Here is a 58826-nt window from a genome sequence, read left to right as displayed (position 1 = left end):
GAGGCCAGGAAAGGGCTGTGGCAGGGGACAGCATGGCCCAGTGCGTGGCACCAGCTTGGCACTGGGTCGCACGGCATTCCTGAGCGAGGCAGGGCCGCACAGAGGACAGGCAGCTCCCATCAGCGATTGCAGGTTCCGGGTGACGTGATGAGTGGAGGGAGGTGAGTCCCTCCTTAGTGCAGAAACCTGTGTGATGCCTGCAGCTGGAGTTGCGGCATCTGGAGAAAGTGTGATGATCCCTTTAATGCCTAAGGGGCCTGGGAAGTTCTTGAACTTGGCTCCATTCGTGGTCAGCTTTCTGCTGGGAAAATAAACCACGTCTCATTAAGCAGTAAATTCATCCAGGTCCGTGTTCCAGCTGATACCATCACACCTTGTCACGTTGCCAGACGGAATGTCAAGACCAAAGTTCCCATTACTTGGAGGGTCCTAATAATTAACCTGGGAAATTTAGAGAGGGGGGAATCCTGGCTTTTACATGGAGTAAGAAGCCAGAGCAGGGAGGTGGCTGCTTCAGGGCCAGACATCACTGAGCACCGCTTGGGAGGTGCCCGTGGTTACCTGGGCTGGGGATCTCAGCACTGTGGCCCTGGCACTGCCTCTTCCCCTCCCGTGTCTGGCAGCTCTTTGCTGGCCTGGACCTGGTTCTGGAGGCCACGGACAGTGCCCCCAGGAGTGTGTGTGTGGGGGGGTGTGGGCAGGAGGGGCTCAGATGGCAGCAGTCATTGCTGGGAGAGAACTCAGAGGCCACAGGCCAGGGGGCTGCTCGCAGGGCTGGTTGCCAGCATATCTGTGCCCGGTGTGGCCCCTCGTAATGTGTCACTGGCCAGCAGGCATTACTGAGCATCTGCTGCGAGCCTGGCCGCCTGACTGAGGGTGAGCCGTGCCTCTGAGGGGTTGAGAGGTGTTCTGGATAATCCTTGAGGCTCCTTGGGCTGGCTTCCGCAATTGTGATTCAGTTTAAATGTTCATGTTTCGAAGCGGAATGCATTTAATACTAAAAACGCAGTGTTACAAAACTGTACACTTGGGCTGTTCACAAGCTAATGACATCGTTTAAAAGAATTCAGGGGGCCGTAATAATAATGAAATTACCCAGCGTTCATTGAGCACTTCCAGTTTTCTAAGCACTTTGGGTTATTTGGGTAAAACACCCTATGAGGTAGAAACTATTATTAGCCCTGTTTCCAGATGAGAAAAATGAGGCACAGAGAGGTTAAGTGACCTGGCCAAGGTTACACAGCTAGACAGAGGGACCACTGCCGTTTACTGTGCTGGAGGAAGGGATCCTCCTCTCAGCACTGGCAGCCCCACGCAGGGCTTTGGAGGGATGTTAAGAGTGCAAATCCAAGGTCCTCTGTGACCCCTGTCCGCACGCCCACCCTCATTCCCACAAGCAGCTTGAGCACAGCACTTCGGCGGGAATGGCCAGGCGGTGGGAAGCCGCTGAGGCTTGGCCCCTCGGCCCCTGGAGGCCCCAGAAAGTGAGCTCGGCCTCCACCCCAACCCCTGTTTCTGGTTCTCTTGAGAGCCTGCGGGGCGGGAGTTGGGTGGACAGCGTGGCCCGTCCTGCAGGGTATCGCCCTGGCTTCTCTCCCTCCGTACCTTGGGCTTTTGCTCCTGGAGGCCTAGAGAGATCTTGTGCTTGGAGGACAGCCCCGCCCATCCCCCTCTGTACTGCGCACATACCGGCCTCTTCCTCCCACTACGGTCCCCTTAAGTCCTTCTTGGCTGCTCGAGGAGCTGCCACGTGTGCAATCCCAGCCCTTTACCCTTTCCTTCCCCAGCCCTTGGGCCGGGCTTAACTCCTTTGATGCCAAATCTCCACCCACCACCCCTCTTTTCATTCATGTACTCATTCATTCATTCACTCAACAAATACTTATCATCTACCATCTGTATGAGCCCGGTGCTGTTTCAGATCCTCGGAACCCAGGGAGGACAGGGAATGTTCCCGCTCTCCAGCAGCCGATAGTCTAGTGTAATATATAAAGTGTCCCGGGGAGAAAGAAAGGTGAAGGAGGGCAGGGAGAGGTGGGTCTGGGGGCAGGAGGTGGTCAGGGAAGGCTTCACTGAGAAGGTAACATGGAGCACAGCGATGAGGTGGCTGGCGCCCTGGGGGAGGTGGCGAGGGGAGTGTACAGGTGTCTTGGGCTGGAAGGGGAGCGGTGAGGCCTGTGGGCGGCGTGTTGGAGCTGGAGGTGCAGGTCAGGGTGGGGGGTAGTGGATGGAGCAGGGTGTGGGGCCCAGGCAAGGACTCGGCCCTGGAGGGTTTTGAAACGTGGAGGAAGATGCTGGCACTGCAAGGGTGGAGGTTGGGTGGTTGCAGCTGCTGGGATGGTCCAGAGGGAGATAGATGCTGGTGGCCTGGGCTAGGGACCAGGGTGGAGGTGGGGAAACGCGTGTGTGTCTTTAATTGAAATTCTTTACTGAGGCAATTATAGATTCACAGGCAGCTATAAGAAATAATACAGAGACAGCGCCCTCGTACGCTTTGCCCAGTTTTCCCCAATGGTAACATTTTGCAAAACCGTGGTACAACGTCACAACCCTGATATCAACCTGGATACGATGTGTTGCTCATACTGGGATGTCCCCGGTTTTACCTGGACTCACCTGTGTGCGTTTTAAGTTCTACACAGTTGTATCCATTCTGTACAGTTTTATTTTATTTAGGCTCCTGTCTCCTGACTCTGGACTGTCCCAACCCCACAGGGATTTCTCAGGTCCTCTTATGACTACCTTCACCCTTCTTCCCTCAGCCCTCGCCCAACCCCTGGCAGCCACGAATCTGTCCTCCATGTATAAAATTTTGCTATTTCCAAAATGTTCTATAAGTAGAATGTAACCTTTTGGGATTGGCTTTTCTCACTCAGCGTAATTCCCCGGAGATTCATCCAAGTTGCCTTGTGAATCGAGTCCGTCTGAATGCCTTTGCAGGTGGAGTCAGGGTTGGAGTGTGGGGTTCAGGGCTGGAGGTACCCAGCATGGAGCCCGAGGCCTTAGCTCTGAGGCTGAATGGGATCACCCAGGGAGGTGGAGTGAGCACTTACCGATTAAGCGTCTGCTGTGTACCAGGTGCTGTTCTAGGCGCAGGGGATGCAGCCATGACTGAGAGATGGGAAGAGGTGCCTGCGGGGGCCGCCAGGCTGATGCGGGGCTGGAGGCCTGGGCTGGATGGGATGGGTGGGGGGCACCTCAGGATCTCTCTCCCTCTTTTCTCGCTTTGCAGCCAGGGAAGGTGGGGACCCCGATGAGGCCAAGAGCTCCTCCCTGGGGTGGAGGGTGCAGACGAGAGGTTTCCAGGAGTCCTGAGTAAAGTGAGAAAAGAGCAAAGTGTTGCCCCTCAGGCCAGATGGAGTCCGTTCAACAGAGACTGACCTGTCTTCTGAGACGGCCTTTGTCCTTTCAGAATATTGTTATTTCTTTGACACAGGGATGGGGTTTAAGGCGGGGTGAGGGTGGGGAGTCTTTCTGTGTCCCTGCGTGCACACTGACAGGGTTCGGGGCTGGAGAAGCCCTGAACCCGTGGACCGACTCCCCAGCTCCCAACACAGTCCGCTCCCTGCGCCCTGGTCCCCACTGCTGCCGCCGCCTCCTGGCTGCCTCACTTTTCTGTCAGGGCTACTCATCGCTTCCCTCTCCTTTCCTCTCTTATTTCCTCATTTTTCCCTCTCTCCTCCATCTTTTTCCTCCTCCTTTTCATCCATTTCCCCTCTTTCTGAATCCCCCCCCCCCCTTATCTGGTTTCCACATCTCTATCGATTTCAATTCTCTCTCTTCTATATTTTTCTCTCTTGGGTTTTGTTTGTTGGTCGTTTGTTTCTGCCTCTACCTCCCTTTGTCTGTGTCTCCTTCTCCTGCTCTCATTACCTTCATCTCTGTTTCCACCGAGCTCTCTCTGTCTCTCCCTCTTTTCCTTTCTCTCGCTCTCAAACGTTATTTCCCAGAGTTTGGAAACCATCCCTTTCCACGCTCAGGGGGCCCAATGGATGAAACGTCCTGGTCCGACCAGGACAGCGCATGAGGTGAGTTCCTGTGAAGGGGCTTCGTGAAATCAGTGCCCGGGCCCCTGGGGCTGCAGAGATGGGATTGGTGCAGTGACGGTAACCGTCCGAGGCTCACAGGCCACCCGGTGGCAAAGGACGGGCTGGGGCTGAGACCAGGCTGGAGCTCTGAGGGCACCGGTGTCTGAGTCAAGGGTGGATTGGGAAGGGCTCCTGAGGCCACCCAGATGCCTGGAGTGGGAGAGAAGGGAGACAGGTGACAGTCCGGGCGTTGCCTCAGAAGCAGGTTCCTGCAGTCCTGGGTGAAGAGTCTTTCTGGGCAGGGGCGAGAGGTGGGCAGCTTCTGCACGCCTGCTGGTCCCGGTGGACGCCTCTGTTTTTGCCCTGTTGGCTTGTTTATTTAATGGAGAACAGCTGCCCATGTTTGGGATCCCGACAGAATGGTCAATTGTGTCTGTGTTTGCTTTCTGCCTCCCAGAGCTAATTGGTGCTATTTCTAACGTCCTTTTGTGGAGTCGACCACCTTCGAGGTCAGCCAACAAAACCTTGAGGATTCTATCGATAACCAGCACCAGAGTGAGAAATGTACGGCTCTGCTGTGACAGTCGCCAGCTGCTGGGCCCTGGCCGGCTGTTGGTGTGGGCTCACGGACGTGAATGTGGAGAATCTCCGTTTGACGGGGAGCCCACTCGGCTGAGCATGCCGCTGGGCATGGGCAGCTGGTTTGTTGCCCTGGCCTGGAAAAGGATCTTCCTTTCCCTGCTCTAAGCCAAGAGTATGACAGTCCCGGCTCCAGCCAAATCCATCCACTGCTGTCCCCCCAAACTCTGCCATTGATCCTGCGGCCACCCTTTGCCCCGTGATGTTTTCTTAGCCGGGAGCGCTGGCTCCACGCTGTGCACAGAGCCGATCCTGAGTGACCTTTCTGAGGATGGCGAACACCGTTCCCGGTTTGGAATCCACCTCTGTCACCACGACCCGCTACAGAATTGGCGGGTGCGGAGCAAAATGAAAATCTGGGGCCCCTTTGTCAGAACTTACTAAGAATTTCAAGACGGTAACAGCAGAGCATCAGACCAAGCCATGAGGCCGGCCCTGCCCGTCACTTGCAAGCGTCACGCTTCGAGTGGGTCTTAAGCTTGCTGCGTCTTAGTCTCCACGTCTGTAAAATGGGATTTACAGTCCTATCCTCTGCACAGGATTGTCATGAACAGTGACTGAGATAATGTAAGGTTTAGCTGCCATCATTATTATTATTATTATCAGTGACATCAGTATTATTATTTAATAGCTCATTATCTGTGTTGTTCCCTTCAGTGCTTCACATATGCTGCCATGGATGAGTTTTCTTATTTATTTATTTATTATTATTTTTAAAATATTTATTTATTTATTTCATTGCATGGGGTCTTAGTTGTGGCTCCAGGGCTCCTTTGTTGCAGCACGGGGGCTCCTTCGTTGTGGCACGTGGGCTCCTTAGTTGCGGCTCATGGAATGCATGCAGGATCTAGTCCCCTGACCAGGGATCCAACCCGGGCCCCCTGCATTGGGAGCGTGGAGTCTTATCCACTGCACCGCCAGAGAAGTCCTTATTTATTTATTTTTAAATGACCTTTTATTTTGAATAATTTTAGATTTGCAGAAAACTTGTAAAGACAGTACTACTGAGGGCTTCCATGCCCCCCTTACTCCGTCTCCCATATCCTGTCATCTCGCGTCACCTGGAGAGCTGTCAAGACCAAGACCCCACATTGGTCCAGTACCGTTCACTGAACACCAATCTTTGGATGTTACCAGATTTTTCTTCCTCGTCTGTTGTCTGTTCCAGGCTCCCGTCCAGGGCAGTGCATCGCTTTTATTGTGTGCTTTATTGATTTATTTAGGCCACGCCACACGGTGTGCGGGATCTTAGCTCCCTGACCAGGGATCGAACCTGTGCCCCTGCAGTGGAAGCGCAGAGTTCTAACCACTGGACCGCCAGGGAAGTCCCCTGTGTGCTTTTTATTTATTTATCTATTTTTAATGATTATTTATTTAGGCTGCATCGGGTCTCTGTCGCAGCACACGGGATCTTCGTTGCGGCGTGCGTGCGGGATCCAGTTCCCCGACCAGGGATCGAACCCGGGCCCCCTGCATTGGGGGCGCAGAGTCTCACCCACTGGACCACCAGGGAAGCCCCTACGTGTGCTCTATTTTTAATGTGGGTCACAGACCTGGCCAGGGTGGGGTCACCAGCCTTGAGCCACCCCAAGACTCCAGAATGGGTCCGACCAGGCGTCCTCAGCCGGAGACGTGATTGTCCTCGTTGGTCTCAGGCTCCGGGGCCCTGACTTGGCGAAAGGCCAACCCCCAGGCCCTTCCTGCTCTGCCTGGGGTGGTGAGAAGATTCGTCCGTTTCCCGTTGCCTGAGTGTCTCCTGTGCACCAGGCTCCAGCTGCTGCTGGGGCCCTGGCCCTAACGACTGGCTTGGTGCCCGTCCCGATGGAGCTCGGCCTGGTGGGGAGCCGGGTGGTAACCGAGGAGAGAGGTAAACAGGCTAGGCTCCACAGTGCTGCCGTGAAGGAGGGAAGGTGACACAGATGCAACTGGGCCTCCCTTAGGAGAGTCTGAAGGAAGGAAGGAACCAGCAGAGGAAGACCTTGTGGAAAGGCCTTGAGGGGACAGCAGGTGCCAAGGTCTCCCGTCAAGCAGACCCTGGTGAGATCCAGGAGCAGAAAGAAGACCCCAGGCTGGAGGGTTGTGAGTGATGGGAGGTGACAGACGGAGTTTGGAGAATCAGGCTGGATCATGTGGATCTGGGGTCAAATCCCCCCAGCTCCAAGGTGGCAGACAGCTGGCAGACAGGTGGCCACAGCGATGTGGCCGGCGGACCGCACAGGCGAGAGCACGCAGCTCCTGGAAGGAGGGGCCGCTGCTCAGTGCCGGTTGCCCATCACTCTCCAGTGGCCCAGAGCTTGAGATTTTTTTAAAGGGAAGCTTGAAATCCTTTTGTTAAAGAGAAATGGCATTTCATTCAAAAGTATGAGAACACCAACAACCAAACAGACAACAGTGCTAGTAAACTTAGCCCAGTGGAAGCCAAGCAGGACCCGCCTGAGGACTGCTCACGCGTCGGGGACCACGGCGGCAGGGCCCGAAGGCCTCGTGGAGGAGCGGGACTTACTGGAGGATCAGACTTGTTTTTTACGACGGCCCCTCAGGCTGCCACGTGGAGAATGAGTTGAGGGCTAGAGCAGAGGCTGGGAGACGGGGTGGCAGTGGCGAGGGGGAGAGGGATAGGGGAAGAATTAGCAGAGGGGGTTGAGGATGGGCTGGATGTGTCGTGGGAAGTTGGGTGGCCCCCAGCTTGCCGGTTTGGGCAACCTGGGTTGACTGAGGTTCCGGTTAGTGGGTGGATCCACAGTGAGTCAACTGACCCCTGAAAGCCTCAGTTTGCTCGTCTGTAAAGAGCCTTTGTGATCTTCAGATTTGAGTCTCTGGAATGTAGCAGGTGCCCAATATACATATAAGGCCATGGTAATTAGACAGGTACACTGAGTGGCCAGGTGATGAGAAGCAAAGCCCAGGTCAGACACCTCCCTCCTCCAGGAGATGGTGCTGGGAGGGCAGAGGGCCCGGGCCAGTGGGCAGAGGGGCCAAGGTTGGAGAGATCAGACTCCGGGTCAGAGACCTAGTTCTGGAGGGGGCTGTGCCGTGACTCTGCCTACCTGGTGTCCTGTCTTTCCTCCTAGACCCCATATGAGTTTGAATTTAGTAGCCAGTATCTTGGCAGAACTTCTGGGGCTCCTTCTCTGCTGGTTTCCGTGTTAAAGCTTTTCGTCCAGCTAAAAGCCAAATCCACGGGGACCTGGAAGCCGTCTAGGGCTGCTGCCGGGGTCAGCACCGCCTCTAACAAGATTACACTAGCTTGTCCCTGCTGCTGGGGTTCCCCCTGGGTAGGGGCTGCCCCATCTGGGAGCCCCCAGACCTGTTCCTGTCGCCAGGGCTGCAGCAGCCTCCCGCTGCCACCAGCAGCCGAGGTGACCGGGACGGCAGAGGCAGGGGCAGGAGGGCAGCTCCCGTGCAGCCACCGTGAGGCCGGCAAGCCCAGCCCTTCCGGCAGGAGCGGACACGCAGGGCTGCTTAAGAGAAATGGGAGGGCTCTGCTCCCAGCTGTCAGGATGGAAGCCTGGGGGCCCTGGAGCAGACACAGACATTGCAGGCAGGACGGGCAGGCGTGGTCTGAGGCGCAGAGAGCCTGTGAGGGGGGCCGAGGAGGGAGGCCAGGACCCGCGGTGAGGGCCGTGCGAGATGGCTGAGGTGGGGGCCGGTGCCAGGAGCTCAGAGGAGCCCGCTTGACTCTGTGTGACCCTGGACACGCGGCCTACGCTGTCCCCTCTGAGCCAGCTTTCCCCTCCACAAAACGGCCCCATTGCCATACCTGCCTCCCGGGCCCTGGAGTGCACTGGAGGGGACCTTGGGTATAGGGCAGCAGCCGCTGGTCTCGGCAGCGGCCCAGGCGGGCCATCCCCACCCCAGGGGGCCTGGGCCACGGATGGGAAGCGTCCAGCTCCTCGACAGCCCCACGGTGACGTGAGCCTGGAGCCGCTGCCAGCTCAGATGCCTGCGGGGCTCGGCAGGTGCTGCGGACAAGTGAGTCAGGCCTGGCGGGGACAGTGGCAAGCCTGACAGCACATGCCCAGTGGAGAGGGGCCAGCTGGACGCACCCCGCAGGAATATGGGCCCAGTGGGGCCAGGTAGCTATATTGTTCAAGAGAAACAGGAACTTGATGGGTTTTTTTAAATTTTATTTATTTATTTTTTTTGCGGTACGCGGGCCTCTCAATGCTGTGGCCTCTCCCATTGCGGAGCACAGGCTCCGGACGCGCAGGCTCAGCGGCCATGGCTCACGGGCCCAGCCGCTCCGCGGCATGTGGGATCTTCCCGGACCGGGGCACGAACCCGTGTTCCCTGTATCGGCAGGCGGACTCTCAACCACTGCGCCACCAGGGAAGCCCTTGGTCTTTATCTGAACCATCCTGGTTCTTCCATGTTGGCAGGCAACTCTTTTTTTTTTTTCCCTGGGTACCAAATTACTTTATTTGAAGGAATGGTACTAAGGAAAGGACTTGTAGATGTTTTGGTACAACTTACAGAAAAGGTAAAGGTAACCCAGACGTGCATGCACTGGCTTGGTGACGAGGGAGGTCACCCCTGTGGCTACGGGAAGCCAGCCTAAGGCTTAGCTCTCATTATCACTATTTCCCAGGGTGTGGTTGTCAAAGAGATACTGTGCCATGCCAGATTCGGGGGCCCCCGTCGTGCGCAAGTTGGTTACCTGGTCACCCAATTCTTTAATGGATTTCACCTGCTCATTCAGATAATGAGTCTCAATGAAGTCACACCAATGGGGGCCATTTTTCTCCGTGGCCAGTTGGTGCAGTTCCAGTAGTGACTGAGTCACACTTTTGTCCAAGTGTAGCGCACATTCCATTGCATTCAGCCCATTCTCCCAGACATCACGGTCTGGTTTCCTGATATCCTGAAGGAAGATTCAGCCACCCCGTTGGTTCTGCAGCTTCATCAGATTCTCAGCGTGTTCCCTCTCCTCACGAGATTGGGGAAGAAAGTATTTGGCCAAGTTCTTCAAAGCCACATCATCGCGGTGAAAATAGTACGACACGGACAGGTAGACGTAGGAGGCGTAGAGCTCCAGGTCGATCTGGCGGGTGATGGCGGCCTCCGAGCCCTGGTGGTAGTTCTGGCGCACCTGCGAGGGGGACGCGGTCGTCGTGGCGGGCGGCCGAGGTGAAGCGGTGGCGGGGACCTTGGGGCTGTCGGAGGGCGCTGTGAGGTGGTGGCGAGGGCTGGCTCTGAGCGGCCGGCCGGAGCGGGGGACGAGCGCCAGGTTCCCTCCAAGCGCTTTTGAAGCAGGAAACCGCGGCGACTCTCCGCGAGGACTCAGGAGACTCATTTTTAAATTTGCATAAGCCCATCCAGTCATGCCTGCGGACCAGACGCTACCCAAAGGCCGCCCGTTTGTGATCTCTGAATAGGCTAAAGGGGGCGCTCCCGAGGGTCCCAAGGTTGGCAAGCAGACGCTGGAGGGACATCCCAGGTCCTGGGCGAGAGCTCAGCCCCCAGCCCCACTCAGCCCCAGGGCCACCCGTGTCCTGGCTCAGTGCTGGGGCAGGGCGGGCCTGGGTTTGAATTCAGCTCTGCCAGTTCCCAGTTGGGTGATCTTGGGCAAGTGTCTCTCTGAGCCTCAGTTTCCCCTTCTGGAAAATGGGAGTAGGGACACCTGCCTCTCTCAGCGGCTGTGGGCACGAATGGGCCGGGAGCCTGCAGGGCCCACCAACAGGCTGGGCACTCAAGAAGTGCTCACTACTCGGTCACTGGTTGAAGCGAGAGAGGCCGGGGGCTTGGTCTGTGCTGATGGACGGAGAGTTTCTTCTCTGTCTGCTTCCCTCCACCCCGCTCCCACCCAGTAGAATTTTTTATTTTAGAATTAGAGACAAGTTGCTATGATAATACAGAGAGTTCCCATATACCCCTCACGCAGTTTTCTGTATTGTGAACATCTTGTTTTACCGTGGTACGTTGTCGCAGCTAAAGGACCCACCTCGATACACAGCTGTTAACTAACCTCCGTGGTTTATTCAGATTGCACTAGTTTTTCCCTAATGTCCTTTCCTGTTCCCTACTATATTTAGTTGTCACGTGTCCTTAGCCACCTCTGGTTTATGACGGCTTCTCAGACTCTCCTTGTTTTTGATGACCTTGACAGTTCTGAGGATTATTGGTTAGGTATTTTGTACACTGTCCCTCAATTAGAGCTGATCTGATGTTTTTCTCCTGGTTAGACTGGGGTTATGGGTTTGGGGGAGGAAGACCACAGAGGTGAAGTGCCCTTCTCATCACATCAGATCCAGGGGACATGCTGTCAACGTGACGTAGCACTGATGATGTTAACCATGACCCTCTGGCCGAGGCAGCGTTTGCCAGGTGTCTCCACCAGGCTGTTACTCCCGCCTCCACCCCCTCCTCCCTACTCTACTTTGTGGAAGCAAGTCACCGCGCGCAGCGCCCACTCAAGGGGAGTGGAGCTCCTGGAGGGGGCAATGTGTACGTCAGTTATTTGGAATTCCATTTTACCTTTTGGAACTATTGTGAGATCTACAAGTTTTCACTGTTTTGGTGATCACTCCATTTCATCATACAAACAACCTGGGCTGAGTCCTGGCTCCACCCATTTACCACCTGTGCCACCTTGGGCAACTTGCTATTAACTGGAGTGCTGGTGAGAGTAATAGCACGTGTCCATCAGGCTGTGTTCGGCGGCATAATAGAAACCTGACTGAAGTGGTTTAACCAAATAGGGTTTGTGTTTTTCCTTCGTGTGACAAGAAGTCCTGAGTGGCCAGTTGATTCTCCTGGCTACTGCCCTACCACCCTTAGCCAGTGGCTTTTGTCCTCATGGTCCCAAGGTGGGTACAGCACCTCCAGCATCACTGCTGCGCTCCAGGCAGGACTCCAAGAAGTCAACGGTATTATCCTCATTTTACAGAGAGGAAAGTGAGGCTCAAGAGGAAGAGAAACCCTCGAAGCAGTGCTGGAGGGTTAGAGATAATGTGTGCAGCTTGGGCCACAGGAAGTGTAGTTGTTGTTTTCCCAGTAGGATGGGCCTCTCCCAAGTCCCCTGGGGCTGGAGGTGCCTGCTAACCTGGGGGATGAGGGTGAGTCTCTGGCTACCTGAGCTTCCACCCATGGTCAGCCTGAGGCCTCAGCCTCCCAGAGGATGACCCACACTTTGGAACCTCAGAACCTGGCCCACACGTGGGACAGCGGTGTGGCCTTTCTTTTGAGGTGGAGGATGCTTAGCCAGGACAGGCTGGAGTTGCAGTGATGACCCAAGAGCAGCCAACCAAATAATACTCCGGCCTGGGGACAGTCAGCAAGGTGGGCCTGGGCCTAAATCCTGCATCCTATGTCTGGTGACCTATCACTTAGTGCCCACTTCCATGGGAGATACAGAGATGGGTTTGTCATTCCTGTTCTATTTAGGAAGATAGATTTAATTCTGGGGCAAACTGAAAAAAACAAGTCTGGCCTGCCCCCATCTTTGTAAATAAAGTTTTATTGGCACGCAGCCATGCCATTACTTTACACGTTGCCTGTGGCTGCTTTGGTGCTGGGAGGGCAGAGCTGAGTAGCTGTGACAGAGACTATGGGGCTTGCAAATATTTACCATCTGGCCCTTTGCAGAACAAGTGTGCTGACCCCGGCCTGAACAGAAAGCAGTCCAGGGAGATTGGGATTGACATATATACACTAATATGTATAAAATAGATAACTAATAAGATCCTGCTGTATAAAAAAAAATAAGTAAAATTAAAAAAAAAAAAAAAAGAGAGAAAGCAGCCCAGGATCGGGAATGTGCAGCTGGGGCTTCCAAGAGGGAGATACGAGGCGGGCTAGGACTCACGAGGAGCCGTGCGGGATTTCTGGGGGCAGGAGTGGGCAGATGGCACAGGCCCTGAGGTGGGTGGGCAGACAGTGATCCGACTGGGGGGCTTCAGAGGAGAGACCCTGAAGCCAGGCTGGCCTGAGCCTCCCCCTTGCCACGTGCTTCACCAGCCATCTGGGGGCTTTGTCAGGAAAGGAGCTGCTTGGTGGTGCAGACAGCCCAGAGGGCCAACCCCGAGGCACCCACCACCGGAAGCGGCAGGTTCCAGAAAGGTGACGTGGCCCCGTGGGCCCTGGGGCCCACAGGGGAGCACCCGTAGCTCCTCTGCCCAGCCACCAGGAGCTTCCAGATCATCTGATTTTCCAAGAGTAGTTAGCTGGCAGTCTGGTTTTCCTGAGAAATCTGCTGACTTTTTACATGTTTGCAGTTAATTCCAGTTTTTAAAAATCATGCAGCCGACCAAGCACACACATGCATCTGGTGTGTGGGCTGCAGGTTTGGGAACTCGGGGGTCCGGGGTGGAAGTGAGGAAGATGTGGGAGGCTGTGTAGACCCAGGAGAGCATGCCAGGCCCAGCGCCCCAGCTCCAGAGACCCTCCTCCAGCTGGGAGCCCGGGCTGATGGGGGCGTGGGGGACCGGGAGGGAGGGCGGCGGAGCCCTGGACCTGTGGTGTCAGGTTTCTGTGCCTCCCATCCTGTCCCGCTGGTGGAACCTTCCCGCCTGCAGGCGAGGGTGGGAGCCTGGAGCAAGTACCAGGGAGTTGGACAGTCCTCCTGGCTTACCTGGCCGCCCCTGGAGAAGACCTCAGTGCCAGCTGCAGGTGAGGGGGGAAAGGGGGAGCTCTCTGAAGTCCCTTCTGAGATTCTCCAGGATTTGGGTTCGAGGCAGGAGCCCAGTAGGGCGATGGGCGGGGACTGGACCTGGAGCCGGAGAGGCCTGAGTGAACCCCGGCTCTGTGGTTCCCTGGCCCCTGTGACCTCTGCGATGGGGACAACTCCTCCTGTTGCAGGTCATCCTGGGTGTGAGAGGGCTGGGTTTCCTTGGCGTCCGGGGTGCCTGCGACTGGGGCCTGGCCTCCGGCGTGTGGTCCTGCTTTACCCTGACAACATCTGGGGCCTCAGGCTGCTTTTAGCCTCACACGCCGGCCCTCATCTGCCGATTCTGCCACTGGTTTCCAAGCGCTTGTCCGCACTACTGTGGATTTATTCTTTGCTTTAGGCAGGAGGCTTGGTTGCAAGTGACAACAGCCCAGGTCACCTTGGCTTAAGCAAAGAAGAGAATCCCGTGGTCTCAAGAACAGGAAAGGTCCCAAGGTGATACTAACCTCAGGCAAAATTTGATTCAGGTGCTCAAATGATACTGTCAGGACTCTGTTGCTTCCCCTCCCAACTCGGCTTCCTTGTGTTGGCTTCACTCTCAGGCAGGCCCCTCAGTGTGTCAGAAGTGACTGCCAGGCTCACGGGCGCGTCCTCACTGGGACCTGGGAAGGGGGGACGGGGGCAGGAAGCAGCCCTGTCCCAAGAGTCAGAGTCCCAAGGCTGCTTCTCATTGGGTGAGCTGGGGTCACCTGCTCACTGCTGGACCAATCACGGCCCCGGTGGGTCAGGCCTCCTCTCACTCATCCTTCAGCTGTGGAGGTGGGCAGAGCAGCTCCACTGGGGAGCTGGCAGCAGTGATTCCACGAGACGGCCAAGATTCTGATACCAGAATGGGACGTGGAGGCTGCACAGGCCGAGATAACATCCCACGCCCTTCCCATGCCCACCCACTCTCCAAGAGCAGCATTTGGGGCTGAAGTGGCCACATTCGGAGCCCCCTGGCTCAGCTCAGGGCCCCCCTTCCTGGCTGACTGCAGGCCCAGATCTCCAATGAGCTGTGAGTCACTTTCCCACAGATTTTCCACGTGCCCCAAGATGTTGGCAGGGGCTCGGTCCAGGGCCAGCATAGAGCTGCACCAGCCTCTGTGGCCTTCCTCGCCACCTTCCTGGCTGGGGGCCCCTTTGAAAAGGGAAGCAAGCTTGTTTGGAATGGCTCATTCTCCTGGGCCCCTGTGGGGTCCTGGTGAGCACGCGTAGCTGCTGTCTAATAATCCACAGTGCCGCCTGGCTGGGCGCTGGCACAAGGCTCACCTCTCCCTGCGTCCCCCTTCTCCTTGCTTTCTGAGTGCAGGAAGGACGTTTCCACTCCATCACCAGCAAAGATGCCACCACTGCTTGCATTAGATCTCACTGGAACTCAAGATACGATTATATCTAAAGCTGCTAAGGAGTCTCTTACTTCTCCTTGGTTCCTTCATAATTATATTGATTTTCTCCTTTTTCGGAAGCCTGTCTCCTTCAGGGAGGAGGCAGAAGCCCCATCCCTGTTGGAAGAACCATTTGACAAAGAACAGGGAGTCCAGAGGCCCAGGATCTCCAGGAGAGGGACACCGGCTCTGGCCATGCCTGGCCACTCACCCTTGGGGCCCGTGAGGCCTTGCCTGGGTCCTGAGATCAGGAGAGAAAGGAACCTGTCTTTTCAGGATCACCAAGTGTGCTTTGGCCCCCAAGCCTTGTGTCAGGACAAGGGAGCTGGTCTTTGAACTGTCATTACTTGAATCTTGCATTTTCTAGATATCACAACGGCCAGTTCTCAGGAGGAACTGGGTGAGGATATTCTAAAACGATGGCTTATCCACAGACTGCATCCCTCAGGCTGTGAGATGCATCTTGGGGCTCGTTTCCCCGTTGTGTTTTGGTCACAGCGCTGTCAGAGGACTCAAGTCCAGCCCACAGGGGTGGGTGGCAGCCCCGGGAAGGTGCTGGGAGAAGGGGGGACAAACGCGTCCGAAGTATCCCCCAAGCGGGCTGAGCCGAGTGGCTGGCCCGGGGCCGACTGGTTCAATGTTCCCTGTGCCCTTTTGGGAGGCAGACCCTTGGCCAAGGTGAATTGTTTGTCCTGGCTTTCCAGATGCGTGGAGACTCAGGGAGGTAAGCGGGTCCCCAGACACCCGAGTGCGGTCCACCTTATCTGAAGCCCTTTTGTGGTTTCCTTCTGCAGCAGAGAGAGGGCTGGGGGGTGCGGTAGTTCAGGGCTTTGGGGCTCAGACATTAGAATCTGTTCACTCTCACCCCAAATCCAGCCACTCTCACCTTTAAGGGATGCCTACCTGCAACAGCTTCCACTCTGGTCCCGTTTCCCCTACAGTCTAGTCTCTGCTCTTTCTAATCCCTCCCTCCCTCCCTCCCTCCCTCTCTCCCTCTCTCCCCATCCCTGGTCTCTTAGGATAAAGTTCTTAGCTCAGCCTCCAGGAGCCCACATCATCTGGCCCTGCTTTGCAGCATCATCCCTGTCTACACTCTGACCTGGCCTGACTCCAGACTGAGCTGCTTCAGTGCCCGCGGCCCACCACACCTCTCAGCACTGTGCACAGGGTGTCCACAGCCTGGACCACTGCACCTCCGGCTACCCCTCCATGCAGCCCCTCCAGCCGGGGGGTTGGGGTCCTAGGGGCTCAGCCTCTGAATACCTCCTGATCCCTCCAGGATGAGATGGGCCTCTTCTGGGTTCCAGGGGCCTTGGTGCTTCATCGCACGTTGGTGGTGTTTTCCTATTGGTTCCTTTGTCTCCAGATAGAGAGGGAGGCCCATGATGGCTGGGGATACGTCTACTTCACAGCTGTGCCCTCGGCCGGCCCTGGGCATTCAATGAGGTAGTGGTTGAGTGGACAGATACTCGGACAGGTGGGAGGTGGGTAAGGCACCTCCCGGAGCGTAGTCTCCCCCAACCACCCACGAAAGGGAGGATGGTCACGGTGTCACTGTGGGGAGGAAGCATGGGGGTGGGTAAGTACACATCCAGTGCAGCGCAGAGCTCGTGGACGGGCTGGGCTTGGGGGAGCTGTTATTAACTACGGGCTGGAGCCTGTGTGCTGGCACCTGTGACTGCAGCTGAAGGCTGGGGCATAGCTTGCTCTGGGCTGAGCGGGCAGAGGTGGCCTGGAGATCAAACAGTAGACGGAGCTGCGGGGGAAGGGCAGAAAGGTGGTGAGAGGGACCCCAGGTGGAGATGTGCAGAGCCCTCCTCCCTCTGCACCCCTGGAGCCCCACACTCCTGCCCCGGAGCCTAGCAGACCCTCCCTCCTCTGAGCAGGTCACAGTTATTGGGATCGGCCCTGGCTCTACGTGAGAATCACCTGAGAGCTTTGAAATACCCCGATGCCCGGGCCACACCCCAGACCAACGACATCAGACTCTGGGGGCGGAGCCTGGGCATAAGCATTCCATACGTCTCCCAGGAGGTTCCCTGTGCAGTCACATTTGAGAAGCACTGTTTGAGGCCGTCCTCTGTAAAACTGGTTTGACCTTGAGATGCCTGGGTAACCCGCAGGGTTACTAGAGCTTGAGGAGGGTTGCTTGATGCAAAATCTCCCCTCCCTAACCTCCCTGCAACAAAAATCCACACCAGAAATAAGTAAGCACTTCTTAAAATGGTTCAATTAAAAAAAACAAAGTAACACATGCATATGGCCCAGCCTTCAGGCAGCACAGATGGGCACACATTCAAAGAAGCATCGGCCCGACCCCAGCTTTCCCAGGGCCTGGCCCAAGGCGCTGTCTCGGCTCGAGGCCCTTCTTGGCACGCGGTGGCACAAGGTACACCTGGCTTTCTCAGTCATCCCTCCTCAGAGCCCGGCTCTCTCTAATGCTGTGGAGGGCTCCGTGGACACGGGCCAGCCCTGCCAACCTAGCTCCCCATCACGTTTCAAATGGGCCGGCTTTGGCTGTCACAGGCAGTGTCACCAAAGTATCATGGAGTCTTTGGTCAACTGGGCTATTCTCCCTGCAGGATGAACTCCTGCAAGTGGAGTTCTTGGGTCTCAGAACAAGTGGCTTCACGAGGCTGATGGGGCACCTGGTTTTCTGTCATTCCAGAAGCTGTGGACGCCGGCGGCCCCGACCTTCGAGCTGCCCGCGTTGTACAGAACCGAGGACTATTTTCCTGTGGATGCCGGGGAGGCAACGCACCGAGCCCCCAGCTGCCAAAGGCGTCTGTGAGCCCTGCGGTCCTGCCGTCAGGGACGTCGGGAAGTGAAATCTGTGTGCCGCGCAGATTGTTCATTTTGTTTTGTTTTGTTTTGTTTTGTTTTATTGTTGTGGATGCGTTTTCTGAATTTTCCCCCTTGCTTCACATGGGCCCACAGAGTCTGGAGAAGCATTTAGAACCCACAGGTGGGCAGTGCCTCAGATGAGCTGGAGAAGGCCTTCTCCACCGGCGTTTGTCCTGCCTGGTGTTCTGGACAAGGTGGTCACCCAGGGGGATGGGCTGTGGGGCCTTGGATTTCCCTTTGCCTTGGAAGGGCTTCGCACAGACGTTGTGAGGGGCTCGCGCGGTGCCCCCAGGGTGTGTGGCTCCAGGTCCATGCGTGTCGGCCGGTTTGTGTGAACCCCAGTGCCCACTGGCCCTGTGAACCGTCTCAATAAACGTGTCCAGGTCGCCTGGGTGTAAATGTTTCCTTGATGGGTGCTCCTGCCACTGGCTCAAGCCTGATCCTCAGAATCTGCTTATTATGAAGCCCCTCGCCTGAGGGGAGGGTGCAGCTGGCCTTCAGATTCCCAGCAGAATGCAGAGATCATTCAGATTCCCTGGAGTCCTCCAAGGTGTGTTTGCTTTAATTTCTTCTCATGTAGATGAGTTTCCTGCTATTGTTCTGAAATGTTGGATTCCTCACTTTGGTGATGGATATTTCTAGTTTCTGGAATCCCTCCCAGAGCCAAGAAAACACACACACACACACCTGTATTGCAGACCAGCATTTGAATTTCAAGGAAATCTGACATCATGAATCTAGTGAGATCGTGGTAGCAAAGCAAAAAAAAGAGTAGAGTCTTGCCAATTTTAGAACAATTTTTTAAAATTTTATTTTTAAATAAATTGCTGCCCACGGGCTTTCTCTAGTTGCGGTGAGTGGGTGCTACTCTTCCTTGCGGTGCAGGGGCTTCTCATTGCAGTGGCTTCTCTTGTTGCAGAGCACGGCCTCTAGGCGTGCGGGCCTCCGTAGTTGTGGCACGCGGGCTCAGTAGTTGTGGCTCGTGGGCTCTAGAGCGCAGGCTCAGTAGTTGTGGCGCACGGGCTTAGTTGCTCCACGGCATGTAGGATCTTCCCGGACCAGGGCTCGAACCCATGTCCCCTGCATTAGCAGGCGGATTCTTTTTTTTTTTTTTATAAGCAAATCACTTGGCTTTTCTTTTTTTTGAAATTTTATTTATTTTATTTTTGGCTGTGTTGTGTCTTCGTTGCTGCACGTGGGCTTTTCTCTGGATGCAGCGAGCAGGGGCTACTCTTCATTGCGGTGCACAGGTTTCTCATTGTGGTGGCTTCTCTTGTTGCAGAGCACAGGCTCTCGCCGTGCGGGCTTCAGTAGCCGTGGCACACAGGCTCAGTAGTTGTGGCTCGTGGGCTCTAGAGCGCAGGCTTAGTAGCTGTGGCGCACGGGCTTAGTTGCTCCGCAGCATGTGGGATCTTCCCGGACCAGGGCTCGAACCCGTGTCTCCTGCATCGGCGGGCAGATTCTTAACCACTGCGCCACCAGGGCAGTTCCTTAGGACAATTTTTTGAACTAAAAGATATAAGTGAACCCCTTTTTTCAAGTACAGCCAGCGTTTTGCGGAGATAATTGTTGTAAAGTAAACATAATTCTTTATTTAAAAATGTCAAGACGTTATTTTCAATTATTGAAGTAAAGTTTACAGGCGGAAAGGTGCACCTAAGTGTATGGGTCACTGAATTTTCACACACTGAACACATCTGCTTAACCCTCACCCTGATCTAGAAATACACAAGCATGATCAGCACCCAGAAGCCCCCTCATGCTCCCTTCCAGCCAGTGCCCCACCCCCATCCAAACTAACACTACCCTGACATCTCACAGCATAGACGGTGCTGGTGTCGCCGGCTTCTGTACCTTGTAACTGGAGGCAGACTGGCGTGTGTATACTCAGCGTGTCAGCTTTGTCCCTGGCTCCCCCGGCGGACACTGAGCCTGTGGCGGCATCCCAGTGGCTGCTGACCGTTCATTGTCGTGGCCGTGATGTATTGATAGGGACTGTTTTTAACGAAGGAAGCTTAGATCTTCCCCGTGCCCTGGTCTGCTCAGGGAGAGCAGAGATTCAATGGCAAGTTCCTTTTCCAGACAAGTGGTGAGGACAGCAGTTTCTGGAAAACCGGCTATATGTTGATTGCTGAAGACGCCCAGGCTTCTTTCTCCTTCCAGAGGCCGAACGAAGGGTCTGGGAGAGGTGAAGGGGAATGTCACAGGATTAAGCCACAGCAACAGAGGTGTCCTAAAATAGAGACCCACAGGACCATGACTAAGAGCTTATAGGCTGTGAGGTCAGCCTGCCTGGGTAGCGCCATCATCTCCTACACATCTCAGCTGTGTGGTCCTGGGTTAGTTGCTTACCTTCTCTGAGACTAGCCTCAGTAAGATCTTCCACAGTAAGATACAGAGAATAATGGCGCCTGGCTGTTGGGGTGTATTGAGGAGGAAATGAGATGACCTGTGTCAGGGCCCGGCGATGGGCACTGGGTAACAGGTGGCTGTGATGGTGACCAGGCTGGGTGGGGGAAAGGCCCACTGTCCTGCGTTTCTCAGTTGGCTCGTGGCATCCAAGAGCCTCAGCAGTGAGTGGCTTCAGAACTGCCTGACATTTCAGAGTAAGAACGAGTCACGGGAGAGCGAGAGCTGCCAGAGTCCAACTCGCACCCTCTGGTTTTGCTGTCCTGGGACTCTTTTGGGGATACCCCCCGACAAGGCAGCGATATTGTATGACAATATCTATGGGGAAAAGGTGACTAATGAGCTAGAATTGGCCTTTCCAAGTTTCCTGGAGTTGCAGTGCCAAACAATGAACTTTCAGGGACACTTGGAGACACTTAAGGGGAGGGAAAGCCAGGACACAGAGCCTGCCAGGAATTCCTGACCTCAGTCCTCTGAGCCGCTAGTGCTCTGTCCTGGTGCCAGGTGACCTGATGGGCGTCCCCCGTTAGAGCAAGTGTCGGATGTGTCTCCTAGCAAATCAGCGAAAGCCTTGACGCTGACTTGAGAGGGTCAAACCCAAAGCCCACGGCAAGGGTCACTTTGCAGCCTACGAAAGGGTGATCGTTTTCTTTCTCTTTTTCTTTCATTGGTGGCTGTTTTTGGACAGGGGCGCCAGGGTATAGGCCATTGCGAGTCTCCATAAGAGCAAGGCCCTTTGGTCGATCATTCCCACTTTCCCCGTGGATGTGAACTTCACGTCTGTTCAAAGTAAGATGTTTCAAGGCGGCGGCCCACAGGTTGGCAGAACTGTATGGTTTGCCCTGAACTGTTTTAAAATTATTTTCATGTTGAGACAACTGGGTAACCATCTGGAAAAAATAAAGCGAGTTCCATACCTCATTCTGTACACCAGGAACAGGTCCAAAATTCCAAATGGATTAAGGAGGAGTTAAATGTGTAAAATGAATTTATAGAATAAGGAGGCAGAAACATTGGAGAGTCATAAAAAAAAAATCCAGAAGCCATAAAAGATGAAGAATTGGATTATATTAAAAAATTTAAAATCCTCTGCATGGCAAAAACAAACAGAAAATTCAACCAAAAAAAAAAAAATCTTAAAACAGAACGACAAAATCCTAAGCAAATTCAAAAGACAAATGACCAAAAAGACAAAGGACAAACTGGGAAAATATATTTGCAGCTTGTATTACAAAGGGATAATCTCCCTAATACATAAACATCTCTTACAAATAAATAAGAGGAAAACCCCCAGAAAAATGGCAAAGGTTATGAATAGGTATTTCACAGAAAAGAAAATGCAAAAGTCATTTTAAAGATATGAAAAGATACTCAACCTCAATCTGTAAGTATAAAGAATATTGAAATTAGTTTTCACTTATGCAGGCAAAAATAAAACGTTTTTGATGACACTGTTGGTGAAATTTTGAAGAAATGTGCATTCTCATACGTTGGTGGTGGGACATGATTCTCATGGAGGTCCATGGGCAGTACCTATCAAAATTAGAAATGTATATACCCTTAGACCCCTAGGGCCCAGTTCCGCCCCTAGGGATCTAGCCTCCCAATATATATATACACACACAAGAGAAACAATAAATGCAAAAGTTTATTCACTGCTCATTGAAATAGCAAAAGATTGGAAAGAACCTAAGTATCCATCAATTAGGGATTGGTTCAGTTACAGTACCTCCACACATGCATGAATGGGTGGAATCCTATGAAGATGTAAAAATGGATTGGGAGTTCTTTGTGACTTGGTATGGAGATATCACAAAAGCCAAAGTGGAGGGAAAGGTACCTGATATGCTACCATCTGTGTGAGAAAGAAAAGCATTCAAATTCTCTGGGAGGATAAACAAATATTTGAGAATGGTGAATATCTACTGTGGGTGAGAAGTGGACTTTCCATTTTATTTTAAACTTTTGATATCTTGGTGTTTCCCTATTCAAAAACTTCAATTAAAATCAGTTGCCAGCAATTAAAAATCAGGGCAGTTCACATTAAGAACTGGATTTCCAGCTTCTCTTCAAAAACGAAAATAAGGCAATATGGGGCTCGTATTCTTGCAAGACAACAACGAGCCACAGCTGAGTCCCTTTAGCAGGGCCTCTCTGGTATCCAAGTTATCTCACTGATTTCTTTACTGCCTGGCCCCACAGGTATTTGCATTTGCAGAAGTCCTCAACAAAATAGCAGCAGACTGAATCCAGAAATATATAAAAAGGATTACACACCATGACCAAGTGGGCTCTCTCCTAGGAACGCAAGGTTGGTTTAACACCTTGAAATCAATCAGTGCAACACACTTGGATTAATAAAAGTAAAAAAAACCCCACATGGTCATCTCAAGAGATGCAGAAAAAAGCACTTGACAAAATCCAACATCCCTTCATGATAAAAGCTCTCCTTCTTGGGGTGGAAAGGGGAGTTCTCAGAGAAGAGGTTAGAAGCTAGGCAGACACCCCCAAAGGGGTCTTGTTCCAGGATTACCAGTTCTCTCGAGATGACCTGTTGACCCAGGCACCTGGAGGCATCAAGGCATTTCCTTCCCATCTTAAAGCAAAATCCTGCTTTGTCTTTTTTTTTTTAATAAATTTATTTTATTTATTTTTAGTTTTGGCTGTGTTGGGTCTCCGTTGCTGCGCACGGGCTTTCTCTGGTTGTGGCGAGCGGGGACTCCTCTTCCATGTGGTGTGCGGGCTTCTCATTGCGGTGGCTTCTCTTGTCACGGAGCACGGGCTCTAGGTGCGTGGGCTTCAGTAGTGGCAGCACGCAGGTTCAGTAGTTGTGACTTGCGGGCTCTAGAGCGCAGGCTCAGTAGTTGTGGCACACGGGCTTAGTTGCTCCGTGGCATGTGAGATCTTCCCTGACCAGGGCTCGAACCCATGTCCCCTGCATTGGCAGGTGGATTCTTAACCACTGCACCACCAGGGAGACCCCTCGCTTTGTCTTATGGTCAAGAGCACAACCATCTTTGGGTTTGAAAGAATTCAAAGCAATTCTGACTCGGAGCAGCTGTCACAGAATTTCCTCTGTGAGGCCTGTGTGCTCGCTGTAGATTTAAAAGCATCAAAATTCTTATCGGCAAGCACCAGCTGGATGCACTTTAGGCTTGCAAGCCGCTGGGGAGGGGCAGCGGTCTGAGGCTTATTTCTGCCTTCTTTGCGGGGACTTCTGGGGAGTGTGCTTTGCTGGCTGCCTGGGCTGCTGAGGTGGAGGAAGGAGTATGGAGCCGACTGCAGTGGGCAGGTGTACTTGCTCTGGATAATCACATGATTCCCTCAGAGAACCAAACCAGGCAAGCCTGACTCTGCTGGAGGTCGGCCCCTCAACCGGAAGGACTTTCTCATTGGGTCTTCCAGGGAGCAGTTCCGTCATAAATGTAGCATTCAGCGTTTCGCCAGCAAGGCTCTTCTGGGGGAGCCACGCCCGAGGCGCAGGAGAGGGAGGAGACCAACGGGAGCGCCCTGGACGATGAGGTTTGTGCTTTTCCTTTGTTGGCACCAGGACTGGGACTGTTTGCAGCGGTGACCCCGCCAGGGTGACCCGTGTAGGCCCGCGGTCTCATCATTGCTCCTGGGGAACCAGCGAGACATCAGGGCATTAGCTTACACGTGTAACATTGTTTTCTACACACAAGTTGCATCTCTGGGTGTAGAGATGGGGGTTCTTAGGCTGTCCGGCAAGTGCGTGTTTGTTGAATGGAGAGAAATAGAATAAATGATCTTAAACAGGAGACCACTGGTAGCAAATACATGAATCAGGGGAAGGCTCACGCTGTAGCCTTGGTCCTTGTGTCTTTAGAACGATGGTTCTCAGGTTTTCCTGAGAACCACATTGGAGTCACCTGGGCCACAGCTCAGACCAATTGCATCAGAATCTCTGGGGGAGGGTCCCCAGCATCTTTAAGTGTTAAAAATCCGCAGGTGATTTCAAGATGCAGCCAGGTCTGGGAATCCGTGCTTTGGAAGAATAGCAGTTAAGAGATTTTTCAAGGAGGTTTCCTTTGAAGAGTGTAGAGGCCCCAGTATGTCTCACACCCTCCTGAGTGTAGTGGGTAGAATCGTGCTTGAGGTGGCTTCTGGTTTGGGTTGAATTGATTGCACCCCAGCTCCAGAGATGGGTATTGCCTGATCTAAGCCCATCGAGGTAATCCTAGCTCACAGTGACTCACCGAGGCTTAGGTCTGGCCTAAGCCTACCAGCCACAGAAACTAGTTCTGGAGTGGTCCAATTAGCTCCAGGTTCAGGACTCTCCCTCTGTGGTAAGGGAGGGGAAACCCTCTCTCAGGGCAGGTGAACGGGAAGCAACACGAACACCAGGGTCCCTGCTTAGGATGGTGACCGTGTGGGTGGCAGGACGGAAGCACAGAGGACCTGACACCCTGCTGACATCACTGAGCAGCCTGCCCTCCTCGGCCACAGCTGTTACCTGTGTGTCGCCTTTATTAAGCCCAATCTGAGTTGGAGTTCCCGTTACTGCCAGTGAGAGCCCTATTTCATAAAAAGGAGTCTAAAGCCAGGTAAGAAGAGCTGGGTAATGACTGGGCAAAGCCTTCCCTGGGAAGCACTCTGAACCGGAGCCATCTCTTGACAAATGGTTTGGTGCCACCTGGCATGCATCAGGTAACACGAGTCCATGGAGACACATCCAATTCTTCCAGTCTCGTCTGGGCCAAGGAAAGAGTCTCATCTTGGTGCTAGTGTGCCCCGGGCCTCTCTGATTTTCCTTTTTAACAAACAGAGCAAGTCTCAGGCTCACAGCCCTCAGCAAGCAATGACAGGTGGCACATTTTTAGTCTAACGTTTTGTATGTGTTTTTAGGGATGCCTTCATTAATGGCAAATTATGCTGGTTGTTTTTTTGTAGAGATAGTTTTCCCTTTCAAAAAGGGGAGTTGAAACGTACTAAGTATGTAAAGCAGCTGTTAGGCAGATGTGGCAAAAGTGACAAAGATGGCAATGTGAACGAGTATAGTTTGGGAAACGCTGTGCCAGGGAAACTATGATGTGTTGGTTTAGAAACCAAGGCTCACATCTTTGCATTCATAGCAGGGAAAGCCTTTCTTAAGACGGTAGTCTTCAGCCAAGATCAAGGCTGGATGGTGTGGCTGGGAATTCCAGGGGCTGTGGACTCAGATATCCTGGGTCCAAGTCAGCATCTCCCCTCTGCCAGCTGGAATCTTGGGACAAGTTGGCTTCTCTGAAACTTCATGTCCTGAAACCTGAAACCTAGTACTAATACTCCCTTTAGAGGACTTCTTTTTGTGTGTGTGTGGGGGGGTGGTTTAGGGAATTGGGGCAGGACCGTTTTTGAGGACTCAAATTATCTTGGAATCTAATGCCCTACAACTAGTCCCAGGAACACTTCTGTGATGTTTGGAAAGTTCTTGAGTAAATATGTACTCGGGATGTGTGCTGAGCCCCAGGCATTTTCAGGAACAGTGTTGAACTCCTAGGAAAGGTGTAATCTCACCCCTGGCCTGGAGGTCCCCTCCTTGGAGGGCTCTGTGTTTAAGCCTCTCTCGGAGTCCTCTTCCGGGGGAAGCCCGTAGAGCTGTGTGCCAGCAGTTGCAGCCACCAGCAAGTCGTGCAGTGATCTTTTCGCCAATGGTCCCCAAGGCAAGGTCTTTTTAATTTTTAGATTCCCAGATGGCTGCCCCACGTACACAGCTGTCACATTCTGCTCCATTCTAGATAGCAGCCAGCATGGCGCTGACATCAAATGCATTGGAAAAGCCCTTTTATTTCTAGCCTCTTGCTCTATCAGTTTCCAAAAGTTGAACAATTTGCTTATTAGGCTATCCATTTTGCTTCACTTGGTAATAAGACATTCATAAAGGTACAGCAAGATTTTTATTGCAAAAACCAGTTTAGGTTTAAATGGCCTTGCACCTTTCTAAGGTATACTGATAACATTGTACATAAGCTGGAAAAAACCAGAGAATGTGTCCTGGAAATGACTATGGACTTTCCCTCCTGTGTCCTCTTAGCTGGAGCACTTTGAAATCATGACTTAAGGATTGTCAGGATATATGCAGTTTTTGCCTTATATGCCAATTTTTGAACACAACTCCATTAAGCTGTAATTCCACTAGGATTTGTTATAGTGAAGGTTAAAGTTAACTTTTTAAAGTGGAGTAAGTTGATGGGAAGTAGCAGGATGCAAAGAATTACCAAACGGTGATCCTGCTTTGGTGAAAGTTTGGATCCGTTTTTGAGCTAGCCTTCTAGTAGTAGTTGGCAGAAAACACCTTTTTTTCTAACTTGACTGTCTAGTTTCTCTCAGCTGAGTCTTTCCCTAGACCACGTACCTCATGGTGGCCAGTTAATAACTGGTATGTTGGAATGCATTTCAGAATGGTGAGAGCAGCCTCTTCCTTGTTTTCAGTCCTCTGGGGGTTTAGGAGTTTGAAATGTTCCTACATGACACTTTGGTGAAACTTGCCTGCTACTGGTGCCAGGCCAGTGAGCTACAGGGTGGGTTGGCAGTTAAGGGTCACAATGGGTTGAAAATATCATTGCCTAAGGGAGGGGCAGAAGGCTGACCGGCTGCTCTGTGGAATCCAGATTCAGTATGCTCTACCTAATCTCGCTGGTGAAAAGTAGATTTTTCCATCACTCAAGCTAAGTGGTTCTCAAGCTCGCGTGGCACAGAATCACCTAGAGGTGATTTGGGAGCCCCATCTCAAGGTTTGGGTGCTGGTAGCCCACAACGTGGGCAACCACCCCTCTATATGGCAGTACTCACTTGGCAAAAGCAAGTTGAATGGCTCCCAGGGAAGTGTTTTGGGCGGGGCACTTCCAGTCTTTGATGGAGCATTTTCAAGTCTGGCACTTACTTTGTTCCCTCCTGAAGTACTGTGCGTCTTCCCAAGTGGGTAGGCATTTCGAGCAGACAGAAACACAGCCACATGGGAGAAAAGGAGGCAGATCCTTTTTTACTTGGAATTTAAGAGGGGACAGAGAGCTGTTTGCTGAAGATCCTGTACTGCTCAATGACAGGGAAACAAAGATGGGACAAGAAAATGCTTCAACGTGCTGAAAAGCGAGAGAAACCATAGTGCTACTCAGTCTGAGTCTGAAACTCATGGCCACAGGAAATTTAAAGGGCAAAAAGTTCTCTGGAATTTTGTTTTTCCTTGTTAAAAAGCAAATCTACAGGATTATTCAATCTACAGTTATAGACCTTCTCTAATTAGAAGATGGCAGAATGCCAGTTTTTATTTCCAGATTATTCCAAAAGCAAACAGTAGCAACAGCATTTTTTTAAAATGGCTTTTATTGAGACACTTTTAGGGCTTCTGCAACATTTCTACTTGGAAATCTTCTTTATTTCCAGTTCTTAGGTGGCTAAACTCTTCTCATATGCCAACAAGGCCCATTCACACCACCTCAGCAAGGAAGCATACTCATCTATCTTTGTTCAAATGTCCAACCTGGAACGTCCTCCTACCCCGCTCCACTATTTTGCACAAGTCTCACTAGTACTCCATGTAGGCCTCATAAGCCCAGGCTAAATTCTTCCTTTTAATTAGGCAGTCTAATTTCAAAACAAATGTGAGATGGCTTAAATGCAGCTGGTATTACTGTCCTCAAGGGAAAGAGACCTTCTCAATGCCGGTTTTTCTGATTGGGTAATCTGTAGCATCTTAACTTGGGGACATCCTGTCCTAAATGCTAGCTGGTGTCCACAGAATTTATAATCTGTATAATGGAGTTCAAGTAGCTCCGTGCCAGCCCCGAACACCCTAAAGGTTCTAGTCTATTTTTGTGCTTTCTCCTGTATTGTTTTTTGAGAGGCACGACTTTACGTCGTAGGGGAACGCCGGTCAAACCTTTATTCCTGGGTAGCCAAGGCATTAACAAGATGAACCTTCTGGGAAGAGTCTCAGAAATCATGGAAACTAGCCACTTCAGAACTCTTTAGGCCAATGTCCCTGAGAGGTGACTGACCAGCCTCTGCACGGATTGGAGCATCCATCCCATCACTGTCCTAACTGCCAAAAACATTGGCCTACTTCTGCCTCTTTGTAACTTTGTTTAGTACGGGGTTGGCTCTTGGAAATCCACGCATAGTAAACGCACCACACCAGCTCCTTGTATCTTGACAGCCCTCCAAACGTGTGATCTCCGAAGCCTCTTTCGTAACAGCAAGATGGTGCGGAGGTCCGGAGAGTCACAACAAGAGCAGAGGATAGCTGACTGTTTAGTACAGTTGTCCCCGTTGTAAGGTGAAAACTAACATTTACTTCATTTAGACAAAGAACACCAGGGCATTAAGATTCTGCTTGCAATGAATGCTAACTTATGTTTACATCCTTTTATCATCGATACATTTACATACATAAGCAGGCTCTGCTCCTTAACAAAAGGGGAACTGAAAAAACTCGAGGATGTTTATCTTAGCAAGTAAAAAGGGAAAAAGACAAAAACCAAACCAAAGAATTTGCAACAGGTGCCTTGAGAGAAAGCATTCTTTATGCCAACGGCAGCAAATCTTGGTCTTCCACAAGTTTCCTCAGTGGCTGTACCTCTATCTCTGATGAGAGAGCCATGGCATCAACTGGCACAAGACATAATGGACACACAGGACTGTAATGTGTAATAAAGCAAATATTTACATTAAGCACAATACAGCAATTTATTTAGATGCTTAAAATGAATACAAAGGGAAATAAAGATCACAAAATTATACATACTACAACAGTGTGTCATATATTAGATGGTATAAATGACTACACCAGGGTGGTGTTTAACTAAAGATAAAACTAAATATCCAAAAGGCAGCAGTCATTGGTTTGCTGCTTCAACACAACACACTTTCATACAGATCTAAAAGGTGTCAAAATTAGTAGCTGCAAAGTCAATTCTTGCATGTGATTTTAGCTTAAAAGATTTCAGGAAACATCTGAAATACCAGTTTTTGTTTTTGTCAGCTGTAATGTCAAGGATATTCAGAACAAGAAAAATTCTATAATACAAGAGAGTCCAGATATATATCTTATGTGGCTGGCCTCTGTTGCGAGATTGTACAAGGTTATGTGCAAAAACTAAGTCTGTCCCGAAGTCCACACTAGCGTAGTTTCAGGCTTTTGCTAGGTCAACTAGATACAGCGCTTATTAACACAGCAAGGGCAACACTAAAAAAAGAAACAAATCTATGATGGGTACACAATAACAATATCAGAAGCATCACTTGAATAGGTCTAAAAGACTGTACAAATATACATTTCAACTATTCAGAATGAATACATGAAAAAAAAATCAATTTCCCCAAAGTCTACTATACACATTGGACTGGTAGCTTGTATGTTGGCCCTACACTACCGTTTGAATCAAGAGAACGCTTCTCAAGGACATCCAACCAAACATTTTACAGAGGGAAAGAAATGTTGAGAAGGCAGATAAAATAAACCTCTGCTTTTTCTCGTGTGCGTTCATGAGCCCCCAACTTACTGGTTTTTCACATTTAGTTACTGTGCCTGTCACAGCACGTTCTAAAGCAAGATCAGCCAATCATGTGTCATAGACTTAGAAATAACCACGTGGATCGGAGTGGCCACATGTCCCCACAGCCTGATGACCCAGCACTCAAAAGGCGGTACCAGTTAGAATACAGCTTTGCAATCATACTGAGAGGAGCACAGAGTTCCAGGCTGCAGCATCTGTCACCAATGCCAGAGAAGCTGGCCCTTACACCTGCTGGCTGCTCAGTTTAACTCCGGTCAAGCTGCCGTGCATGGGCTCGGCTACTCCATCAGTCATGTTGTCAAACTGCTCCCCGTCCTCACTGTCAATTGTGCTATTCTGCCACTCAATCTGTGGGCTGGATAAGCGCTCATCATTTTCAGTTGCATTCTTCCATTGTGACTGGTCCTTGGACCAAAACCCTTCAACTTTTCCATAGGAACTATTCTTCCATTTCAACTGCTCTCTGTCACCTTGCATGGTAGCCTTTTTTTTGGCAGCTGGCTTACTGCTCCTTGCATCTTCACTCTGGGAAGACTCATCGGACCAGGTTCCTGTTTTCATCTCGCATGTGTTGTCCTCGAAGTCTGACACCTGTTGGGAACCAGGGCCGCTCTCAGACGGAGAAGCAGCATCTTTCCACTCAACAACGTCATCTTGGTCCACCTCACTATCAGAGGCGTCATGCATTAGTTTGGTTGGTTCCTCAGTCAAATGAATAGTTTCATATTTTGAACCATCCTCCGCTTTTTGGTCTAGCTTCTCAGACTCTAAAGCATCCTCAGAAATTACCTTCTGTATGTGTTCCTCTGGGTTATCATTAGGGATTTTAGGCTCAACTTCAAAAACAGGGTCAAAAGGGCTGTCACTTCCGTTGGATTCTTCTTCCAAATTTTCAAAGCTGTCTGAGGAACTGTCATCTTCCTTCCCAAGGTTGAGCTTTTTGTCAGCAGTTTTACTAGCATTGACTCTGGAATCCTTCTCATCATGATTTTCAAATAGCCACTCAGCATCAAAATCCATCTCATGCTTAACTTTGTTTAATTCTTTCATGTTGAAGCCCAGTAACACACCAGGCTTATACTTTTCACAGTCTCGGACACACTTCTTCCTCTTGTTACTAAAATGGGAAGCAATGTCACTCTTCCACAACCATAAACTGGCCGCCAGCTTCTCAATTTCTCTCCTGGTGGGATAGGGCTGCTTGTTGAAATATTTTGTTAGGAAGCTTTTCCTGGCTTCATAGGAATCATCTTCATGACCCTTGGGGTCCAAAGCTAAAACAACAGGCTCCTCAGGCTTCTCTTCAAAGAAGCTGGGCGAATCGCTGTCATCATCTAACTTTCGCTTTTTCAGCAAGGGAAATTCCATTTGCTCATAAGTGCGCTTCACAGGTGCCAGGCCTGGTGACTGGTTAAGCCGAGAGGGTGCATTTGTCTTATCTTGGCCATTCTGGGTCTTTCCAACACCCCTGCAGTGGACCAGATGCAGAGTGATAGTCGAGGCGGTCATGTTGCTCGTATACACGCCAAGGCAGTGGATGCATTTGTAGGTGAGCTTTTTCTCCACTGGGTGAACCGTCTGAATAACCTGGTGCCTCTCTCTTAAGTGATGTGCAAGTGCATCAGATATGGGTCCTTTTAGGATTGAAAAGCAAAGAGGGCAAAGGGTTTTCCCGACATCCTTTTTATAGGGCACTGCAGCTTGAGGTGAACTTTTCACAGGAACATCTGCCTTTTCCTGAACTTTGGGCTGAGGCTTTGGAGGGACTGGAGGGTTATTCTGGGCATGGTAAGCAACAGATTCCGCAGGGGCATCTCTCAGGTTGTACGTAGTTACAAGGAGATGGATGTTAGTGTGACTGCCCTGCTGCAATGTCAAATCAAAACTCAGAGTAGAGTCCGTTTTAGGTCCCATCTCTTCGTCAATGTGAACCATCCGCATGTGTGCCGCCATCTTTTCCACATCATTGAAAGTTGAACGGCAATATGGACAAGACAGACCATGAATTAACATGTGGTTGAGCAGAGTGTCTGTGGGCAAATAGCGATTACAGTAGAGGCATTTGCTAGTAAAATTGTGTATTTTCATAATGTAGTTGGCTACTGCTGGGACTTTCTCAGCTTTATGTTCTTTTTCGAAGTGCACACTATAGACATTTTCAGGAAAAAGCTCATTACAGATTGTACATATTTTCCACTTCTGAGTTGAGGAAGTATTGGGTGGGGGAGGGCCAGTGGCAGCTGCAGTAGGTTTGGAACTGGACTGACCTAATACTCTGGATGCCTGTGACTGGGAGAGGGAAGGAGACTTTAACTGGCCCGATGAGAGAGACGAAGCATTTGGAGACTGCAGCGAGTATCTTGCTGGTGCCTGGGTCCTCTGCTCTGACCCAAGTCCGTAAGATCTTCCATTTCCACTTGGAAGTAACTGCTTCACAGACTGAGACTGTTGAGGGATGGAAACTGGTGCGTTGCCACCTAGACCCAGTCTCACTGACTGACCAACGCCATAGCCCTGGCCTACAGATTTGACTCCGTAGTTGTTCTGCTGTAGGTGAACATTGGACATCATGTTGACTCCTGTAGAATTTAAGTTAGGCTTTGGTATTGAGAGTCGATTCACCATCTGCTGTGATGGTAAAGACCGGACGTTTCCAGAAGCGAGGGAACCAATTCTTGATTGGAGTCCCATGCCCTTCTTGTCTTGAGGTTTGGGAGCAATCAGCATCAAGGGTTTGGATCGGGGAACCACAACATTTGTGTGCCCAATCATGGCAGTGACCTGATAGCCTATGCGTTCATGGTCTTCAATGACATGCTGTACCAAAGCTTCGTAGGACTTTGGCATGAAAAGGCATCGCTTGCAGTGGATACTACTTTCTTCCCGGGCATTTGTGCCTAAGGGGACTGCACCATTGAGTGATTTTTCTCCCGCCTTTGCTATGTAAGGTGCTGCCACGTGCTGAAAATGTTCCCTGTAAATGTGCTTCCTAACTATTTCATAAAGAGGGTCTCGGTAAGTGCACTTCTTACAGTAATAAACAGCTTGCTCTACACTGTCAGCCTGCTTAGGTTTAAGGCCATCGCTTTTGCTTTTATCTTTGAAAGTGCTGAGGCTGCTACTTGGTGCGCTGGCGTTTGGAGCATGAAATATTTTAATGTGTGTTTCCAAAGTCTTTTTGTCTGCATTGAAGGTACAGTAGGGGCAATTAAGGAGAATCCTATTTTCAAAGTCTTCACTATGGACATTCCGGAAATGACTTTTGTAGGCAGAGAAAAATTTTGAAGAAAATGGGCAAGCACTGCAGCAAAAAGGTTTTGTCCGATAGTCCTAAAGAAAAGACAAAAACTGGAATCAGAATGCCACTTCAGATAAGCAGTAACAGGTTTTAGGCTATTTTCCCCCAGACAGTCTTTTTTTTTTTTTTTTGCGTTACGTGGGCCTCTGACCATCGAGGCCTCTCCCGCTGCGGAGCAGAGGCTCCGGACACGCAGGCCCAGCGGCCATGGCTCACGGGCCCAGCCGCTCCACGGCATGTGGGATCCTCCCGGACCGGGGCACGAACCCGTGTCCCCTGCATTGGCAGGCGGACTGGACTCTCAACCACTGCGCCACCAGGGAAGCCCCCCACCGACAGTCTTTAAGAGACATAACGCTATTTCTAGAACTGAAACTCTAATGCACTGAGATTTGAGTATCATTTTTTCCTTTTGCAAAATGCAAAATAAATTGATAAAATATTCAAATGAGAAAGCTGTTTTAAACTAAACACTTGTTTTGGCATCACAGTGTAAATAAAAACTCCATTCAAAGTTCTTCCTCAGTGTTTTTAGAAAAGACCAGAGTCACATTTGCTCATTAGTTTTAGAGAAACCAAAGACAAATGGCTTCAAGATAAACATTTTAGTTAGAAAGGATAATAAGAAGCTAGGTGAAATCACTACAATTACTCTGTGAACTGGTAAGTTGCTGAAGGCTTCAGATTCACTATATAGTAAAACTCAGGGCCCAGAGTGCTGTAGTACAATTAGGCATATGATATAAAGACACACCTTTGATCCTCCCCATCATGGAAAAATTTTCATAGACAAAAAGGCTCATCTTCAAAAATCTCAAACATTTCCCCCCTCTGATCAAAGTAGAGTATAGTATTCAGTTTTCACTGAGATCAAAAAACTAATGATTTGAAAAGTCGGCTTTCTTCTACAAGCCATGCTGTTCCTTCTTAAGCAAGAGCAGCTTCAAAAGAAGTAATGAAGTGACAGCTGCTTTGATTCAAATTAAGAAATTAAATAAAAATTTCCTACAGACTGTGAGGAAAGCAAGGTGTTAAAAAGCCAATAAAAAAGTAAAGCATTGCAGAATATACTGGTATCAAAGAGCAACTTACAGAACCATGCTCATTAACATCTGTGCAGTTGGTCCTTTGAAGATAGGTGAAACACAAGTTTGGTGAGAGGTGATCTTTTTTCCCCTAGTAAACCTAAGAAACCTACCTTGTTTCAGATACCAATTCTTGGGTTTACCCCTAGTAAACCTAAGAAACCTACCTTGTTTCAGATACTACCTTGTTTCAGATACCAAAATGAAATACTCTGTTTTTCCTTAAAGCTCAACCCTTTTTTAGTATTTAACTAAGTGATGTGTCCCACTGGAAAGCTTTCATATTTTAAGACTGCTGGTTAATACCCTTTCTTGGGGTATTTCTAAGAAAGAAACATATGACTATATTATCAAATTTCTGAGGTGGATTTTAAAAGTACTGATTCCCTGCCAAGTATGTTCCAACAGATGAACAGATCAATAATCCAGAATTACTACAATCACTTGAAATAAATAGTGGTACAGTTTGAATTGATAATCACTTCTCCCTGTGGAAAAAAAATCACCTATAACTTCATTTTTGTTATATCATCACCTATTGATATTTGCCGGCATAGCTGGTGCCCTTGATTACCTAATACTGTTTTTAATTCCAATTTGTAAAAATTAAGCTGCACCACTCTGCCATCCTACAGAGCCATCTGTCCCATCCCCCATGTGCTGGCTTAGGCTACCCCGAGAGGTTGGGTGACAACACAGATGAGTAAGAAAACGTAAATGGAAGCAAGAGCCCTGTCTTCCCTTCTCTAGAAAAAAACAAGGATTGCAACACAGAAAAATGATGGATACCCTAGATGAACAGAATGCTGGAGGGAACATTTTAGAATTAGAACCAAAAAACTTTTGACAGGGGTTAGGGGAGGAGAGGGGAATGCTGGTATACAGTGGGCTTCACAACTTTTAAGTAACAAACTTTCCTATTCTTCTTACACTTGAAGTTTCAGTACAATGACAAAAAAAAGACCAAAAGTTCTTCCTAATTTTCCCTACCTCTTAGGAATATATGAAACAATCAGTTTCAGCACTTCCCATGTTAGGTTGTTGCCTACAACAGTGCAATACCATGAAAAATGTAGAACTGAAAAGGGAGGATGCTGCCTTTTGGGGAAGTCTCCTGTGCCACTTACCTGGTTTTTTGTAAGTGAAGGGTCCCACAGTCCTACATCCTCCCATGTAGTGTTTTTCAAATAAAAGTCATTAGGTTCAAACTGTTTAAAATCCTAGAAAACAGTGAAAGAAGTTTCAAAAACGTATCAACTCTAGCTCAACTTTACATATAAATCCTATCTCTAACTAGGGTTGGGGAGATGCATAGGAAAATCAACACCACCGAGAACTAAACTAGGATCGATAAAGCTCTAGGAAATACAAAAAGGCATACGGATGTTACACTGAACTTTTTATATCAACTAAACATTCCCCTAATGGTCACCAGGTTTCCAAAGAAACCACTGTAAGTTCTAACTAAGTAAGTAAAAAATTCAGCCACATATTAATACCAAAGCACCCTTCATAAGAGTACTATATAACTCATCAGTTGTAATATTAGAATGGAGTGTAAGAGAGCAACATTCACTTATAGTGCTACAGATGAGATATTCTGGTTCTGTGCAAGAAAAGTCTTTTGTGGGAGATGGGGGTGGGGTGGGATTGGACTGGAACGAAAACTCAGGATTTCTGAACCCCAAAAGGAGGAAAGCTATTCAAAGAAAGCAAGTAGTATTATGTTAAATTTACACTCTTGTGTAAAAATTTGATCCCCTCCACCCTGAGACAGGAACATAAAGAGTTTTGTGGTAAAATTCCTCTTGTTCCTAAAAGGGTCACAGTTCAGTGTGGAAAATCAAGTACACATATATTCCAGAGTATGTAGTGGGTGCAGTAATGGGAGGAACAAATCAAATGCAGGGTAGAAAAGGTACCTTTAACATCTGCATTATTTATTCTTGTGAAGATCACCCCACTGCATGGGAAGTAAATGGACTGTTTCATCAGGCAGATCTACCTGAAACTGAGGGACTGAACTGCCACACCAGGGACGACATAACTAGAGAAATCCAATTTTGAGAAGCTTCAGTCTTCATGATATACCCCTAAAGTAGGATTAACAGGAACCAGGAAAAGAAAACCTGTTGCATGAAGGAAATTGCTTTTTTACTTTCAATTCCATCCAAACATTTACTGAGTGCCTATTACGTGCCCAGCACTGTGCTAAGTGCTGAGGATACAAAGATGGACAAGGTAGTTAAGGTCCCTGGCCAGCTGGAACTTAAAAGGCTAGTGGGGAAAATAGCTTTAAACATTTCTTTCCAATCAGAGGTTGTTGATCAACTAACCACAAGACCTGGAGTAATGAGATCTAGAAGAGGGGACCACTACACTGGCTATCCCACAGGGCTGTTAATAAAGCTCACAGAATAAAAAGGCTAGAAAAACAGTTTGTGAAGTCCAAACTGTTACCTAGGGGAAGATTATAATAGTCTACGATGGGTCAAAAGGGCCAACAAATGCTCAAATCCCAAGGAAAGAGACAACAAGCACCCAAACCACCACGCCTCAACAATCAGAAGGTCAATCAGAACATTCAGGCACACGAGAATGAGAACAGGCTCTGGAGTCTCACAGACAGGCCCTGCCACATGCTCAGCTGTGAGGTGGACCTATTTCTTTACTGGTTCCTCATCTGTAAATTGGAGATAAGAATTCCTATGTCCCCTAGGGGTTGTTTTAAGGATTTGAATTTAGAGACCATTTTAAAGCACCTAGTAAAAAATGACTGATGTGGTACGTCCTCAGCGGTAACTGCTTTTGCTCCAGGATGCAAAGATGAAAAAGCCCATTTTAGGGAGAAGGGAACAAGTTAGGCTACTTGAGAAAGCTCAGGCAAAGCTAACGCTGCAGTTAAAATACAGAATCACCCCAAAGAATTAACGATCCTGGCCACTGACACAAAGTAATGGATCAGAAGCTGAGTCATGTTAAAATTTAAAAAATGACATGCTACTTACTTCTATGTGTTCTTTACAGTATTCCAACCCAATGTCACTAAGTATTTTTTTCACAGTTTTCCGGGCTTTTCTTAAACTGCCAAGATTGTTGACAGGAAGTTGGAACATAGTTTCTATTGGAAAAAAAAATTTAAGTCAAGTCAAAACATGTACAACTTGTGATATTTACTAATTCCACTGATGGTAGGATCACAAACCCTGGCCCAGTCTGACAAAAAAGGCGAATAGATATCCTTATCCAGCATGTTCTGAATACTTAGAGCAGGCAGGCAAAATAAGTACTCTCTGATCTTTTCTATTTTTAACAGGACATTTTATATCACAGGTAACATGAATCTAATGTGGCACAATTCTGATTAGACTTTTAAAAAACTAGTTTGGTGATGAGCTTATTTAAAGTTGAGAATGAGGTTTATATACCAACCGATTACTTCAAAATCAAGTGTGAGTGCTTTTCTCCTTGTGATGCTGAACCTCTGAAAACAGAAAAATGTTCACCATTTCAGCATCATTACCACATTTTGAGTGCCAGGGGAAATGTTTCTGTTGTCTGGGAGCTACCCTTCGTATTGCTGTGGTAACCGTAAGTTTCTGCACACCACCCAAACGAAAGACAAGAATGGCTGTGTAACTTGCCCCCCAGCCAGCACCACACCTGGACAAAGGCACTCACTAATGCCACGGAATGAATGCTGAGATGGGGAAAGCTGGGCACTCAGCACCAGAGCAAATAATAACTGTTACAGACTTTGGGGGGGGGGGTCCCTTTTGAAAAATGAAAAGCTTATGTGTGTATGAGGGAATTGAAAAATTATTTAAATGACCCAATACATTAAAGTAGAAATTTAGACCCACTTTCCCAAGTTCCTTAAAAACAAAGGTTAAGAAAATAAAATTAATAGAACTTGGGCAGCTGAGAATTTGTATGGCTTCCAATGTGACCATAAATGTTTCCTACAAAATAGTGTAAAAACTAATCATCGACTTAATAATCCAAATAAATTTTGCAGGATATAAAGTAGTTCTAAAAATCAAAAACAGGCAGAAACAAAAGCCAATGCATCTGGATTTAAAATTTAGTATTCAATACATGAAAATCTGGTTTTCTAATTAATCAAGGCTGTCAATCTATAATACCACTACCATCTGTAAACCACAATCATAAAGTCAACTAATACACATGTAATAAGATATCATGTTACCTCACTTATTATTCAAATCCAAACATCAATATTAACTATGAAAAATGGAAAAAAAATGAAGCCTACCAAAATGTCCCAGCAACTTCTAGAAATTCTGAATCTCAATATGTTACCAGAACTTAGTGTACCTGAGGCCAAAAGATGAATTCAGTTCACTGCAAAACACATCCTCAGGATGGAACTCCTAGTTATGAAGCATGACTATGGTGTCCTCTGCACTCTGCCATCTAATAATCTGTGTATCATTTAGCTAACAGAAGTCAGTTCTGATACAAATTAGTGTGCGTTCAAGGCCAAATCCATTATTCCTTGTGGAAATTTTATTCCTAAATTGTTCTGAACCATCTTTTTGATGGTTTAAAAAAAATCAGTTGCTTAATAAACTGATTAAAAAGAAAAATCTAGGTTCGCACAAACTAGGTCATTTAGAGAGAACCACCTGATAGAAAAATGTTTCAGAAATACAAGAAAAGTGTTCCAGAAATACAGGAAGTGTTACAGGCTAATTCTGAAGAGACCAGGCATCAAAATGAATGTCCATAAACACCCAATTCTGAAAAGAGACATTTTGTTTCTCCATTCATTTTATCAACTCTCCACGGGCCAAAATCCAGTTCTTCTGGAACATCCCATGTGAATCCTGTTTCACTTCAGAGCACAGACGTACCCCAGAGGCAGCCCTTTCTGGCTTTCCCTGCCTCCTGGATGAGCACAGCAAAACACACACACACAGATTTGGAAATGCCGCCTCCCCCGCCCCCTACAGAAAACATCCTAGGGAGCCAAACTGCAGCTCAGGATAAAGGAAAACCCAGTTTCCTATGGAAAATACCAGGTGTTCCAAGTGCCCACCCACAGCTAACAAAGTTGTTTCAAGACCTCCAAGTGAAGCACCTCGCTGCTTCGTTGTACCCAATTTATCCACCTACGTTTCTGAAAAAGAAAGAATATGCTCTAAGGGAGCTTAGTTACAAAAAGCTTATTTATAGAAGGTGATACTTCAGCAATAGAATAAATCTTGAGTTTACTTATTTGAGTTGAAGTAAACAGGTTTATAAATAAAAGTTACATTGCTTATTGGAAAATGCTACAAAAAAGTTATTTGTTCTATGGTTAGCTAGGAGGAATCCAAGTTAAAGTTTACACCAGGACTTCCCTGGCAGTCCAGTAGTTAAGAATCCACGTTTCTGCTGCAGGGGGTGCGGGTTCGATCCCTGGTTGGGGAACTAAGATCCCGCATGCCGTGCAGTGCGGCCAAGAAAAAAAAAAGAGAAAAAGTTTACATTGAAAAATGTAGAATATTCTGAATTAAGGTTATAACTGTCTTCATAAGCAGATTTCTGACATTTCTAATGACCTTGGGAATTCTATCATCTGCCCCTTTCCCCAGATGGAGGTACCCTCTGCGGAGGCCATTTCCAAGATTTTGTCCATCTGGAGCTAGAATAACACATTCATATGTGTTGGCATCCTCAAAAGCACTTAGAGATTCTTCTGGTTTTTCGCTTATTAAATAAAACACTTCTCTCAGTATATAAAGCAGGTATGTAGTATAGGAATATAATAAGCAAAGAAGGCTCCCTCCTACTCCCATCCTCCATTTCCTGTGTCTATTTCTTAAGCTTTTCTATGACTGTAACAAGCCAAACGTTCCTTGTAAGAAAGTCTCCAACAAATTCTTACCAGTTAATGTTAGAATCATGGGTGATAAGAAAAAGAACTCAAGGGCCCTATGTTGTTGTTTTTTTTCAGCCCATCACCTGCTGTTAAGAAACAACTTCAAATCAACAGCTGCCTTCAGGGTTCATTGATGTTATCTATCTGATTCTTGGGGCCCATACCTTTCTATTTACTCTGTTAACTGAGGGGTAAGGACAGAGTAAACAGGAAGTTGACTGCCTGAGATTAAGGGGTGTTCCTCACTTTTGAATAGGAAGAGATGAAAACAAATTCTTACAATCATTACTCTTAGGGAGGAAGATGTCTTACAATAATGTCAGAAACTGTCTAGAGATGGGCACTGAAAGGAATGCAGAAGGGTGGGATTACTTTCCACATTTGTCCCCAGTGGCTAAACCTTTCTCTTGAGCCTCCCTGGCTATCAGGATGGCCATTCTGACAAGGTCAGCACCATTTCCCAATACCAAGGAGAGAGCTCCCTTCAGCCAAACCATAAACTTCTCAGCTCATGGCATAAAAAAGGGAAAAACATCCAAATTAATAGAATGAAACCACTGTTCATCAATCATTTTTGGAGCACCCTGCCGATTAATGTGCTAGAAACAGAAAGCTGAACAGGACACAGCTCTTCCCCTTCAACAGTGCATCGCTTCTGGGGTATACAGCAGGCACTGGGTCACTGGAATAAAGATGCTTGCTTCTCCCTGCCCAACTTCCTCTTGGAGCCACTCCTGCCGCAGTGGAGGTGCTGTCAGTTAAGAGGCCCTTCCTCCACCGCGCATACGACACAGGTTAACCAATTAGTGTTCTATCTCCGCAGGCACTGGTTAGTACAAACCTGGACATGTGCCCCAAACAGGGCGGACAGTGACGATGTGAAAAGCACAGAAAGGGAAACACTCCTGTTGATACTGCTTAAGGTCCTCAATCTCGCTGTGCCTGAAAGATAGCCCCCTTGAACCATCCCTCCCCCAAACTTTTCATGAACAAGAACAAAAACACATGATCATTTTTGCTTAAGTTTTGGTTCATGTTACTTGCAACCAAAAGTTCTGGTAGACCCACTGGGTAGTGGGACAGAGAAGAAGTGAAGTGAATAAGTAAGGGAAGATGGGGAATTTTATGAAAAATAATTATTCTTGTGAATTGAGACTAATAGGAAGAATAGGAATTTGTCAGGGAGATACAGTTATTCTGAAAGTGGCGTTGGCCCATCGTTTCATTAATCAAAAACACTGTATGGAAAGAGTAAAACATTTTGTAAATTCTAAAAGATTTTGGGGAAAGCTCAAACCCATTAATAATGGAGTTAACGTCTGCGATTTATTAACTGAAGTTAAGTAACTTTTGGTTAAGCATATGCTACCTGATGAACTAGACTTGAAATTATTGATTTTTGAGAATGATTTAAATTCACTGTTGAATAATTCAGCCACACTCCTTATCAATCTGCAAATTATACCCACACCTACTAATTAGGGCCAAAACATTAAAGTTTTACCAATAATCCCGGCCAAATTCCCACTCAGAAAGCAATTCCTTCCTCAGAAAGCAAGAGTCAGGTGGCTGAAATGAAAATCTGAGATCTGTAGCCATGATGACTTAAAACCATATAAATTATAACAATACGTAAGACTGATCAAATACATGTACCTCTTTTCTCATCAAATACGAAAAGCAAAAGTACTCCTTTACACCAAGTACAAAGAGGGTAAATAAAGGCCGAGAGAACCTATCTCACGAGGAAATATCTACAGGCTGAATCTGTATAAGAGGACTGTACAAGGATGATGATACAACATCGATGACTGTGAACTTCATTTAGGCAAAGAGGTCATTAACTGAGAAACGTAATTATAATCATTTATGAAACCAGAGCTCTGCCAAAAAAAGAGGCTTGGATCTAGTCAGGGGCTGTACTCAGGCTCAGCTGGGTCAGGAAGATGGAGGGGAGCCCAACAGATGAGAGGACTAGTTTAGCAGGCTTAAGGCAAGATTTGCGGGACCTAATGTACCAATAGTCAATGGGGCTTATCTGTGTATCGCAGTCCCTCTGCAAAGCCACCATATCAAGGATGGCATCATTTAGTCCCTGTTTTTAGGGGCAGAAGAAAAGTATTTATAACTGTGCCATCAGAAAGTAAAAACAAAACAACAAAAATAACCCCCATAAAACCCAATCAAACCTTTGACTAGGCACAGATAATCAAGCCAGGAGAAAAAAAAAAGCCTCCAAATCAAACTTCTACAGATATTTTAAACGACTCCAAGTATGGATCTAGCGTGGCATTTTCCGGTATACAAATTCTTCATATTTTTACGTGCATTCTTGTATGTTTCAAGTTCCTAATAAGAACATATGGTGCTAATTTAACATGCCAGTAAATATGATGGTGTGTCCTAGTTTCCATCACCTGCAGGCATAACCCTGCTACTTTCTAATATTTGGGAACTGAAATTTGAACATATACCAGAATGACAACTACTGCATCAGTTATACTGTGAATGCAAATCTAGAATTTTCATAGAAAAAACATTTCTAACACTGTACTGAGAGCTAGACCAGGATAGATACTTCTTCCTGCTAAAACCTAAACACAAGTTACTTAGACTAAACCAGTGGTTTCCACCACCCCACCTGACCTTAAAAGGGGTGAAATCCTTGTTTTTAAAGAAATCTTAGTTGAAATATAAAAAAGATAAAAAGTGGAGGGAGGGGGTCAGGTTGATGGAAAGAGGAAGAAGGAAAAGTTCTCCATTTCCAAGTTATCTCCTTGAAATAGTTACTTGTCTAAACTAAGCTCATAATGCAAATTTATGCCAAGGTGGCAGACTACTGAAATGTAGAATCTGGACCTAGCGGACAGTCAACCAAAGCATGATGTTTGGTGGCTACAGCAGAACTCCAACAGTTCACTGAAAATCTCCCCTAAATTACAGTTTGATCAGAATATGGTTATAGGAAGCCCACAGTAAGCCTAAGGATTAGAACATAGTTTATACTCTGTTGTTTTTTTAAACATTTCTACATTAAAGCGGTTAAGAAAGATACAGCCTCTCTGGAAATACCTTTTTGGTAGGGGGCGGGGGGGAATCAAAGGCTGGAAAAGATGCCATTACTAGTGAAAAAAAGGCAGCAATATTTTCTAAGTTAATAAATTAGGAAGACTTTCAAACTACTACAATATAAACAATTTCATTTTTGGTACATCATCAACCCAAATTAATATGTAAGAAATTCAGATCCTAAATCCTTAAAACAATACTCCACTTAATGCTGGTGCAAGTATTTATATAATCCACACTGGGGTTTAAGAGTCAGATATTTGAAGTTTCTTTAAACCACTGATCTAACTAAAAATATTAAGTTACGCTATTTTCTAAGAGACACAGGCATTTTAAGAAGATTCTCACGAAGAGAATCAAAGCATCAGTTACTTCATTGCTACCCATGATGGCACTTAAAAAAATCTGTGATATCTCTGTGGATTTTGAACCCATTAAGTTAAAAACTAGGCAGAAAGAAAAAAATCATTCCCATATTTCTGCTGTTTTCTCCTCCTGCCACCCCCTCAACAACATATTTAATACCTGTCAATATCACTCACTGAGTAAAAAAAAAGTGTGGTCACTGTAAAACACTTTCTTTTTATAACCAGCAAGTGTTTATCTTTCCTGACTATTCTGGGATCCAAAGTGGTGAACACAGACACCTTATTTGCTTTTCAGGATGTCACTAGCCCTACATTTAAATTAAACCAGATGTAAAAAGCTTTATGTAATATTTGTATTTGAAAAAAAATGAACCTTGTGAAGTCTTTCTAGACCCACCCTCCGATGAGTGAACACATCGAGACCCTAGAGCCTACGTTCAGTCTGGAAGCAATCACCCTCCTCAATCTTTTTCTAAAACACAGTCCTGAACAGAAGCTGCTTATCTTTCAATTTCCTATAAGGTTTGGCAAAAGACCTTCTGGATGCCACAGGCTCGGCTCTTCACATAAAGGCAGCTTGGTCTCCTCTTTTTCCTCTCTTCCTCAATCCCAAATACCACGAAACAAGGAACTGTCTTGACTATCCAGGGGTAGAATGCTCTTCTGGATTAGCAGATAAAAACTGTGCAGCATGACAGAGGTAAAAAAGCAAAGTTTTAGTCTTCCCTCTTTTCCATCTCACCAGAAAATGTTCAGTAGTGTTGAGGCTAAAAAAGGGAGTATTTGGAAAGCCCAGAAGGATTAGAAAGAGAAACTACTTTGCCAATGAAGACACACTTGCACCAAAAGCTAAATTTAAATAATGAACATCAATTATGTTGCTTAGGATAATCATATTAGAACACTGTTAATAAAGATAAGAAGCAGGCAGGAAATGTAACTAATTTTTCTTCTGTTCTTAACTACTAACTGCATTAATTTTTTACTATTCTTTCAGTTTGGTAATAAAAGAAACCCAATTAACTGAGTAAAGTGTCAAATATAAAACTGCCTCCACTTCAGAAAAAAAAGGTTTTCTTCAAGTGTTTAACCAAATCAATTATTAAATTCCTTATAATTAAGTTTTCGTAGGGTGGGATACAGAGGGTGGGAGAGAGGGAGAGGGAAGAGATATGGGAACGTATGTATAACTGATTCACTTTGTTATAAAGCAGAAACTAACACACCATTGTAAAGCGATATACTCCAATAAAGATGTAAAATAAAATAAAAGAAAAAGAAGAAAGTTTTCGTAACTATTTCTTTGGTTACGCAAGGCAAAATGAGTGTATTCATCTAAATACAGCATCCTGTACAAAAATGTTTTATCACAGTAATACTTTTGGCCACCTTCTATGAACAATGTGTGAATCCTTTCCACAAACAACCCTGCTCTAAGAGACTCTCTGCCTGATTACTTTGTGAAGGAAGCACAAACCCCACCAGGCATCTTGTCCCACACCGGACAGCTCTGTTCACAACTTTACTCTTTACAATGCTCTGTAACCTGCCCACAACTCTCAGTTCAGCTACAGACGTCTAATTACATAGCCACCTAACAGCCTCTCAAGTTTTTAAGACACTTCCTCCTTCCCTCTCAAGACTTCCCCTTCTCCAAGTTAACCATGCTCAGTTCTTTTCACCATTCCTTCTGTTATCGCCTACGCCAGTCTCCAATGAAGAGGCTCCAGTTGGTCAATCTCTGTGGTGCCCTGAATAAACTGTTATTCCAGATGTGACATAATCAGGTCAAGTGGGACAACACTTCTCTAATTCTGGATATTATTTTTAAATTAATGCTCCTAAAAGGTGCATTTGTGTTGGTGGCAGCCACTTTACACATATAACTACAATCAATCCTTTTTTTTTTTTGCATATGTGCTGCCTTTTTCAGCATTAGCTGGTTTAGCTGATGAGAAAAAGATATGCTATTCTGAATCCATGTCTGATTAGAAGAGAAATAACTATCAACAGTCTTTAAGTATCTTCTCAATTGAAGGGGCATGAACATTCTAATTCCAAAATGAAGAACAAAGTACACACCTTAGGAGACAAGAGATTGAGATTCATATTCCAACTAAAACCAGTTATGAAAAAGCAGCACTTTGAATCACTGAAAAGAACCTAGGGTTTTGCCTAATCTAAACTCTTCTCATTTTACAGATTAGCAACTGAGGTGAAGCAAGTGGCTTAAGGGTGATGAGCGTGTCAATGACAGAGCTGGGTCTCAAGGTCATCTTCAGACCTAGAATGCAGTGTTCTTCCCATTACCCATGCAGATGAAGCTCTGATCTCTGACGTTAATTAAAAGTAAACAACAGCATGTTATATACACACATCTGAAAGTGCCAGAACTTTAATACCCAAGGTTGAAATAACCATAAATAATTCAGCCAAACCAGCTCAAGTGGAGATACAGAGATTAAGAATACACACACAGGGCTTCCCTGGTGGCGCAGTGATTGGGGGTCCGCCTGCCGATGCAGGGGACACGGGTTTGTGCCCCGGTCTGGTAGGATCCCGCATGCCATGGAGCGGCTGGGCCCGTGGGCCATGGCCGCTGAGCCTGCACGTCCGGAGCCTGTGCTCTGCAGCGGGGGAGGCCACAGCAATGAGAGGCCCACGTACCGGGGAAAAAAAAAAAAAAAAGAATACACACACTTATCTCAGGTCAGATGGTCCCATCACATCCGAAGAAGTGAAACATGAACTCAGCTCTGAGACCACTTGCCCTAAAGCGCTTTTAACATCACCGTGGATGCCAACAGTCACTAGATGGTCACATCTGATGGATATCTTTCTATCCAAACTGTAATGGTAATATATATATATATATTTTTTTAATTAAAAGTTTTTAAAAAAATTTTTTGGCTACACCGTGCGGTATGTGGGATCTTAGTTCCCCAACCAGGGATCAAACCCGTGCCCCCTGTAGTAGAAGCGAGGAGTCTTAACCACTGGACGGCCAGGGAAGTCCCTGTAATGGTAATATCTTGCAAAATGAAAACCACAATTTTAGAATCCTTCAACAAAACAATACCTTTTCAAAAACCAGATACATCCTATGTCTCTCCTATTGATAATGGACCAGTTATCCATTATCAATACTCAAAGCACAGTCTTCTGAAAATTGCTTGGGAAAAGCAGAGGCTTTCGTCATCTTTTTTCCCTTTCTAAAGGGCAGGGGTAGGCAGGAGACTAGTCGGCTCTCAACTAACTACCTCTTAGTCTCCTTTCCCCTGCCAAATTCCGTTCATTCTTGTTACAAAAGCAATTGAGAAATGAAAACATATGCCCACACAAAAGCTTGTACACGTATGTTCTCAGCAGTCTTCATAATATCCAAGAAGGAAAATCAACCCAAATCTCCATCAACTAATAAATGGTTAAGTAAAACATGGTATTGATACAATGGGATATGATTCAGCCATAAAAAAGTGAAATACCGATATATGCTCCAACATGATGAACCCTGAAAATATTATGCCAAGTGAAAAGAGTCAGTCACAAAAGGCCACTTATTGTATGATTCCGTTTATATGAAATATCTAGAATAGGCAAATCTCAGAGACAGAAAGGAGATTAAAGTTGCCTAGGGCTGGAGGAAATAGAGGGTGATTGCCAAGGGGTACTGGGTTCTTTGTGAAGAAAATATTCTAAAATTAATTGTGGTGATAGGTGCACAACCCTGAATATATTAGAAAACACTGAATTATACACTTTAAATGGGTGAATTGTATGGTATACGAAAGATATCTTAAGCTGTTAAAAAAAAAAAAGCAATTAGGCCTAGTATAAGATTACAAGATGTAGATAAGGCGAAGAACACAAATAATTTTACCCAGAGACAATAGTAAATACTGGGGTATACTTATCCTTCCAGATTTTATGCATGCATAATTTTTCTCAAACAACAAAAGGAAGAGATGTATTTCAGTATTTACTCAAGCAGCAAGAAAACCAATGTTGCTTGAAAATTTTATAAATTCATTTTTAAACTATGCTTTCCAATACGGCAGATACTAGCCACAAATGGCTATTAGGCCCTTAAAATGTGGCTAGTCTGAACTGAATTGAGGTGCTTTAAACTTTTATTGTGCTACCCTCACCGCCATCCATCTCCACAACTCTTTTCACCTTGCAAAACTGAAACTTTATCTCCATTAAACAGTAACTCCCCATTTCTCCCCACCCATCTGCACCTGGCAACCACCACTCTGTTTTGCCTCTATGATTCTGACTACTCTAAGTACTTCACGTAAGTGGAATCAAAGTATCTGTCCTTTTGTGACTACTTATTTTACCTAGCAATGCCTTCAAGGTTTATCCAGTTGGAGCATCATGTCAGATTTCCCTTCCTTGTACGGCTGAAAAATATTCCATGCTATGTATATATCACATTTATCCATTCACCTGTTGGACACCTGTTCCGCCTTCAGCTATTGTGAATAATACTGCTATGACCATGGGTGTACAAGTATCTCTTCAAGACACTGCTGCTGGATCACATGGTAATTCTGTGGTTCTACCATTTACACTCCCAACAGTGTACAGTTCCAGTTTCTTCACATCCTCACCAACACTTTTTTTTTTAAACACTAACCATCTTAATGGGTGTGAGATATATTTTCATTGTAGTTTTAGTTAGCATTTCCCTAATGACTAGTGATGTTGAGCATCTTTTCATGTGCTTTTGGGCCATTTATACATCTTCTTTGCCCATCTGAGATATGCTTTTAAGCATAAAATATACTTGGGATTTCCAAGACTTAGTATGATAAAAATGCAAAATATCTCATAAATACCCTTCCAAAAATAGACTACATGTTGAAATGACAATACTTTGGATATATTGGATTAAAAATTAAAATTGGGCTTCCCTGGTGGCGCAGTGGTTGAGAGTCTGCCTGCCGATGCAGGGGACACGGGTTCGTGCCCCGGTCCGGGAAGATCCCACATGCCCCGGAGCGGCTGGGCCCGTGAGCCATGGCCACTGAGCCTGCGCGTCCGGAGCCTGTGCTCTGCAACAGGAGAGGCCACAACAGTGAGAGGCCCGCATACCACAAAAAAATAAATAAATAAATAAAAATTAATTTTACTTTTTATTTTTAAAAACGTAGCTACTGAAAACATGGATAAACCTCAAAGATATTATGCTAAGCAAAATAAACCAGTCACAAAAAGACAAATATTACATGATTACACTCACATGAGATACTAAAAGTAGTGAAATTCATAGAGACAGAAAGTAGAAGGTGGTTGCCAAGGGCTGGTGGGGAGGGAGAATGGGGATTTACTGTTTAATGGAAGAGTGTTCTGTTCTGCAAGATGGAGACAGTTCTGGAGATGGATAGTGGTAACTGCTGCACAACAATGTGAATATACTGAATGTCACAGAACCGTATACGTAAAAGTGGTTGGTTAACATGATAAATTAATTTTACGTTATGTATATTTTACCACAATTAAAAATAAAGTTTAAAAAAAAAGTGGCTACTAGAAAACATAAGACAAGAGTAGTGAATATGGAACCCGATAAGGCTGCTTGTAATTTTATCAGCAGGGCAATCTGGGTTCAAAATCAGAGACATTTATCACTGATGGGTCTCTTTGCCAAAACTATGAATATTAAGCATCTGTTAAGACTGTTTAAGATTCCTTTGAACAGGATAGATCCTCTAGAGCAAGTCCTGGATGTAAAAGAACAACTTTGAAGGCCTTTACAAATTTCCAGACCATTTTGGACAATTTTAAACGAGTGACTCTATGGTAATATATCAACAGCCCCCAAACTGTTAAGCACTTAAAAAAAAAAAAAAAAAAACTTAGTAGAGAGTTCTCCTTCCTGGCAAATCTGCTCCACTCCAAGAGGCCAGGAACAGAGGAATATATCACTTTTGTCAACGTCAAAGGCCCAAATTCATTCTGCCTTAATTAATAGTTTAATCCAGCTAGAGTTACTTTAATGAATTCAATTATTTTTAATTTTGCAAAACTGAAATGATTCTAGAGCATGAAGCAGCAGTACAGAAATGATTTTCACAGAATTTCCATGTATTAAATTTTCAAATCACCTTAAGTTTCTTTCAAACAGTTACAGGATAGAACTGTAAAAGGGGAGAGGTCCCAGGAAAAATAAAACAGGAAGCCTTTTCAAAGGTAACAGAAAGATGAAAAATTTAATTTTAGTCCTTTACGCAAGTTTTATTTTCTTTCATATTGGTGTGGCTCATTAATAACAAACCAAGAATCTAATGGGAAATAAAAAGCCTGGTTCACCACATTATCAATCACCAAAATTACAATGACTCTGTGACTTAGAAAGTTTTATTTTAAATGCTCATCACAGGTGATCTCAAGAGATTTAGTAAAATATGACCTGAAAGTATAATTCATACAACTAGTAAAGAGATATTTATGTCTTTAAATTAGAATCACTATGAATCATTTTTCAGCGCAGATTAATTGTCCTTATCTCAACTGATAGGCTAAATAGAACCCTTAAAATATGCAGGAGGACAAGGATGCCATCTCACTATTCAAGGCAAAGAATGTCCACTACAAGGACCCTGACTGGTTTTTTTCCCCTGCTATATTCTCTAACACGTTCTTCATTGGCCGGCACATAGCAGGCACTCAGTAAGTGTAGAATGAATGAACAGTCCCTGCCTACAAAAGTCTTATAGAGATGACACCCCATAAATATATACAGGAAAGGATGCAATATGTCAGATGTGTCACAAACTAGATGCTCTGAGGCTCTGTAAGAGGGACAGTTCATTCTCAGCAGGGGCAGTCAGGAGAGGGCGGAAGTAGCTGTTGAGCTGCGGCCACTATGTTAGGTTGGAGAATCTGCACTCACTGCAAAAAAAAGTCTCCCTAGCACAGTTCCAGAGGTGGAAAAGCAGAGTTTTAGGAACTACTGCAGAGAGTCAGAATGGCTGCTGTGTCAAGCTTCTGAGTGGTAATAAACGACAAGGCTGGAAAGGCAGGATGGGGATAGAATGGAGGCCTTGAGTGTGAAGCTAGAGCCTGCTGCCATGTCTAGCAGGCACTGAGGAGATGCTGCAGTTACTGGAGTAGAGAAGTGATACAATTTTAATGGCGCTTTGAGAGAATTAATCTGGTTGTGTTTGGCAGGTCCCATTAAAAAAGGTCTGGAGTAAGTAGATTAAGTAGAAGAGTGGATACCAGGCCTAGCCATTGTGACAATCACTTGAGGGAGCTTACACCCATTCCAGACCTACCTACTCAATCTGAAACATCTGCAAAATAGCCAGAACTTTAGGTATAAGGTAACAAGATACTGAAATGACAGCACAAGGACGGGGAGAAGAAGTTTAAGTATAAAGCCTATAGCCAACATCAAAATTTGTGTTTTCCAGTAGGACTACACTGGTTTCATGAACAAATATTTAGGTTACCTCTCAGCCACGTGTTAAGATTTTTTCCCTCATAACTTTAAACTTCTATAATAAGTAGGGTAACATAGTACAGTAAAGCTTTCCCCTGCTAGAAAAGATGGTACAATGTAGTAAGAAAGAATATAGCTCTAGAGGTGGACAGATCTGTGTTTAAATCCTTGCTCTGCCACTTACTAGCTTTGTGACTCTAAAAATCTTACTTTACCTCTGGAGGTCTGTCTCCTATGGTATAACCAGTATAACACCATTCTACTGTTCAAATGTCAGAAGGATTAAATAAGATGATGCCAATTAATACTTAAAGCAGTTATTATTATTATTACCTTAAACCAGGTCAGATACTGGAGCAATCACTCTGAAATTTATGAGTTCATACCAGGATATAATCTCTTAAAAAGCACAGACCATCATTATTCCTGAGAATCAGATGTGGTTGCCACACATCTGTTCCTGTACACATTACAATGTGCATTTATACTCACACGTAAGAGTGTTTTTTATATATTTGTGTGAGCCATTCATGTTAGAGTTAGCATATTAACTTTACAAGCTCTGTGGCACTTACAACGGTTATGCAATAGAACATTCGCAAGTACCCAAAATAAACCTAGGTGACTTAGAAATATAAAGGTGTGACCTAGAGTCTGCTTATTAAATATATATATATATTTCTATAATATAAAATTTGGGTTACTCCTCTTTTAAGGCTTTCAGACTAAAAAACTAGTGCCTACAACTAGGAACTGTTATTACCGCTGCTGCTTATCCTGTTGCTTTTGAGTATTTAGATTTCAGACAAGAACCCTAGCTGTGACCACCAGAACTTCTAGCACACTAACGGAACCAACGGTTTTCAGGGTATACTTCTCAGAGTGTGCTGAGAGACTGTAAGAGATATATAGAGATGGAGGGGAAGCTGACATTTAAGAGACAATGTGAAAGCTGCCCCTTTAATCAGTTTTATATACTACAGTTCACATAAAATTTTATTTGAAAGGGGGAAAGATACCTCACTACTTAAAAAAGGACAAAAACGATTGAGAACATCTCTAACATCCCAATCTAGCTTCAGGGAGACTGTGAGATGGGAAGCATTTCCCAATTTACTCCATTTTAAATAGGCATTCCAGCAAGACATACTGTGGGAGTGATTCCAACACCATGCTGCCTACATAAGAACTCCTTAGGCTTAGTGCTGCTTGCTGTCAATACAGGTGAACAACCTGGCTTAAGAGAAGTGTGAAAAAGGGAAATCAATTAACGAGCAGGCCTAAGAGAACATCCAGATATGTCCATTTATAATCATTCCAGAAGCATGCTACTGGTCTTCATCTAAATGGCCTAAGACAAAAAGTAGGTTATTTTCAATCCCTTAATAAGTGTTCCATGCTGTCTCAAAACTACTCAAAATAATTTTCCCATAGTAATGGGAAATGTATTTTTCTCACCATTCTTGAGCAACAAAATATGTAATTTATTTGAATCACCTTCTCACGTTTTTCTAAGCTATCTCCTAGAGTCAAGGCTTAAGCGAAAGCATTATTCTTAGAGCAGGTTTTGCCACTTGATGGCTCAATCCTCACACTTTCCACAGAAATTTTATTTATATTTTTCTGATCTCAAACCAGGATTCTAAGCACTCCCTGCATTAGGACACACCCAGTCTCAGTTCATACCTTTCACAAGATCAAGAATTCTAATTGTTGACTTAAACGTACATTTAATAAATTCCACCACATTTCCACTAGATAGAAGTTTCTTCAGATATATCAGGTTTCAAGAGACCACTCATATAGGTCCTCAATTGTTGCCAGCTCCCATCAGAAAAGGAAAGCCTTACAGATTTTCAAGAGAAGCACAGGTTTCCACAAGCTCTTAAATGGGGCATAGAGGGTTCAGAAAAAGAAAAGGCAGAGGGCAAAAGCCAGCAATTATCTGTCTAAGCAAAAATAACTGCTCAGAGTAGAGAAGGAACAAGACTGCCCTAAACCAAAACACTGGGAAAAGCAATGGACCATAAACAAACTTTCTTTTTAGATCCTTATACAGGCAACTTCAAACCTTATACAGTTGCTACTTCAACTAACTACCACCAGCACAATTCACTGGTAAAGAAGCTAGTGAAGCTAACTGCTTTAACTGCGGAGCCCACTTGGGATCCTTGGCTGTTAGCTAACATCCAAGCACAAAACATCACTAAGAAGTTATGAAGCACTCATGTGGGTCTTCATTAGCCAAACAGCTCACAGGGGCCCTATAAAAGCCTGTGTTCCAAACACAGACCTGGGAACCAGCCCAGACATATTCCATGGCTCACTTCATCACTGCACACGGTAGTGCCTTGATTTCCCTACTTGTGAAATCAGTCCTGAGAGAACTGAGAATGGTTTATGAAGTGCTTAGAAAAATGACACCAGTATTATTAATATTATAATATCATAAAGGCCAGCAAGGGGGCCTGTACACTTATAGTTCATCCTTATTAAAGACATCAACCAAGTCATATGAGAAGTAACAAACACAAACAACCCAAAGCTAAGTGACTCAAGTACAAATCTATACCCTTACTGGAAAAGGAATTAGGATGTGGAGGGATTTATTTTTAATTCTAAGAGATGGTCAATGCAGGAGTCTCTTACAGATCATGTGCATGTTTTTGAATGATAACTCAATCTTAAACTGTGGCATATGTTCAGGGCAGCCTTCCCTTGGTAATTCTATTCAAAGTCTTTTATGCTCTTCTCTTAATTTCCAAACCTTTATTTCTGGAACACTGCTAAAATTCTTGAGATATCAGGATTTCTCTCGCTGCTGTCTTGGAACTAAGCTAGGGATCAATAAAACCAAAGAGGACTGTGAGTGCATCTCAAAGAAGTCCCAAAGGCAAAGGACAGGAACACATACACGGAGATGAGAGAACCAAGCAAGGAAACAGTGAAAAGAATTTTGCATTTTACACGTATTAGAACAAAAATGTGCACCCCTAAATCAAAACTCACTTTACATAGTTGGCTCACATTTTATCCGTGACTTCCTATATATACACGCATATCCCCATATAATCAAGTTGATATATATATATCCCAATCTAAGAGGCCTGTTAATATGTAGAGAGCCTTCTCTTTCCAGGGAGGCAGAATGTGGATTCTCATTTAAGCCGACCTCGAAACTGGCAGATATCAAAGGTAGGTCATGACCAAAACAAAGGTATAAGGGGTACTAAGACCGTAAGGGACTGAGGGAGCACAATCACCCTTCTCCTCACTTTCTAATGGACAAGATCAGGCAGACAAACAACAACAACAAAAATGCAGTCACATGGAACTGTGGCCACTCATGCTGGGCAAAACATGGGTGGCTGTTCTTATAAAGTGTCTCAACGATCAAGGTGGAAAGTGCCAACATGTAAACAAGAAACAGCCTCTACATTCAAGATACCAATTCAGTTAATTAGTGCGGGGCTTTGGTTCATACCAGTTTCAAATGCCAAGTTTCCAAACTAACAACATAAAATGTATATGCACATCAGCCAAACATGGCATTTGCTCAAGACTTAATACCACAAGTTCTCACAAAACTAGGGGAGAAAAAAATTTTGTAAGTTCATGTGATGCTAATAACACATCACGCTCTGTGAATCTAACTAAAATTATTTACATAGGTGAGCAACATTTTTCTTAATGTTCATGCCTCTTAGGCAAGTAGATGAAAGTTACACTCTTGTGGAAAATATTTTACCTTCTGGAAGACATAACAGACTTTATGACATTCTTTAAAAGTGAAAGTCCTTTGGAAGTCTAGGTTGAACAAGTAGCTCATTACACAACAGTACTGGGCACCTTGATGTAAACTACAAATTAGGTTCTAGTAAGAATTTCAAAAAAACGTTTGTAGTTTCACATCATTTTTAAAAAGTTTATCTAAGATTTAAACAGAGTAAAAAAAAACTCTGACATTTGATTTTTTTCTCTGCACAAATGTATTGTTTCCAAACATTATCTCCAATATTTGCACCTTTTATTTGTATTTAATGTCATTTCAACACTAAAAAAGTGAACTGTATTTTATGTATACACCCACCCAGCCATTAACAAAATCAAGGTCTACTACAACTTATGCCATTTGTTATTTATGCATGGTTCTCAAAAGAAAAAATACTACCTAAATTCTGAAGTTTTTCTTTTTTTTCCGTAAGGTAGGGATCCCTACTTGCTCCTTTATAACAGAATAGCTCTATGTTCCTTGTTAAACTGAAATTTTCACAATTAAATGTGAAGTCACAAAATGTGTACATCACCTTAAATATATTAACCACCAGACTGCTAAATATTTAACATTTCACAATTCTAAAAATTATTTTTAACATCTTCCAAAATTTATAAGCAGTTACTTTAATATATAATGTACCTAATATAATTATGCTTTCAGCAATCAAATATAAATAATAAATGTAGGCATGTATGTTAATAATAAAAATCAAAATTCATTTTTACTCGATAAAAGCCTCCCGATTATTTGGGAGCAAGTACATGTTCATGGAAAGGTTTGCTCTGATCAGAGAATGTTCAAGGTTTTTAGAAGCTTAGCAACTCTTGAGACTGGGTCATCAAAATAACAATAATCAAGAACTTACTTGACACTTAGTCTGTTCAACATGGTGGCGTTTTATTTTTAATATAAATAGTATTAGAACTTTTCCTGCACTCTGGTTTAAGGAAAAAAAGAGAAATTTAAGCAAAACAAATTCACAATGGGTATGTTTAAAATCAATGACTTTCAGAATAAACAGGAACAAGGGTCTTTAGAGATTCATAGCCCAATCTCCTCTATTTCCTACACAGAGACTGTAAGAGCCAAAAAGCAAAGATTTAGTTAGTTCGAAGTATAGCAGCCTCTAATAAGGCAGTGTTAGGAAATTTTCAACAAGGGCCAAGACAAAGAAGGAACTTCTACTTAAAGTTCAATTAAATAGAATACCCATTCCCCACCCTCTAGTTAATTGAGGCTTTTTAATGAACCCTCACAGTTTACCTAAATTCCAGCCTTCAAGTCCAATTGTTCGACCTTTTTTCTTTTCTTTTTTTTTGGTGGGAGGGAGAGGGAATGCCAAAATCAGGGAACATTTGAAAGTGCAGAATATATGCTTTTTAAGAGCTCACAGTAAGTTTTCCCACAGGGGAAAAATGGCTATTACCACTAAGGACATCGGTTAACATTATATCTTACGTATAATTTGCTAAATCAAACGAAAGCACCTTCACAAACTTCACCTCCAACACACCCTCAAAGAAATGCTATTCATATTACTCATTTAAAAAGTGATATAATTCTATATCAAACACAAATTCAAGTCAAAATTATATCTACTTAATACTAAAAAGTATTTAAAGATTACAATACCCTTTAAATTATATATCTGATTCTTCTGATTACTAAACAAATTGTAAAAGCAATTAGTTAAGTCTCTAGTGGAATACCTGAACCAAGCTGCCTCCTTTTCACTCACCAAAATGTTACTTGGTAGCAAATGTCCAATGCAAATTCTCCCCTAAGCACCAACTGGTTATGTATCAAAGAATACACCAGTTCATTTTCCCATAAATTTATCTTGGTGTATCTTTATAAAATACCTGCAACGAAGTCTTAAAAGTACCCTTAAGTATCAACAACCACTATCCATCTTTGGTAGCAAGTACCTGTTCATGGAAAGGCCTGTTCTGATCAGAGAATCTTTAAGGTTTCTGAATGCTTAGCAACTCTTGAGATTGGGTCATCAAAACAGCAGTAATTGAATACTTAATATATTTTATACACAAGAGTGCAGAATGCAAACGATTAAAACAATATTAGCAACTTCAAAATTTTCTCTTAAACAAGGCACAAGTCATTTCTCTGTTCAGAACCCACATCTGCAACCAGCTCTAACCCGTTCCTTGAGGAATGTGGCTAGGCTGAAATTTTGGAAGTGCTGGCTTTGGTGGTGACCAAGGAGGAAGAAGTCTCTGGCTTCCCTGTTGCTGCAGTTCCCACCCTCCAAAATGAATATACCCACCGGTGTGAATTGACAATGTGGTCCAAAGAGCAAGGCAGGAACGGAGTCCAGATCCTCAAAATGGTAGTACAGGGCATAACCACTAGGCCACCTATCAGTTCAGTACAAAAAGTACAACCCTGTGCATCATGGTGCAAAAGCTGGGGCCTAGGTTTCGCATTGTGCATCTCACACCTATGGAAATAACAAGAGGAGTAAAATCTATAGAAATCAACACACCCTATGAAAGTGGGTGCTCACAGAAGACTGGTGTCAACACTTTTGCAAAGGCGGTTGGCTACTGAGATAACGAACAGCAACCGCAAGTCCAAAGTTGGAAAGAAAGAAAATTTTACAATCAACTCTGTTGAGTCTGACAATGAAGAACTCAACATGGGCTTGATGTTTACCAACAAGGCTTTGCAAATCATGACACCCATCTACATACTTATGAAAATTACTACCCCACTAAAATCTAACATCCCTCAAGGATTTTCAACTCTCAAAGAGCTGAAAAGGTTGGGGCCACGAAGAAGGGAAGTAATCAGCAATTCCCCCAAACCTGTTACTCTGAGGTTTTAAACTTTTCCCTTTACCATCTGACCTTGGGAAGATAAGGTGACACATTCAAAGCTTAAGGTGGGAGAATTCCAGAGAAGGGGCTATCTGTGTACCAAGGATGTGCCAAGATGATTCCTCAAGAACAAATGTGGGTTGTCTAAGGGTCAACAGTTCTGAAAAAGTAAAAAGAGAGAACTTCTAAAACGCAGGGTGAATTCTTTAAAAGAAATAAAATCACTGCTCTTGACTCACTTGATCCTTCACCATGTTGCTGTCAGCTCACCAACTAAGAGTGTGTGAGTGTGTCTTGCTGGGTCCATTTTCCCATGGTCTGTAGAAGGCGCTGTGAAGCACATCCTGTTCTAGCTCTGGGGCCCTTCCCCCCTCTGCAGCCTTACCCAGTGCAGGGAATGCGCCCCCTACTGACTCCAACACTCATCGCCTTTAGCCGACTTGGCTGCGGTGCATTTTGGGTGGGGGCTGGTATTTTCTTCAAGGCCATAAACCAGAAGCAACAATGCGGATTTATAAGGAAACTGTATCAAGCTACCCAAGAGTTCTTTTGTTTTTGTTTTTTCCCCATTCTGAAGGTTCAAGACACTGGCACAAGAAGCATCAGGGAAAGAGATTGGGTGTGTGGGGATGGACAGCATCAAAATGGCAAACACAGGAAACAGTTTGGTTCTTTTCCCTCCTAAGCCTTTGTCTGAGAAATGGGGTTATGGCAAGAACTGTCCAGAGGAATTGGGAAGGCAAGAACATCAAGAAGACTCAGTGTGGGTATGTGTGTGCCTGAAAAGACTATTAGACCTTAGCGCCTGGTCTTGGGCAGAAGAGGAAGAGAAGCAATCGCGCCTTTTCCAGCAGACAGGCATCCAGGTTTGGGGGGAGGGGAAGGCAGGCAGGCAGCCCAGAGGAAAGAAGAGGTGAATAAAAGGGTGCTCAAAGAACTACTCCCCATTCATTGCACACACACACACAAAAAGAAAAAAGAAAAAAATCTTTCGCAGCTTTCTGGATTTCCATTTTTTACCATCTTACTGCAAAGTTGGGGCTCAGAATGCTCGCAAGAGGTCGTGCTGACCAGGCAGCTGCGATTGAGAAAAGGGGGTGGTGGAGGACTCCGTGGTCAGGATAGGAGGGGAGCTGGCTTGTTGGGGAGGAAGGATTGCACAGGGGAAGCAAAGACTTTCACTCCGTGCCATGCATGTTCCCCGCCCCCCAATCTATTCCCCCCTCCCCCGACTAAAGGTGGGTAGACCTGGCAGAAGGCTCGTCCCAGGGGTTGGGGGTGTGCGTGGGGGGCTCATTTTGGGCGGGGGGCGGGAGTAGTTCCAGGGATGGGAGAAGCTCGATTCTTGCTGGGGGCGGGGTGGAGAGAGATGCCACTAGCCGCAAAAGCTCCGGCGGCCAGGGCGGCTGCTGGCCTCCGCGGGCTCACGGGGCGGGGAAGGGGGGTCGGGCTGCAGGAGGAGGCGCCCGGACCGCGGAGCAAGAGCCCGGGTAGCGGTCCGCGCCGGGGCGGGCTCCGTCAGCACCGGACTATGCAAAGGAGCGTGTGCGGCCGGAGGGCTGGCGGTCTCAACAATAATGCGCC

General features: G+C 46.1%; 2 protein-coding genes and 1 pseudogene across 4 annotated transcripts in view; 1 reads left to right on the top strand and 2 right to left on the bottom strand.

Annotated features, from left to right (window-relative positions):
- The window catches only part of BCAS4 (breast carcinoma amplified sequence 4), a 59943-nt gene extending 41997 nt beyond the window's left edge, over window positions 1-17946 (top strand). For both annotated transcript variants that reach the window (XM_024750385.1, XM_024750384.1), the window contains one exon: window positions 17368-17946. In XM_024750385.1, coding sequence (XP_024606153.1) covers window positions 17368-17490 — 123 coding nt within the window. In that variant the 3' untranslated portion in view covers window positions 17491-17946. The remainder of the gene's footprint in view (window positions 1-17367) is intronic.
- LOC112403069 (ferritin heavy chain pseudogene) lies at window positions 9179-10244 on the bottom strand (annotated as a pseudogene).
- Window positions 17947-28612: 10666 nt separating the features above from the next.
- On the bottom strand, window positions 28613-57088 carry ADNP (activity dependent neuroprotector homeobox). Of its 2 annotated transcripts, XM_024750261.1 has the most exons (5): window positions 56690-57088; window positions 55271-55342; window positions 36859-36971; window positions 34978-35070; window positions 28613-32797 (listed from the first exon to the last, which is right to left on the bottom strand). In XM_024750261.1, exons 3-5 carry the CDS (start codon window positions 36964-36966, stop codon window positions 29690-29692), a joined length of 3309 nt encoding a protein of 1102 aa, XP_024606029.1. In that variant the 5' UTR covers window positions 36967-36971; window positions 55271-55342; window positions 56690-57088; the 3' UTR covers window positions 28613-29689. The 2 variants fall into 2 exon arrangements, with proteins under 2 accessions (XP_024606029.1, XP_024606028.1); XM_024750260.1 differs by lacking the exon at window positions 55271-55342 and having other exon boundaries at window positions 56690-57087.
- Between the last annotated feature and the right edge of the window lie 1738 nt (window positions 57089-58826).

The sequence above is a fragment of the Neophocaena asiaeorientalis genome, unplaced genomic scaffold, assembly GCF_003031525.2.
Source record: "Neophocaena asiaeorientalis asiaeorientalis breed wild unplaced genomic scaffold, Neophocaena_asiaeorientalis_V1.1 scaffold606, whole genome shotgun sequence".
Lineage (NCBI taxonomy): Eukaryota > Metazoa > Chordata > Mammalia > Artiodactyla > Phocoenidae > Neophocaena > Neophocaena asiaeorientalis.
This window is presented reverse-complemented; position numbering and strand designations above follow the sequence as displayed.

Coding starts and splice junctions, on each gene's coding strand:
- ADNP (XM_024750261.1), bottom strand. CDS start 36,966: ATGTTCCAACTTCCTGTCAACAATCTTGGCAGTTTAAGAAAAGCCCGG. Junction 35,071..36,858: donor ACTGTAAAGAACACATAGAA/GTAAGTAGCATG, acceptor ACTGTTTTCTAG/GATTTTAAACAGTTTGAACC. Junction 32,798..34,977: donor CTTCACTTACAAAAAACCAG/GTAAGTGGCACA, acceptor TCTTTTCTTTAG/GACTATCGGACAAAACCTTT.